A 72,089-nucleotide genomic window follows, 5' to 3' on the forward strand; every position below is an offset into this window, starting at 1 on the left:
TTCAAACATCTCTGCCTTTGAAGTGGTCGTGTGTGTGTGTGTGTGTGTGTGTGTGTGTGTGTGTGTGTGTGTGTGTGTGTGTGTGTGTGTGTGTGTGTGTGTGTGTGTGCGTGTGTGTGTGTGTGTGTGTTGTGTGTCTGCTGTGTGTGTGCATGCGTGTGTAACTGAAGTGCAAATGCTGGAGAAAGAAACCAATCTATAGGGGACAGAGAAGTCCCATGTGTTTGGATAAGAAGTCAGACTAGTGTCACCAAACAAAGTAAGAAAAGAACATAGTGCACCAGATGATCAGGAGTCCATGTGCATATTGGGCTTCTCCTGTGTGATGTAAAATGACATGAGATGAGAGAGTGCAAAATATGTTTCCTTTCTTCATATTTTTCATTTTGTTGTGTTGTATACAAATCAAATGGCTTGGCAATATTGTAACTTTAACAGCCAATAAAGTTAATTGAATTTGAGCAAGGGAGAGAGACAGAGAAAGAGAGAGAGTGGAGGAGAGCTGTGAGGATCTGAAGGGAGCACCCAGGGGTTGGACAGGCTTATGTAAAGCCACTCTGAAGACAGCGTATGGGAAGTGGGACGTGGGGGTGGGTTCAAGAGTTAATTAAATAAATCTCCCCTTGGCTCGCTGTCAGAGAGCATCCACATCTCCTGCCCATGCATGCTCATTTCTACCTCTCTGGTCCCTACCTCCCTTTCTCTCTCTCTCTCCATCTCCTTTTTTCTCTCAAAAGCTATCTGCCTCTCCCTCCATCTTTCTCTCACCCTTTCTCTCTCTATTCTTGCCCTCTCTGTCTTGTTCATTTCTCATTCTTCCCCTAAAATCTTTGCCTGCCCTCCATTTCCTTCTGTCTGTCTTTCTCACTCTTCTACACAACATGTCTCTCCATCTTCCTGTTTGCCTCTCTACAGTGTGTGTGTGTGTGTGTGTGTGTGTGTGTGTGTGTGTGTGTGTGTGTGTGTGTGTGTGTGTGTGTGTGTGTGTGTGTGTGAAAGGGTCACTGTTTCCTGATGCAGACCAGAAGCACAAAGGACAGTCCAAAGGAATGGACTCTAATGTCCAGCCCTCCCTTCAGAGAGTCAATTACACTCCATCCAGTGGTTCAAAGGACAGGATGTAATTTGCTTGTCTATAAAAAGGAACATAACTGCACGCGCATATATATTCACTCTCTTGAAAACGTAAAGGGTACAGCAATATTTCAAGCATGTCTGGTCTGTGTCACATGAACTACAACAAGTTTTCTTTTCTTTCCATCTGAATTTTTTTTTTTTTCATTTCATGAAGACTTTCATTTGTCATTGAAGTTTCTGGAGGTGTGCTCTTTATTGCAGTAACCTGACCTGATTAGAGCGGTGCAATTATGATGTAGCCAGGCTGCTCTTTTGTTGCGGTGTGGTTTTAGGTTCATAATGCTGTACACGATGTACATCCAAGAAGTATTTTAAATTCAACTGTATGATAGCAGTGTTGCTCTCAGTGTTGAGAGCATTTTAGAGTGGCGTGATTTCCACCTCTGTCTTTGCCTTCCCATGGTTGCTTTTGCCTTCCCATGGTTGCTTTTGCCTTCCCATGGTTGCTTTTGCCATTTTGCCTCGACGTTTGCTTTGGCATGAAGACCCCGCAGTAGTAGATATGGCGCATACCAAGTACAGACATGCGTATTGTTTATGCACTGATGAATCACACATATCTGAACACACTGAAGACTTATCAGGGTAGGAATCAGTGAAATAACAACGCAGCTGGCTGTGTCTCATGATGAGCTGACTACATTTTGCTAGAACCAAGCACAGTCACAGGAACAGTAACGTTGTGTTTCATCGGAGATATCTGAAGAGACATGTCAGGGTGCTCTTTGGGATGAGTTGTAGCCTCTAAAACCCAATAAGGGAGGACCTATACAAGTTTGGCCAGCTGTCCCTTCAGTTGCTCTAACTTCTACAGCATCAAGCTACCATCATAACAACCTCAAGCAGACCTATCCAATGAAATACAGTAGAGCATTATGTGTCATCTAGTGCATAGCCAAGAAAATGGCATCTGAAGTCTTTCATTTTTTTCATTTTGCTATGAAAAGAAGAATAAGAAGGTTTTATAATTATGATACATGACTTCTGAGTGATTATGCTTCTGCAATTATTTGCAAAAACACATATATAATTTAAATAATGGAAAAGTAAACTTCAAAGCCTTATCTTCCATTTGAATCCCATTTGATTTATGCATGCCATTTCATGGCTTTATAAATAGACTGTATAACATTTGGTATAACATTTGTATAACAAAAAAATATTATGAATCTGAGTGCATGGCATACATGCACAAAAATCGGTAACACTTTGCGGTAAGGGTACATGAATTATCATGAAATCGTGTATGAATTAATTCATGATTTATGCATTACCTAATTCACTTATATCATCAGGAATTGACAAGAGTTCAAAGTCTCTCATTCATGACCTCATGCATGAACAACACATCAACTAAAGCATTAGGTACGGTGGGTACATCATTATGATTTTATCTAAGAATTCACCTGGAAGATGGGTACATTTGTTGGCCACAGAGGGAATGCAGTTGTGTATGTAAAAAGTAAAAAGAGTTGCAAATGCCTTTTTCCTAAAGGGTTTAAAAAGCATTCTAGATCATGAGAAAAATCCTGCCTTTCGGTCAGGATTCTTGAAAAGGTTGTCCTCAAGCAAGGTTTTACAGTAAATCTTTTGTCATTGATAATCAACACATTTTCACCTAAATGTCACATACAGAGTGCCCTAGACATCTCAAAGGGCTTTGGCACGCAAAAATAGGTATACGATTTTGAGAAAATTAGGTTTGCTGTGTTACTGAAATCACCTGTTTTCAATTCTAATCATGAAGCTGACATTTCATGGCAATCACCAATTTATGGAGCATTCCTTGTTGTTTGTCATGAGCATAATATTTTGTCTGTGTATAGTTTTTGGTTAATGTGTACGTGTGTGTGTGTGTGTGTGTGTGTGTGTGTGTGTGTGTGTGTGTGTGTGTGTGTGTGTGTGTGTGTGTGTGTGTGTGTGTTATGTGTTGAGGAGCAATAGAGGCGGTCTGTACAACATCAGTGTTATCATGGTTGCTCAGCAGCACTGTTGTGGTTGCCACCGCCGGCAACTGAAAGCTTCATTACTCAGTCCTTAATTGAGGGTTCTTTTTGCCAGCGGGGTGAAAGACTGGGCCCTTGCTCTGTCCTTTTCAGTCTCATTTTGATGCCTTAGATGAGAAGCCTGCAGGCTTGAGGGCCATAGAAAAAACAACACAAATACGGCGTAAGCTTTCAGAAATGGCAAGCCATTATCTGGTGCACTAAGATTTCTGGAGTCCTACATGCTTTGTTAGTTATGCCTCCAAACCTTGCAAATGTTAGCTCTGTACTCTCATATGCATTCATATTAGGCCAATGTACCATATTTGACCTTAAGTGCAAACAAAATGGGGGAAAAAAACTTAACTGGCTGGAATTGGCCACAAAATCTGACCGCGTTTCTGACTCTTTTCACAACAAACATTTTTCCCTCTTCCACACCTTCCCCCCTCTCTTCCCTCCTCCATCCCATCTCTCCTCTCGTGACCCTAGTCCAGTACTCAGTTCTGATTAGGCCGGCCTCCCTCCTCTGCTCCAGACACACGGCCAGCCAGCTGACACCTCTGTGGGGGGAGAGAATGGCCTTATACGGTCACACCGAGAGCAGGGGACCTCAGAGTGAGAACCACGCGGCGCACTCCTCAACTGGCGCTTCCTCGTTAATTCAGGCCACTGATGCGTTTCGCCTGGGCTGTCTCTAGTGTCATGGGCCGAAGGCTGGCCGTCACGCTCACCCAGCTCTCTTCACCAGGAAGGTGATCTGCAACGGGGAAGCTCCTCTCACAGAAAAGGCTTCTACAGCCGTGATGGCTCTTTAGCGAAAGGAATGGGGCTCGGGGGGAGGGGCCATGGACAATAACATCAGAAGAGAACATGAGAGCTTAATAACGTGCAGTTTACAGACGCAGAGAATATGAGCACCCTCTAACACTCAATAACCATCAAGTAAGCTCCTCCAATCTGCACCTGTAGTCTGGACGGCACGGCACACATGCATAGAGGTACAATAATAACAGTAAACAATAAAACTATAAACAATAAAATACAATAGAATAGCAAAGAGAAATAGAGTGAATAGAGAAATAGTGGTAAAAAGGACTTGTTTTCCTGCAGTGCAGTGTCAAAAGAACCCTAGACGCTGTTTCTTAAAATACAAAACTGCACACGCCACTGTACTGTACATGTCCATTAAGACAGATAGAGGCAGAGAGCGATCAGTGAGACAGAAAGAGAGAGAGAGAGTGACAAGTGACAACTAAGGTAGAGCGCTGGAGTGATTTGGGCAGGCAGTAGAGATAGAGTGATGAGAGTAGAGTCGAGTGGAGAGGGGGAATGAGAGGGGGAATGAGATAGGGAGACAGAAGCAGAGGACAAGGATAAGCTGCCCTAGCTGTGACATCTGGATCAGCCCCGACAAACACTTTTTTTCCCCCTCGTTCTCTCTCAGACTCCCAGGTAATTCCTTCAACTACACACCCACATCCACCCCCCAGGCCTCTGTGTACACACAGGTCTCCAGTGACCATATGGCACAGGTTCAGATGCAGCCGGTGCTGCCTTTATCTCCCCAGCAGCACAGCAGGCCAGTGTCTGAGCCCTGGCCCCACAAAAGAGGAGCCTGTTAGTTAGCGGAGAGGAGGCAACAGGGCAGGGCTGAGGCTGGACAGGGGAGAGGAGAAGAGAGGGCGGGGGAAGCCCCACGGTGGAGGTCACATTCAGTAGAATTACACTCCGCCACCCTTGACCCGTTTTCACCAGGCACGGGGATTTGGGCTTGATCTCTCAATATGCAGTGGAGAGTGTGACATGTCAGACTCCTGGAATAAATTACAAGCACTCTCTGACTAAAATGAAACCAGGTTTAAGTTCTCTCATTTGACCTTACCAAGGGGATATGGAAGCGTGGCTGTGTTTTTGTCTATCTATCCATCAACCGTTCAATCCCTGTTTCTCTCTCTCTCTCATACACTCTCTCTCGCTCTGTGTATGTGAGTGTGTGTGTGTATGTGTGTGGGGGATGTTCCTCTCTATAAATATGAAAGAGACAGCTAAATACAATCAAACAAGATGAGTTCAGTGTACCAAAAGTCCTCTGTCTCAGATTGAGACCCGACAGAAGAGTAAAACTGGGAGGGAGGGAAGCAGGAACAACTTCCAGTGTGGGGTCAATAGGGTAATCTGCAAAAAGAAATGATATTACCGCTAGATGATGTTACTGTACATAAGCCCCTTGCTCTCTACAGGCCAAACACGTGGCGTAGCCCTGCCTACCAGGCACAGAGGCCTAGCATTCTCTGACCATGAGTCAGTCAACAAGATTCCAGGTAAATTGTGGAAGAAGTCACACACTCACACGCGCACACACACACACACACACACACACACACACACACACACACACACACACACACACACACGTGCACACAGAACACACAAATTCAAATGGCTAGCATTCAACCCTTCTCTTACAGCATACTGTATCCTTTGACAAAACTGTGTGCAAAAGATATATGAAAAAGATGCATATCCCATAGGCACGCACATTGCTAAAACATTCTGTTGTATCATTGTAATGAACCGTCTATGTTCATATTCTGAATGTAATTGCAATCTATGTAAATGTAATTCATATAATAATTGTCATGCACATGTCCATAATCATGTAGTGAAATGTGATATTGTGATAGCCCTAAGTGACAGACAGCGGTTGGTTTTACAGGGAGGCTCACCAGGTCCACAAGTGAAGCGCTCCGTTCGTAGAGTGGAAAAATTGTTTTAGAAGACTGGTCTAATTTGAACATACACGCCGCTATCACATTTGGTGTAGCCAGTTCCACTGATGACAGTGGAAGCTAATTGTTGCAGCAGACTCTGTTAATGGAGCGTTTCATTTACGTGTCCGGTAGCCTCCCTGTTAGACATTATGAGGACAGAGGTTATCAGTTGAATAAATAAAAGTAGCAGAGGGACCATTGCCAAAAGATGAATGAAAATGCCTGGATTGCCTTTTTCCTACAAGTAGCCTACTGTAAATGCCATTCAGTCTATTTAATTTAGTGGACTAATCTTTTAAGAAGACTGAATTAAATTTGGTCACCATCAGTTACTATCTAAAACTATGTCATTATTTTTATTGTCTTACAAAAATGCTTTTAATCCAGACCCAAATAACTATTTGGGAACGTTTCAGTATGCTTTTGAGAATCATTACTCTATGTGTGTCCAGGCAAATGTATGTTTTAGGCAGTAAAAAGTACACATCGGACCCTCAAGCTTCTCTAAACTTTGCCCTCATGTGAAACAGGACCAGCATTTACATGTATCCTCTCTCACATAATTTGTTCTCATATCTGGAGTTTGTCAGCCAGCGAACGCCTTGTGGGTGCTGGACTGAAGAATGACGCATCGGTGAGGCCTGTCAGCCTGATGTGTGTGTGTGTGTGTGTGTGTGAGGCGGGGTGAGTCTTGGGAGTGGGGGAGAGGTCTACCCTGGGTTATCGCTCAGTGGTGGGCAGGGAGCAGCCCCTCTGTGTGAGGAATCTCTTCTTTTACTTCATCTGCTGTTAAGCAGGCAGAGAGCCAGACAGTTGTAAACAGTAACAGGGCATTGCCGTGGGATACAGCCTGATTTGGCATGGAGACAGGCTCATCAGGTTTTATACCACAGATGTAAAATGCAAGTCACAGAATTAGATAAAAAATGCCTCCTTTGATCTGCTGTTTAAAGCTTTTTAAGGGTTCACTGAGATTGTAAAAAGAAGGCGATAGAAGAGAGCTATAACATGGAAGGATGCTTGGTGACTGCTGCGAGAACTCAATTTAGTGGACTGCCATAGTGCCATAGTTAGGCTCTAAGGGGTCAGTACATCCTACCCCTCCCCACCCCACCTCGTATGGCATGTGGAAGCACTGAATTGACCCACCGATGTCTGTGTTTAGGATCTTGCCCATGGTATTAAATTAGCAAATAAACTGTTATTAAATTAGCTTTAGTAGCCTAGACTTTGCCCTTTGCCCTTCATTTAAATTAGGACCCTATGACTCTGCTGCCTTAATACACTTTATTATTTTTAGCATAGAGGGTAGGTGGTGGAAGAATGTTTTCTCTGACAAGCAGTTACCTGTGGAGAAAAGGTTACATTTGAAGTTCATTATGTGCTTGTGTCTTTAATTAAAACTGGTGGCTAGCTACCCAGCCATCTATGTGCATTAGTGCAACAGCACTGTGATAGCAAAACAAACAAAACAGACTTGATCACTGAGTGTTGGGAATGGTTGCAAAAAGAAAGTGACAAGGCCCCAGGGGAAAACTCATCTCTTGGAGGTTACCGAATCCATCTAAGTTCTCTAATCTGAGACTTTAGGCAAAATACAGTGCATTCAGCAGATGTTCAAACCCCTGTGAAATCCCGAACCTCTGCATTGCATATAAATCAAAATATTTGCCATCAGATGTTTCTTGTTAGTGGTTGATTTGACAACTCCCTCACAGTACATCCCTGAGAGCTTTTGGTCTGCCAGAGCACAATGTCAGGTGTTTTCTACGCCATTGTACTTAACAAATGGTGGAAATTATGAGGTATTACATTCCCCTTTTGAGCTCAGTGCTTTACTCCTCAAAATTCCTTTGTGAATGCACAGGAATGTGGAGAGCCCTTTAGTCACTAACAGAGCAAGATTATCATTAAGTCCCCAGTGGCTGATAAATCAATTCCCAGAAGATTGAGTCAGATATAGTGACAAAATCATCATGTCTATTTTCGATTTCTGAGAATAGTGTCATCATAGTGAATCCATGGTTGGTGGAATACTTGTTATTCAACATCAGACAGGGCAGTAAAGCCCATAAGTCCAGGCTCTGCCAAGACAGATTTGCTGTGGACAAACGAGGGTGACATCTGCATCTGTGCTGTGAAAGGAAGTGGTGTGAAGACGTCTAGGGAGGGATATGTTATTAGCCTGATGCTGCCAGATTATATCCCCACTCAATTTACATTGGGATTAAAGTCTGGGAACTTTCCGTCAACTCACCCTGTCAGATCTCTGGCTGGATGATCAGTGAAGCATGGTTGATCCAATCCCTTGTGAAATTAATTTACTTCATACTCACTTACCACATCCTTATCTCAAATCGCCATGGAGAAAGTCCAGACCAGGGTGACATATGGGGTCTGGAAATGCCAGACTAGAGGATGTGACATCGTAATGCAGGAGATCCCAGCTCAGGAAATCTCCCTATAATGTGCATAGCTGCTGCCTGTCACTCCAGGCCTGTTGCTGCGTGTGAGCTCCCCCTCAGCCTTCTGCTCTGCTCTCGGCCATGGCTCTGGAGACATAATCATCCTGTTAAGGGCTGTTAGCACTGATCACACACAAGGAAATCAGGTAATGGAATAACAGAGCGGGCTGACAGAAAAGGCTGGTGAGTGTCGCAGTCTGTGTTTTGGTTAGATGTGTGGTCCTCTGGTCAAAAGGTTTTTGAACCTGGGTTATAGAAATATAATAAGCTGGATGTGGTAATAAGTGTGTGTGTATGTGTGTGTGTGTGTGTGTGTGTGTGTGTGTGTGTGTCTGTGCGTCTGGGTGGTGTACGTTTACACATGCATAATGTATACCCCTACAAACTGGTACATGAGGAAAGAAACCATACACCTTTCATCAGAAACCTCAAGCATGCCATACATACAATATATTATATTTGTGGTCAAATTCAAACCTGCAGTCCGTATTCCAGTCACTGCATGTTTGATGTCTATATTCATGTAACATTTCTCTCGTTCTCTACACTCTTTATGAAGTTGAACTGCAAGCTGAAAGCAGTCATATAAAACACACACACACACACACACACACACACACCAGACATCTTAAAAGCATTTGCTCTTCACCAACAAGATTTAACTCCCCACAGCACATGTGCACACACACACACACACACACACACACACACACACACACACACACACACACTCACACACACACACACACACACACACACACTCCCAGCTCTTTCTGCAGTGTTTCTCCTATTTTGGCCTGGTGAGAGAGAAAGAGAGAGCTCATTTTTGCCCAGTGATCCATGGGCTTGCTTTTTCTGGGTGGACTCCCAGGAGAGAGCCCTCCAAAGCACTCTGAAGCAACTGTACAGTAAAAAAAAGCCTGCTGCTAATTAATGTGGGCATGACTTGTTTTCATTACTGGTTGAGTGTACTGAGCAAAGAGCCAACACAGCAGAGGTGAGAGTGGGACCTAGACAAGCCTCAGCCCGTGTAGACTGTATTAATGGACATGGCAGATCATTAACAGTCAGTAAATCTGTAGTGGAACGGGGTGATTATAGGGATCTATACACAATCTGCAGATTTATGTCACGCTCAGAGTCTCTGGATTTTCATCCAGATCAGCAGAGTGGCCCATTAGTCACTTTAAATTGACATGTGTTTTAGGATCCTGAAGGTGCCTACCACACACACACACACACACACACACACTTACCCTGCACTGACCTCCATAGGTACTGGCTGCTGGTTTCCACCAAGCAGTGTACTTCTCCCCCGGTCCTTGGGAATCACTGCGACTGAATTAACTGAAACAGCTTACACAGAGGCTTCTGATCCCTGTCTCTGACAGCATGAAATGAAACATGCTCAAATATTTCTACAGGGAATGAATGTGGTCTTTTTTAAAAGCATCTGCCTTGAAGAAATTTGGGGATGTTATCTGCCTGTAAAAGGTAATTAAACTGGACATGAATGGAGATGACGTGGCAGTTCATCTGTTCTGTTGCTCTGAAATCCTCACTTAATGTGATTTACGAGATTTGGGATGGAACTAGTGCTATAGTCATAAGCAAGCTTGCTCTGAATCATTCCCTTGTCAACCAATTGGTGAAAGGGTCATCTTTTTCACTACGGTTATTTTGACTTTGCCATTTGTCCCTAAAGGGATAAAAAAATAGCTGTAACCTACCCCCAATACACAAACGTGAGTGATGAGTCAGGGCTGCTGTGGTTTCATCACCCCGTTTAAGTTCAGGTCACCAGTCGGCACTCTGAAAATGGTGTATTTCAACTGAGTGGATCCATGTTACTGTAAATATGGTTAGGTAATATGTTTTCCCTTGAGGGAATGTACAGTAAGATGACAGGGAACATAAGTTACAAGGTTTTTTTCATACGTTATGTAAGAAGTTACAGAGCTACAGAGTGAGTAGAAAATGAAAAAGAAAAAAAATCAGATTGAGTTATCTGTCCGCAGTGTCTTGTAAAATGGAACCCTCAAACCTCAGCCGTAGTTTCAGATTCTTTAGCTTGGTAGGAAATTGCAGGGCAAGCTGCAACATTCCTCTCCTCTCTCCCAGATAATAAACTAAAGCAAGCAAAATAAAAATCTTCACCTTGTGCCAATTTACTTGAATTTGCAATTTTGTGCAAAGACAAATATAGTTAGGACTTATTCAGTATATTAAAATAGGCTAAATTGATGACTAAGGAAGATAGTTGAATAGTTTCCTCTCCTTTTACTTTTATGAATGAAATCATAATTTGGCAAGAATTTACAAAAAAGGGGGAACTCAGAGTTCCTTAATGTAATAAGGAGGAAATTAAGTTATCAGGACCTTGAACTATAGTGCCAATAAGAAATCGCAAACTATAATTTGAACTTGTTCATTTCAACGTATGAACTGATCTTTGAGATATGAGACATGTCTGCCATTACCCTACATACTGTAGTACATGTATCAACTGTGTTGGTACACATTTATTACTCTTTTGATACAGTGGAATAAACCCATTAAAATAAAGTGTACTAGTTAAGTACTTACATCTACATATATACATCCTGTCAATGATGTTATGCATCCTGTAATTGATGTGTTGAAACGTGTCTGCTGTTACACCACACAGTACATGTGAATTAGTAGACCTGTTCCAAGACAAGACCTGTTCCAGTTAATTCCACTGTATCAAAGAGTAACAAGGTTGTAGCAGCACAGCTGTTACATGCACATTGAAGACAATGAGACCTTGACTGGAGCTAAGCATGCTTTGTACAAATCTATCATGACCCGATTTACCCCATCCAGCAGGTCTCAGGTCAGCTCTTTGCCTCTGATGAAAATTTAGGCAAATTGGCAAAGTTTTGTAAAAGCACTCAGTATTACAATGTAACAACTATATGTAGGTACCCACAAATACATAATGCAAGTACAATGATAGTACCTGATAGTACATGTTGTTACACAGGTTGTACCATTGTACCTAATTAGGTAAGTACACTGTAACAGCGACACATTAAAATAAAGTGTTACCCAGACATGTTCCAAGACACCAATGACACAACATACATGTAATATGTAATTGTAAGTACTTAACTGGTACACTTCATTTTAATGGGTTTATGCCACTGTATCAAAGAGCAATAAGTGTGTACCAACACAGTTGATATATGTACTATGTAGTGAATTAGTAGACCTGTTCCAAGACATCGAAGACATAACATACATGTCATATGTACATGTAAGTAATTAACTGGTACACTTAATAGGTTTATTCCACTGTATCAAAGAGTAACAAGGTTGTAGCAGCACAGCTGTTACATGTACTGAAGACAATGAGGCCTTGACTGGAGCTAAGAATGCTTTGTATATCAAATCTATCATGACCAGATTTACCCCATCCAGCAGGTCTCCGGTCAGCTCTTTGCCTCTGATGAAAATGTAGGCAAATTGGCAAAGTTTTGTAAAAGCACTCAGTATTACAATGTAACAACTATATGTAGGTACCCACAAATACATAATGCAAGTACAATGATAGTACCTGATAGTACATGTTGTTACACAGGTTGTACCACTGTACCTAATTAGGTAGGTACACTGTAACAGCGACACATTAAAATAAAGTGTTACTGAGACGGGTCCCTGGGAGCGGAGCAGAGGGGTCTTGCTTTGTCCTAAAGGGACTTAATTTGTTACGTTGAGAATAAAACACTGTAGGCCCACTTAAGCCTGTTGTCTTGGCCTGGTTTTCCCTCACCACTTGGCTACTCTACTACAAGGGCCTACAAGAAATTAGGCAATATTTCTTGATGTGCCATTCAGATCAGAAATGGTTATCCATTCCTGAACATCATACAATAACTGTTTGCCGATGATATTTCTAATGTTTTCATGCTGATGCATTCAGAGGGGCCTTAAGGGGGGTGGGGGTGCATGATGATGCAAATTGGGCAGGGACAGTAAAAAGTGACTTATCTATTTAAAAGTGCTTCTGGGATGCAGTTGTTTTAATTTGAATATTGTTTACATGATCATGAGCCATGGTAGCCTAATATAGTCACACAAAGCATACAGAAAGCAGAACAAACATGTAAATGTTCCAGACCCACGTTTTTAAATATTTGCTAAGCTTTCGTAGCAGGGCGAGGTTTTGGAAGAAAGGGACGGCAGCACTAACAGCCAATCACAGACTACGCCACCCTGGGCCGAGCACCCAGAGAATGAGTTAAGAGAACACACAATCGCACACAGGTTTGTATACACGAGGCAGAGACGTGAATTCCAGGGAAAACATGACCAAGTTTATTGAACTGAAGCCAGGGGAAAGGAAAGGGGGGGGGGGGGGTAGCTGCAAAAAGACAAGACTAATAGGAGTTAGGAAGGTACAAAAATATTTATTATGTTTTCTTGTTGCTCTTTTACTTTAAAATTGATCACAACTACTGTAACACAGGTTCCATAGGGGAGGTACGATGGAGCAGGATGAGCAAGGCAGGGGCTTACCTGGGGGAGGCAGACTACTGAGAATGTGCCCTAGAGCCCACACACATGCACACGCACAGCAAGAAAGATCAAATCCTAACACCGCAGACCACAGCAAACATTCTGATAATTCACACCAAAATGTGCATCTTTACCGCACCCCCACTAAGTGACTGACTAGCCTCCAGCCAGCAAGAACCCTGCCTGCCAAATTAACAAACAATTGAAAGTTGTTGCTCCCAGACTCTATGGATAGACAGACACTTGATAACTAAGATAAAAGTAAAGTAAAACAAAAGGGTACAAGTACAATGCAGGCAGTTGCCAAGTGCAAGCAAAGCTAAACAAAAAACAAAAAAACAAAACAAAACGAAGACAAGACAAGACAGCAGCACGACCTACGCTGAGGGCAACGCGGATGGATAAGCCGTGCTACCCATATTCTTCTCTATGCCAATTTTCCCACTGTCAGCAGATGAGGATAGCACATCCATCCCTCTACAGGGCTACAGAGAAATGGAGTTTAGCTAGACCAAGCACATTTTAGTCTACAGCATTAGGGCAGCAACATACCTGGGACAGGGACAAACAGTGGAACCTACCAAGCTTCTTGCTGTAGAGCTCCTAAAGTAGCACATGGTGGGCCTAATTGAATGATTGGCCCCATCCACTCATTAGCAGAGGGGCCAGGAGAGACCAGGAGGAAAGAACAAGAGAGCAGACAAGGTCTGCCTGCTACAATATATGATTATACATGCTACATGTAGCTACATATGCAGAATGCCCACCAGTGGCACCAGCGGCAACATCGTTGACCCCCCCCCCCCCCCCCTTCCCCATCCCTGGAGCAAGCGTCATCATCAAACGCGATGGACAGCTAAGTGTGTCCGTGCATGCATGGTGTGTGTATGCGTGTGTGTGTTTATATGTGTGTGTGTGTGTGTGTGTGTGTGTGTGTGTGTGTGTGCATGTAGCTGATATGGCCCCCCAAGAAGGGAAAAAAATGTGGTCCTCCTAGGCCCTACGGTTCTCCAGATATTCACAAAAAACTGTGTCCACCCTACCCTCCTTTCGGGGGCGACAGATCAAAATGGTTCTGTGTCATCCTTTGCGGGGCTACATTTCCACCAAGTTTCGTGCACAGCGGTCTTTTAGTGTCCCAAGAATTGCTTGTTCTTAGCTTGTCCTATATGAGCTTGGAATACAAATTTTCATCAGTGGCCCACTCCCAGCAGAGGGAAGCTTTGTATTTTCCAGACTATTCAGTTTAAACACCTGGCTTGCAAAAACATGCTTTTCAGTTGGGATGAATTTTATTGACAATTTTAACCTTTTTTGGAATCGCAGGGAATACTTCAGACCAAATAGCACAGAGCTGAGTTGGACTGGGGCCAAGATCTTAACCGAATACTATCACCTCTCTCTCCTGCACCCAACATTTTTTCTGCCAACCTTGAGCCGAGCCTCTGATAAGCGCTCAGTGGCCATACAGACGGAACAAGTGGATGACCTCAACAACTCAGCTAAACCAAAACACTCTGCACAGGCTGAAACAGAGATATGCCCAACCTCCCCTGCTGTGGGGCCCTCTGATAACCACCCGCTAGCCTCCACTGAAATGCAGACTTTGGAGAAACATAAACAACCAGCTCAACAATGCCAAGCCATGTCCACTGGACAAGATAAGATGGGTGCTGCTAAAATGACTCAAAGTCACTGGCGTCAAACTCCCTGGAATCTCAGCAAACAAATGGATGTGATGAGCATGAGGAGATAGCACCTATCAAAGCTGCTGAGAGGATATCAGAAAGGAAGGGTCATGTTGTAACACCAGTACCAATACCCCTCCCCACCTCCGTCGTCTCCTTGTCACCACAAAAACACAACAACATGGAATACATGCTGAAAGCGGAGCATCTGCAACAAACTTCCCAGAACCTCAGCAGGCAGATGGAGACTCTGGATCAATTTTCAACCCCAACCTCCTTGATTTCCCATCACCACCCACACCCAATCACGTCCCCACCCAATCAAACTCCCCAGGCCACACAAACCCCCCTAATCTCCCATCACCATGCCCACCCCTTCATCCCACCACCCACTCAAACTCCACAGGATCCCCTGAATACCCATCACCATCCCCACCCAAGCACATGATGTTCCCTGCAAGAATGGAGAGACTGCTACCAGTAGCCATGCAGAGTTTTACTAGCCCAAGATCATTAGCACCAAAGAAGCGAAGGGCACCTCCACCCCCTCGTCCTCCCCCTCCCCGTTTAGAAGGATCTCTTAAGCAGCAGCAACCTCTTAGTTCATTTTCTCAGCCGGCATATAGCATGGAATGTGCAGTGGAAAATACAGATGGCAGCAGGAGGGGACAATTATATGATGACTGTATTGCATGATATTCTCAGGGTCCCTGCAATATAAATGGTACTGACAGTAGTTTTGAGAACATGCCGGGACCCAGTAAGCCCATGACATTCTCTATTCCTGTATTGACAAGAAATAGAACACAAATGCATCGAGCTTATAGGGTAAACCAGTCCAATCTCCTACCCGTACCACATCAACCTCAGATTTCCCCCATGGATCATATTTCCCCAACACTTACAGCAAAACTAGCACTCCTAAATATCAGATCTCTTTCAAACAAATCATTCTTAATTTATGATCTAATTTGCACACACAACCTTGATTTTTTACTTTTAACTGAGACATGGTTAGATCAAGCAAACAGTGCTGCTACTCTCATCGAATCAGCTCCCCCAAACTTCAGTTTCTTGAGTGCTACCAGAGCAAATAAAAGAGGTGGGTGGATAGCCACAATTTTCAAGACGTCTTTTCAGTGCAATCAGTCGTCATTCGGTGACTTTACTTCATTTGAATATCTGTGTGCATGCATTAAGTCTTCTCCTCAGATTTTATTACTGACAATTTACAGGCCTCCAAAATATTCAGCTAAAGTTTTTCTTGAAGAGCTAGGTGAACTGCTATCAGTTGTTTGCATAGAGTTTGACTGTCTTATTATATCAGGGGATCTAAACTTGCATGTGGATAATCCTGAAAACAATTATGCCAAGGAATTCATTGCACTAATCAATACTTTCTCCCTAACACAGCATGTACAGGGACCAACACACTCTCTCGGCCATACCCTCGACCTTGTTATCACAAAGGGTCTCGATGTCTCTACAGCTGTTAAAGACCTGGCCTTATCTGATCATTTTTGCGTGTTCTTTGATGTGTCTATGTCCCCACACACTCAAACACAGCTATGATGGTAAAAAGGAGAATCATAAATGATCAGACAAGTGCTCTCTTTGAGCAAGCACTTTCACTAAAGTCAAGTCAACTGTCAGACTCTGAAGACTTATTTGATCACTTTAATGCAAAAATGGCAAACATTATGGATGACATTGCTCCATTACAATTCAAGAAAGTTAAGGACAAACAGAAAGCACCATGGAGGCAAAATCCAGCAGTTAAACTTCTAAAAAGAGAGTGTAGGAAGACTGAAAGAAAATGGCGTAAATACAAACTTCAGATCCACTATGAAATCCATAAAGAGATGCTCCGCACATATAACTCTGAAATATGCAAAGCAAGACAGTCTTTCTTTTCTAACATTATCAATAGAAGTTCAAATAACACTCGTATTCTATTTTCAACACTTGATAAGTTAACAAATCCCCCCTCACAATTAGCGCCTGAACTTCTCTCAACTAATAAATGCAATGAGTTTTCATCTTTTTTTAAAGGTAAAATTGACAAAATCAGACTCAACATATCTGCTCAATTACAAATTCAACAACCTGAACTTCCAGCAACAAACAGAGGGAAACTAAACTTGATGTCAGAGTTCAGCTTGATAGACTACGAAATACTTGAAACGGTACTGAATCTCAGCCCTTCCACATGTGTCTTAGACACTCTGCCTACCAATTTATTCAAAACTGTTTTTCACCTCATAGCGGCGGATGTCCTTCAAATTGTAAATGTATCACTGCTGTCTGGCACTTTTCCTAAGTCACTGAAAACAGCTGTTGTAAAGCCACTTCTCAAGAAGAATAACCTGGATGCCTCCATGCTAAACAATTACAGGCCCATATCCAATCTACCTTTTATTGGCAAAATTATTGAAAAAGTAGTCTTTAATCAATTAACCACCTTCCTAACATCAAATGGGTATTTTGATTACTTTCAGTCTTGTTTTCGGGCAAATCACAGCACTGAAACAGCTCTCATTAAAGTTTCCAATGACATACGCCTCAACACAGATTCAGGTAAAACATCAGTCCTAGTGCTACTGGACCTTAGTGCAGCATTTGACACTGTTGATCACAATATTTTACTACACAGACTAGAACACTGGGTTGGATTTACAGGCATAGTTATCAGCTGGCTAAAATCATATCTACAAGAAAGGAGCTTCTTTGTTGCCATCGGAAACTGTACCTCAACACCAACGTCCTTGACCTGTGGTGTTCCCCAGGGGTCGATCTTGGGGCCACTATTATTCAACCTCTATATGCTCCCACTTGGACAAATCATTCAAAATAATTTGATTTCATATCATAGCTATGCAGATGACACACAAATGTACTTAGCTCTATCACCAAACAACTATGGTCCTCTTGAATCTATGTGTCAGTGTATAGAACAAATCAACACCTGGATGTCTCAACATTTTCTTCAGCTGAACAAAGAAAAAACTGAAGTAATTATATTTGGTAAAAATGAGGAAAGACTTAGGGTTGCCACTCTCCTTGACACAAAAGGGTTGAAGGCAAAGGATACTGTTAAAAATCTTGGTGTATTAATTGACAGTGATCTAAATTTCAACAGCCACATGAAAGCGATAACTAAATCAGCTTTTTACCACCTCAAAAATATTGTCAAACTCAGAGGGCTGATGTCAAAACATGACTTAGAAAAACTCATTCATGCATTTATCTCCAGCAGGGTTGATTACTGCAATGGACTGTTCACAGGCCTTCCTAAAAAGACTATTAAACAGCTTCAGGTGATACAAAATGCAGCAGCTAGGACTCTAACAAAAACTAAAAGAACTGACCACATTACTCCAATTCTTAAGTCCTTGCACTGGCTAGTAAGTCACAGAATTGACTTTAAAGCACTATTGCTTGTTTATAAATCAGTAAATGGAGCAGGACCTAAATACTTGTCAGACATGCTTCAGCAGTACACACCTTCTCGTCCTGTCAGGTCCCAGAAAAACCTGCTAGTAAAACCTACAGTTAGAACTAAACATGGTGAAGCAGCTTTTAGCTGCTATGTGGCTCAGCTGTGGAACCAACTTTCGGATGACATTAAAAAGGCCCCAACTGTAGCCAGTTTTAAATCTAGACTTAAGACCAAACTGTTCTCAGACGCTTTCTGCTAACTGTGCCGAGTTACAAATTCTGAATGTGCCTCGATAATTATTCTACTTTGTCTTTTATTACTTTTTTTTACTACTTTTGCCTTTGTTTTTGCTTACTAATTATTATTTATTTTTAAATGATTTTACCTTGTGTTTTATGTTTTCTTTTTATTATGATCTTTACCTTTGAACTATTCTTTGACTATATTGCCCTTCTATGCTTTTATTTGTTATTATTGTTTGGTTTTGTTTATGTAAAGCACATTGAATGACCTCTGTGTATGAAATGTGCTATATAAATAAACTTGACTTGACTTGACTTGACTTGACTTGTTTCCAGTTTTCAGAGTCTGAGGGGTATTTCACAAAAACCTAGATAAGGGATTAAGTTGGGATTTTTTGGTTATTCTGGCTGAATTTTGCCTTGACTGGGTTTCACAAAAGAAATTGAATTGAATTGAATTGAATTGAATTGAATGCCTTTATTGTCATTGCACATTACAATGAAATTCAATTGCACTTCCCCTGGTCATGACACATAGTATGACAAGACAACATAGTAAAACATGAATTAAGAGTAATAAAATATTATGAACAGTAATAAACAGTAATAAATTAAATTATAAGAATTGATATAGCTAAAAGAAGACATAGTCAGTGCAGTAGGTCATGAGTTCAGGTGTTTTATGGCACTTGGATAAAAACTATTCAAAAAGTCTGGAAGTGCGACCCTGGAAAGATCTGTAACGCCTTCCAGATGGCAGCAGAGTGAAGAGGTTGTGGCCTGGGTGGGAACAGTCCTTAATTATGCTTTTTGCCCGCTGGATGGAATCTGGTGTGATATATGTCAGTGAGTGAGGGGAGCTGTGTGTGAATTATGTTTTGTGCTGATTTCCTGACTCTGTCCAGCGCCTTTTTGTCAGCAGTGGTGCAGCTACTAAACCACACCAGAATTCAAATGTTGTGCGAGATGATACTTTGGACAAAAGGATAAAAGCAGCTTCTGGGAGAGGTTGATTTTGTTGAGTGACCTGAGAAAGTACAGCTGCAGTGCTGAGTGTGAGGACAGAGAAAAGTTGGGAGCTCAGCCGGACTGACTGGGGTTTGTTAGGAAGTTGTGGATCCATCTGCAGATGTTAGTGCTGATGTCCAGGCGGTGTAGGTGTAGCTTGGACACCAGTCTTCCGGGGATGATGCAGTTGAATGCAGAGCTAAAGTCCACAAACAACAGTCTTGCGTAGGTGCCAGGATGCTCAAGGTGGGTCAGCACACAGTGCACAACTGCGGTTGACCTTTGCTTATAGGCAAACTGGTGCTGGTCCAGTATGGGGTGGAGGGAGGCTTTTATGTGCTTTAGCAGCAGTCTTTCAAAGCACTTCATAACAGTGAGGGCCAGAGAGTTTTTCGGGATCGGCACAATGGTGGCAGATTTGAGACACTTGGGGATGGAGCAAGTAGACAGAGAGAGGTTGAAGATGGAGGTGAATACCTCAGCCAGTGAATACCTCAGCCGGGATCTCGTCAGGGCCGGCAGCCCTCCTGGGGTTCACGCCAAGAAATGCTCTCCTGACCTCCTCTGTGTTCAGAGAGAATGTCAGGGCATCTGTGGGCAAGAGTGGTAATGGTGTGGCTGATGCTGGCTCAGTCCTGGTCCCATTCGCCTCAAAGTGCACAAAAAAATGGTTGAGCTCATCGGCCAGACTGCTGCTGGTGCTTGGGCTGGTACATGGGCCCATAAGTACCATAGGGATTCATTCTGTGCAGCTAGCCTGGTCCCGACCAGACTAATAGCCAGGTCTTAGTTAATTATATAGCTAATTATGTTATCTTATTGGTTCAGCTAGCTGTCTTTCAGATCAGACCTCCATGTGTTTTTTAAGAACTTTAATCCCTGTATGCCTACTATTTTCTATATTTAGTTGCTCACAAAACACCACAGGTAGTCTACATAATACCATAAGGTTATCATTTGAATACAGTGGCGTGCTCTTATTTTAGTGGCACTGAGTGCCTAGTGTGGGCGTGTAAATTTGCATTCAGTCGGTCCACCACGCCTACAGCTGTTTCCCCATTGAAAAAAAAAAAATGTCACTTCATTGTTAGTCTATATCAAAAGCTGTTGTTCACTTTGTGTGAGTGATGATATTTTCTGCGTCTTCTTTATTCCAACCTTGGGGAAAAACGCACACGTATTCAGAATTACGTTTAAGCTATTTATTCCATTTGTATACTATTTGCACAATGTATTTGCTCACAAAACACCACAGATTGTCTGCCTAATACTATAGGGTTACCATTTTAATTGTGATAGCCTTATAATTATTAACATGAAGAGTTTGGTTCCAAAAATGCTATATTTCCATTTTTGAAAAAATTAATAAGTCATAATGTTTAATTGTGTATTTCAGATAATATCAGTATAATTGCAGTTGTGTTGTTTTGATTGAGTAAAGATAAATCAAATCATAATAACCCAAAACATTTTAAAAAATAATCTATGAAAATTCATTCAAATGGAGGATATAGCTTTTTGGAACCAAACCCTTCATATAGTCGTTGTTTGCTTCTTTTGTTGATATGCGTTTGATTAATAGCCTAGTAGTTGATTGTAAATGGAGGGCAATTTGTCAAAGGTCTTTTCAATGAATTTGGTTATAGAACAATATAAAGTCATACTATGTGTATCTTTACAGTGGTATGCACTTTTCTTAATGACGTTGTGTGCCTACATGATAAATAGGCTACAAGTCAATTCTTTTCTTTCTTTATATGCCTAAAGAAAAACAGATTCAAGAGAGCTCTTTTGATTTAATGATGTGCCCACGTTGTGTGCCTACATGTGCCTACATGAGTTCCCCCATTCAAAAAAGAAAAACTTTACTTCATTGTTAGTCTATATCAAGTACCAGTATAGTATAAGTATACACTGAAAATGACACTAATTTCTGCGTCTTTTTAATTCCAAGATCCAAGATCTACAGACATGTCTCCCTTTGTCCTTTCTTGTCAAAGGGTTTGGAGAACAGGCTTGTGCAAAATTCCAGAACTGAATTGAAACTGGCTCTTAAATTCCAATTCAGTTCTTGAATTTCACTTGCATTTCAAATGAGGTAGCAAACAGGAAGCAGAATTGCAATACGAATAGTGCACAACCCTGTTGGAGAAAGTGGTCTTCAAACAAGTACGTGTCTTCCTTTATCAGAATAACCTACTAGACCCTATGCAGACCTATACTAGACCCTATGCAGTCTTGTTTCAAGAGTGGCCATTCTACTGAAACCTTTGTGAAATACCCCTCTGATATGTGTTCAAAAAATAGTCAAAATTTGTGAAAACAACAATGCTGATATAATGGGGCAGTCGTGGCCTACTGGTTCGAACCCCGACCAGTAGGAACGGCTGAAGTGCCCTTGAGCAAGGCACCTAACCCCTCACTGCTCCCCGAGCGCCGCTGTAGCAGGCAGCTCACTGCGCCGGGATTAGTGTGTGCTTCACCTCACTGCGTGTTCACTGTGTGCTGAGTATGTTTCACTAATTCATGGATTGGGATAAATTTCCCTCACGGGATCAAAAGAGTATATACTTATACTTATGAAAATATATTTAATATAATATATGATGCATTTGTAGCAGATTCTCATTCCCCCGTTTCGACAGACTATGCACTGCACTGCCCTGAAAGCAGGTCTTTGCTTTCCTCCCTCAAATGGCTGGGTTTAAACCGTCATCGTTCATCAAGTGCTATGCCTCAGAGGAAGAAACTGACGTTTTCCTTGTTGGTTCGTATGCAAGCCGCTGGTGGTGTTGGTTTCTGTTGATCTGTCAGACCCAGTAGCTCATCAAAGCAGAAAGCAATAGCCCAGACATTTTTCACCTAAAGCTTGTTTTGACAGGGGACTCTTGTTGAAAGAGCAGCTTGAAAGCCCCTGAAATGGAACATGAGCATGGGATGCTCTTGCACTAATAAGTGTGAAGCTTGTTTGGTGGGCTACATCATTAAATCAAAAGAGCTCTCTTGAATCTGTTTTTCTTTAGGCATATAAAGAAAGAAAATAATTTACTTGTAGCCTATCTATGACTACAAACTGAACTTTTATATGAAAGCAATTTTCTTGTAGTTTACCCATGACTACCATGACTTCCAACAAGCACAGCATTTCATGATGGAGTATTCAGATCGGCTCTAGACCCTGCATTGATTATTACCTGGCTAATTAATTACTTTGTTATAGTTTAAGTTAGCCGTGCGAGTGTTTCTAGGGTAGCCTGTTTGTTGTGCCAGTAGCTACGAACCTGAGTGATGTCTTTGTGTGTCTGTCTGCGTTACATCATGTCCAGTATTTCATCAATAGCGTTTGCATGCCAGCCAGCATGTTGGCACTGGACGTGCCACACAGAACATGCTACGGTTGGGTTGGAGTTTCCCTTCCTCTCATCATCACATTAATTATAATGTGTCATAGTTGGCCCACACATGCGTCTCTCTATTAATATGGCAATGGAGCTTTCATATCTGGACAGGAAAAGCCTGAGGAAGGAATGTTGCACTGAATTATCATGATGACAAGCCACCATCTTTTATTTATTTTTTTTGATAAACTATTTGCCCTGACCTGGCTCCTCTGAGAAACCCACTCCTCAAGACTTACTGTCAGTCTGTGGAGTAAAGTTCCTTAGCTGAGGAGCACGAAGCTAATAGGCTACACTCTCTGAGGCTAATCCAATCATGCGGAGACTGGACTGGACTGGGGGTACAGGGGAGGATGGGTGGGTGGAAGGATGGATGGATGAGGGGAGACGACAAAAGCTTAATGCCACCGGTGGGGACGGCAAAGGCAGCGTCTCAGAGCCAAACAAAGGCAAATAAATACAGTACAAACACTCAGTGGGACGGACAGTCAGTAGGCTCGGGGGAACAGACGGGCCTGTGTGCCAGCTAAGCTGGTAATGAAGGCCTCAGTCTTTCCTGGGGATCTGGTAGTGCATGTGGGCCGCCAAGCAGCGCTGCAGGTGTTGGTTTGATTTGGCACGGTAGATTAGAGTGTGCGCAGGGATGTACAGTGGTAATCCTCCAAGCTTTTCACACGCCTCTATTCTATACGTTTCCATTTAGCCGCTCTACTAGGCCGTCTGGGTTTCTGTATGTGATCCCAGCAGGGGACCGGCTCTTAAGCCTTGGGGTTGTCAGTGGTGCCCCTGCTCACATAGCCTTAGCAGGCCCCAGCACACACATGTAGCACGGCCCTTCTCTTCATCACCATGTCTATTTTTTTGGTTTTACACAAATGCAGGCATGGTATGTGTGCTCATGTCAGGGAGAAGAATGATACAAAGACAGAGGAGGAAAAGAACTGAAAGGAATGGAGGTTCAATGAATCTGCAAACAGCCAACAACACAAAAAATCCCCACTCTTTCAATTTCCTGTTCTGGTAATTCCACACGATCTTAAGCTTTTTAGGAGCCGTCAAAGCCCCCATTTCCTTGTTCTGTGTCCTTTGCTGTGTAAGAGTCTTCTTCATCCTTGCCTATATCCCCTAAAGAGATGGACTCCCATAGTGCAATGAAGATACTGTGGATTTTCAGTTACAAATTTGCTTAGCGAGACAAACAAGGCCGCCAGCACCATCTCTGTTCTCAGCCCCTGAGCATTGCCTGACTCTGCTGGTACACACACACACACACACACACACTCAGAATTCTGAAACCTAAAATGGCCTGTGTTTTCCATATGTAAACATGTTTATCTCTAAAGGAGCGATATCTCTCTGCTCCTCTTCTCGCTTGGGTAGAGACTAAGAAGACCCTTGTAAGCAGAGAAACACTAGCTCCTTCAAAGTCAACAATACATTAGAAGCACGCTATTCTCTCACATACTCCAATTACCCTCTGTAATATAAGCTAAAACTGATTATTGACCTGGTAAGCTCCTAGATTTAGTGTGATTATGTTATCTTTCAGAAAACCTCTCTCAAAGTTTACTGTGTTCTTGGTTATTATTCCACAGTAATTCCGTTGTGTATTCAGTCACTACAGTTTTGTTAGCTAAAGTCAATAAGCACACAAAAGGAGGATCACACAAAGAAGGTCTAAAAAGGTCCTCTAAGAGAAAAGATCATTTGTGTTTACATACTGTAATTTACTGAATCACTGAAAACCCCCATTCAGACATTTCTCTTTGTCACACAATAGTGTGGAATAGTGTGCTTTTCAGTTTACAGTAGATGAATTTTATTGACAATTTTAATCTTTTCTGGCCAAATAGCACAGAACTGAGTTGGACTGGAGCCAATCTTAACCAAAGTCCTTTTAGGCAAGTCCCTCCACTCGGTGGCCATATTGCGACGCACTTTGGACACTTATCGGGCATTCATTTTGGGGATAACTGCGCGTGCGTGAGGCTTTACGTGACCAACCTCACTCCAGTGGCGAGATCACACCACATGATTACAATGATGCATTCACATGTCGGCTTTTGGCCGCGGAAAGAGCAGGATACGTGTCCATACATTTCTATGGAGGATTTTTTGAGTGCTGTGTCTACTCATTAGAAAGTCTCTGTGAAAACTATCACCTCTCTCTACACTCTAAAAAATGATTCAGAGGTTAGTAGATAAAACTTAAAATGAAGAACATTTTCGACATAAAAAAATTAAGTTTGCTACTTGTACATGTATAGGTGAGTTGACAATTTATTTTAAGGAGTTTGTAATACTGAAAAAGAAAGAAAGCTGTCTCAACTTATTCATATATGGATTTTCAACACACAGTCTTGCTTTCACCTAACAATAGAAAGTATTAAGTTCCTGAAACTTGTAAATCTCGTGACCAAACTTATAAAGCTAATAACACGATTGAACGTTCAGGACCTTCCAGACCACGCCTGAGAAGTAACAGAAATTATGGCACAGGATCCTGTAGCCTGCATCGAACATCACAGGTACGTGCAAAGTAGTCTAGCCTACTATTTTTGTGTTTGTTTTAAAAGCAACAGCTATCAAACAACGGCACACAGTGCATCAAAATCTTTGTCACGTGACACTCAAATGAAATTAACGCTACAGCTTGCCCTTTTGCTAATTTGAATATTTGAAAAGATGGATTTTAGCTATCTACAGACAGTAGCTATCGTGTCTTCCAAGCTAGCTGCTGCTTGCACGGTAATTAAACCATTTGAAAAGATGACTTTGGTAGCTGGCGTCTTCAAAGTTACCTGCAGCCTGCCCTTTGATCATTTGGAGTTAGTAAAGGTAAATTTAGCTGTCTGGTGTCTTCAAATTTCACCGTGGCAGCTGTATTCCGCACTTAACATTTTAGCATTGCTAGTTCTAACACTGCACGTGTTTGAGGATCATATTTGGTCGTCCTAGTTAAGCCTAACATTGTCACTATTTATGAAGGTTTGTGGGCCATTTGACATTCTTAGCTTAACCTGAACATAGGCCTAATAGGTAGGCCAACATTTATTTATTTTTGAAGTTTGAGAAATATTATGTGTCAATCCCTGCAAACCATGTAGATTTTGTTCATTTTGTTGTTTGTCTTGAGGTAAATTTTCTAACATTGTGCCTTTCTTTTATACAGATAAATGACGAATTCAGACGGATCTCTACATTCATTCATTGCACAACTGGACCAGTTGCCATTGCTTTAAAAATAAACAATGCTTTCAGAAAATTTAAATTGCTGTGTGCTTTTATTCAGACAGAAGTGAAGTAAGTTACTATAACTTAAAAAGATCCATGCAAATTGTTACCTTAATTTTTTTTAAGTCATTTCAACTCAAGTTGTTTTTTGAGTAAATATTGTGAGACTTTTATAGTGAGAAGAACTCAATTAGTTTAGCACAATCAACCTGATTTGTCCTCTAAAAGCTTAATTAAGTTGAACCAACTTAATTATATTAATTTGATCATATAATATAATTCAGTTGTTCTAACTATATAAGTCTCACAATATTTACTCAAAAACGGCTTGAGTTGAAATTACTTAAAAAGATCCATGCAAATTGTTACCTCAATTTTTTTAAGTTGAGTAAGTGTATTATTTTTTAGAGTGTACTGCACCCAACATTTTTATTTGCCAACCTTGAGCCGACCCTCTGATAAGCGTTTAGTAGCCACACAGACGGACATGACATGAACAACTCAACTAAACCAAAACACTGCACAAGACAGAGACATGACAAACCCCCCCCCCCCCCCTTGAAGACCTTGGAGGAACATAAACAACCCACTCAATGCCCAACCATTGGACATGGTAAGAAGGATGCTGCTGAAATGACTCAAAGCCAGTCACTGGCATCAAACCTCCCAGAATCTTAGGAAACAAATGGATGTAATGAGCATGAGGAGATAACACCTCCCAGATAGCAATTACATTTGTTCCTGATCCGCATGAAAGCCTTTAGCTTTGTCTGTAGCTGAGATACGATATCTGACTGGGGGCCAGATCTGCACCAGAAAGAGGTTTCAGCTCTGCTAGTACTGCAATTTTTTCAGCGGTTTAGAGATTTGTCTCAGCTCAGTGCTTGGTTTCTTCCACACACAATGTTGGGAATTGTGGCCAGATAGTCCAGTCTTCGTTTCATCAGACCAGATGATTTTACTTCTCATGGTTTGAGTCATTCAGGTGCTTTTTGGGGAAACTCTCTGCAAAAAATGGCTTCCATCTGTCCACTCTACCATAAAGGCCTGATTGGTGGAGTGATGCACTGATGTTTTTACCTTTACGCTTCCCTCATCCTCTCAAAGGAAGTCTGGATCTCATTAGTGACCATTGGGTCCTTGGTTACCTGTCTGACCAAGGCCCTTCGTCCTGGATTACTCAGTGTGGCTGAGCAGCCAGATCTAGGAAGACTGTTGGTTGTTCCAAACTTTTCCATTTGAGAATGATGGAGGCTACTTTTGGGCACTTTTAATGCTGCAGAAATGTTCTTGTATCCTTCCCCAGATCTGTCTTCACACAACCCTGTCTCGCAGGTCTAAGGACAATTCTCTCAACCTCGTGGCTTGGTTTTCACTCAGACATACACCATCAACTAAGACCTTATATAAAGAGATGTGTGCCTTTCCTAGTAATGTCCAGTGAATTAATTTAGGCACAGGTTGTAGAAGCATCTCAAGGACCAGTGATAGAAGTAGGATGCACCAGAGCTCAATCAGAAGCATCATAACAAAGGGTCTGAATACTTATGTAAATGGAATATTTAAGTCTTTTATTTTTTATACATTTACAAAACACTCCAAACACCTGTTTGTTGTGGGGTGTGTTGGGGTATTGTGTGTAGAGTGATGAGAAAAAATTAATTTAATCCATTTTAAGACGAGTCTGAAACATACCAAAATGTGGAAAAAGTGAAGCGCTGTGAATATTTTCCGTATGCACTGTAACAAAAAGTCTCTGTAGTGAAGAGATCATTCAATAGATAAGTCTTCATCATGTGACACATCTTCAATCTTTTTGCACACCATGCAGGTGTTATGCATGCCTACTCTGAATACTGTTAGAAATGAAAGCATGAAGAACGCAAAAGGTTATCTACTGACAGGGGGCTACCATCTCATAAACTTCCCCCTAAGTTCACACAAGACAGAACCACTTAAGAGAGGTCAAAGGTCACTCCTGAGGGCTACCAGAGTCAAGCTGCAAAACACATGTAAAACCAAGTAATTCTGAGTGTAGCAGATGGTTTAACCTGCTTTCCCACTAACTGGCCTGTCTGATACAGAAAAGAACCATCAGGATTAAAATAGGAAATAAACACATGATCTAATTTTGGAAGAATAACATAACCGTCTCTGGCTAGGACTATGGTTATGGCCATGATTAAATTTCCAAATAAATGTCAGCTTGAGAGGTTCCACACAACCCCCTCCTTTTAGTTAGCCCATGTTACAGATCTGTGTTTGAAATATACAGCTTAGTTTTGGCACCTGCTGTGTAGGACAAATGAACACATTAGAGAAATCCAGGCAGGATAGACTCGGTGGGGGGTCCCTTCTCCTGAGAGGAGAGCAGAGAGGTAATCAATATCAGAAAGACTTAGTGAAAGTCTCTGCCCACTGCCCCTATAGAGTGCAACTCAAGTGGATAAAATGATTGTGCTTGGGTTTCCGTGGCTTCTTGTGGGATGCGCCCTACCCGTCCACTCTGCGACCCCCCTGCTCACTCACTATGAGCAGACTATAGACTCCTCTTTTACTGCCTGGGTAATTTACTCTACACTACATGCCCCCAGTCTCTTTGTGTCCATCCCTGGGGGGACAAGCAGGTTATAAAGGCCAAGTGTGACTGTGCCAGAGAGAGAGAGAGAGAGAGAGAGAGAGAGAGAGAGAGAGAGAGAGAGAGAGAGAGAGAGAGAGAGAGAGAGAGAGAGAGAGAACAAACAAAGAACCAAAAGAGGTGAGAAGAGAGGTTGTTTTTAGGCTGAACAAGAGGCAAAGCACTGAGTCTACCTCACAGTCACCACACAGCTCTCAGTGCTGGCAGGAATAGATACTTGCAGCTGAAATAATGCCCTGACAGGAAGAGCTTCCGATGGGTATTTTGTGAGGAATAGAGGGGGGAAAGATGAGGGGAGAGAAGGGGGACTGAGGATGGAAAACCGTGTGCCAAGGTGATAGGGAAGTGAGTGCGTGGGATGGGAGGGTGGTGGTGGTGGAGGTCAGAGTGGCTGGTGACCGAGTGGATGGCTGGAAGGGCGATGAGCAAGGGAGTGTGTGCAAGAGATATGTAGAGAGTTAGAGATACAAAGAGTGGGAGAGAGTGTGTGTGAGAGAAGAGGAGAGGTAAGGGAGCCATGGGGTAGTTGGTAATATTGGTGGTGGAGGGTGGGCAGAGATGGGGACTTCCCTCCCAGGGCCCAGGAAAGCATTCTTCTCTCTGTTCCGGAAGCTTATCAGGTTCCAGCTAGGCCAGAGAGCCACATGGGAAAGCTGCAAGGGAGACTAAAGGACCCCTTTATAGATCAGAACCGACAGAGAGGGAGGGGGGAACAGAGGGAGGGATGAAGAGAGGGAGAGTGAAAAAAGAGAAGAGTGCAGTGCACACAGAGGGGGAGAGGCAGAGGGGAGACATACACAGTAACTGTGGAAGGATGGAAAATGGTAAATGGACTGTACAATAGATGCAGAAAGGCAGAACACGGACAAGAGTAAGAAGAGGGAAGATCAGGGGGCAGTGAGCATGTGCAAGGTGGTCAAGACTGAGAGGCCAGCACTAAGTGAGATGTGGACAGGAAAAGTATACAAGTTTCACGCGTCATTAGCAAGTAGACATGCACCATGAACAACTACTGAGGCCTCAGGGGCACACAGACATATGGCAGGTGATGGGAGGTCAATCAAAAGCTTTGGGAAATGGTATTTGCTGATTAGAGTACCACCCCTCCCTCTCTTCCCTCTGGCTCCTGGAACTGAGGAACAGAGAGGAATATGAGAAATCTGGAGTGACCAGAGCATAATAGACATTTGTAACAGCACGCGGTACAAAAGTCACATAGTAAGCAAAAAAAGCGGATAGCAGTCAGTCAGGTGTGAGAACGGAATTCAATCCTACCTGGAGAAAGCAAATCTCCAGCAAATAGACCAGGCGTCACTTAGAGTGCCACAGAAGCAATTATTGCCTCCCAGTTTCACCCAACACAATACTCAGTTGTAGCAGCACTCTACATACCATTGTTTTTCTCTCTCACTCAGAAGCCTCATGAAAGCTGGTGTAAACATATAGATTAAGGACTATGTCAGACAGTCTGACAACACTGAAAAATAGTGGTTGTGTATTTGCCAGCTATGTGAACATGGAAATGTTGAGTGCCAACATTTTATGTTAGAAATGTACAGCATTTCCCCAACATTTAGAAACGTCTAGATGGCTAACCTGTATGTCAGGAAAATTACATATTGTGCAATGCATAATTAGCTATTCCCTTATATTAACAATCTGTCAGCAACTGTTGGTCAATTTGGACAATATTGGAGTGATTTGGGGGTTACTACAGGGATGCAAACGTTTAAATGAGATCTGACCTGTTTCTCATAAATACCACTTAGGTCCATCTAGTCTATCCAAAATGCCCATTTCCCTTACAAAAAATAACTGCAGCAATAGGACAAAATTTTACATAAGGGTGAAACCAGATGTAGTAAGACACCAGGCCTACACACAATTGGGCTAGCAGATGTTATAGTGACCCATAGCCCTAGTACATCACCAATCAAGGCTATCTTGGTCACATTATGCTGATGGTCCACTTCAGAATTCAACCACCTCGGTGTCAAGTGATGCTAATCTAAATGCCTAAACCTGTTGCATTAAGCTACCCTAAAAAGCCTTGCTCCAGAGAGAATACTACTTCCCTGTAGAAAAAGATTCAAAATGTTATCTTAGGGATCAAAAATTCACTTAAGACTAGGGTTGGGCACCGAAACACGGTTCTAATATGGCACCGGTGCCGACGCAAACGGTAGTAACTGCATCGAATAACAACGTGGATTTCGGTGCCTCATTTCGGTGCTTAAATAGCGTTTTTTAATTTATTTTTTATACGAGGCATCACTGCATGTCATGCGCCATCTCTGTCTTGCTCTGATAGCAACACATTCAGATACAGTTAGCTAACACAAACACTGGATGTATAAACCAGAGGGGTGCACCACATAGGCGAGTGGACAGTGTTTGACAGCTTGCGTGAGCCCAAGTACCTTACTTTAAAGCGATATCGCGAGCTCCTGTCAAAATCTAGCAGTGGGCCTAACTACACACAAGCAAAAGGCTATGAAACAACATCCTATACGTTACACAATATCCTTGCTAATGCGCTAACTGGCATTTATTTGAAATGTTATCAGCAAAGTTGTAAGGTGAAAACTTTATTTCACGGTGTGTTCTAAACAACATAATGGCATGATATTAATATTTCATGTGCATGAGGCCCATATAGCATCACAATGAATATGAAGATCATGTTAAAAGTTAGCTGGCAAAAACATAAATATGTAGGTTACATACCTGATGTCACTGAGCTGTCAGAGGCTACGAAAACATCTCCATACGTTATCGCTAATTAAACTCAGCTGACTGGTGTTAGCGCATAGCCATAGTTGCTGTTAAAATGCCTACTAGGCTAGCGCTGGGAATCTAAACACTTCAACACCGACATGTAGCCTAACATGTTCAAAACTATTACGTGTTATGGATTAAGACATGACATTTCTTGAAGCATTTGGGAACACACTGAATTAACTGGAAAGTAGAGTCCCTGTTAGATTAGCTTGCTTGCAAATGCAGTTGTCCATGATCTGGCAGTTCTATGGCAAGCGGTTTTAACATACCTTATGGCAAACCGCCTACACTGGGTAAACTTGAAAGCAGAGCTTACCATTGTGTGTGCATGCATGGCAAGCTGTTTTAACATTTAAATGTATTATTCGTAGGAGCAATGTGATATTGATAGTAAATTGAATTTAACAGTTCAATTTCATGTTCAAATTTGTCTTATCAATAAAAAAAAGCAATTCATGCCATTTTAATTTAAAACATTTTAAAAAGTACCGGTTCAGGCACCGGCACCGTTTTAAAAGTATCGATTTAGCACCGGTATCGGATAAAACCCAAACGATACCCAACCCTACTTAAGACGAAGCAAAATGGTCTGGAAGGTCTATAGAATTGTATTTCTTTCCACTATGATGACAAAGGGTAGGCCTAGTAGCATCTTCTTGGTTTCTCGGTCTCAACCTTTGCTTGCTAACAGTCTAAGCAGCTTTCAATCATCCCCTTCTGTCAACTGTTTGCAAATTAGGAATTAGGCTTAACAATCAAAGTAAGGAACAGCACCGCTGTTGAAGCAGAACTCAAGTCAGTTTCTTCGACACAAGCAAGCCCGTAGGCCTACTCTTTACACCGCCATAGCAGCTAGGCTACGTGTTAATGTACTGTATACTACAGGGTGCAGCACTGCAAAAGCTCATGTCACCACAAGCTGGCCTAGTTCGCTCCTGAGCAGTTCAGAATCAGGGTGGGTATTACTGTCTGTAAATAATTCATAAGTGCTAAATGTGGAACCGTATGTGCCACAAAACCACATGCAACATTTCCGGCTAACCTTCCAACATGTTATGTCTAGAGCCATATTTTCTCCACCACTCTGGTTATGTCATGCAATAGGTCTCGCCATCATTTGGACAACAAACAAGCTTTTTGCTGATTTCTTTTTTTTTTAGCCACAGATAAAAGCTCTTGGCTCTGTGCATGAATCGCAACGTGTGCAAGGCTGCGCTCCAGCGGCCAACTATAATGTGTTTTTGTAATCTGTGAAATGATATCGCTCCCTTAACGCTATCCGTTTCGAGCGGATGCGATCGGCTTACCGCGTGCGCTTGACTGGCCGTTCTGAATGAATTTGAGTGTGGAACGGGAGCAGGACTGGGAACGCGTAGCAGTGGGACAGCAGAATGGCCATGATCTGATAATAGAGGACATGCATGAAGGATTCAGCAGGAGCTATAAGACCAGATCATTAACATGAGTGCTTGATTCTTTGGATGCCAGAATGGAGAGGAACTTTCTGTAAGAGGCAGTTGTACTGTATTGCACACTGTTTTGGACAGCAATTTTAATCTGTTATTATTAAAGAAAGCGACTTGGCAGATATTGCATAGAAGAATTGTGATTTAGTCCAACGTGAGTTGGCTCAGAACAATAACTGAAGCTTTTGACCCAGGTCTAAACAGTTAACCTACTACTTTAGATTCATTTAGGTGGAATGAAACAAAACATGACGCAAAGAGTGAGTTTTTATTAATTATCATAATCAAGTATTTTACAAATCTTCACTACATACAGTAAGACCTTTTGCTTGCATCATAAATTATTGGATTTTTTTTGTTTTAAACTTCATTTATTGCAACTTGTGTTGCAAGCCCTTGAATGGTTCTTCCCTTTTCACACTAGATACTTCATACCAGAAAAGTGGAGGAAGGGGGGAAAAATGGTGGAGATGTCTAGTTATCGCCTCCAGGGCCCATCAGATGATCTTTCCTCGGCTGTCAGTTCCTGCTTGTTTTCTGTAGGGAGAGAACAGACGTGTGGTTAGCTGAGGTTAGCCCAGTTATTTCTGCGTTATTCCAGCCCTGAGCGTCATCCGCTGCTACTGTCCGGGTCTTTGGGTCAGTCTGCGTGAAGCAGATTTCGGACCTCCTCAGTCCAGAACTGAATCTTCCCAGACTGTTCCACAATGTGACTTACGCCTGCCCTGCGACCCCCCCCCCCCCCCCCCCCCCCACCCCCCACCCACGCTCGTCCTCTCTCGACATGACACCCCGCTCTGCTCCTGACCCTAATTAAAGAAGCCTAATGCAGTGCAGTGGCCCTCCCCTCTGAGTGATGTAATGGCCAGACCCCTGCTGCTCATAAGAGTCTAATTAGGAAGGCCCTATGTTGATGCTAATGAATACAGACTCCATACTAATAGGCCTGGCTGCAGAGAGAGGAGACGAAGGCAAGTCCACACAGTCGATTCTCTTTCACAATCAGGAACCGGAGGCCCGTTGGGACCGCACATATGGCCGCGCTGACAAGGCACAAATGAATACCGAAGTTCTGATCTGTGAGGATTGTGAGCAGCGAGTAGATTGCACATTATTCTCTCTGATAATGAGAGTTATCAGGCCAAAAAAGGTACAGCCACTGACAACTGTGCAGTGTCAAGGATTTTAATTCATGTCTGTGTGTGTGTGTATGGGGTGTATGTGTGGGGTGTGTGTGTGTGTGTGTGTGTGTGTGTGTGTGTGTACACACCTGCCAGTGTGTTGACCAGAGACTACTTTGCCTCAGCAGGTGTGATTGTTTGTTTGGCTACAGTGCAGATCACAGGTGCAGCTTCAGCCTAGATGCCATAAACCCTGTGTGTGAGGCAGGTGAGGGCAGGTGTCTGGTCAGCCATGTTTGACTACGGTGGTTAGTGCTTCTGTTGCTCTGGTGCTCAAGCACAAGCGCGGGTTTGTGGGTTTCATCCGGATTCCCAACTACAAGCACCTTGGCTACAGCATGTATGCACTTACCAGATCAGGTGTGACAAGGAGTAGTTTTCGAGTTTGCATTTTTGCTACAAATGTTTGGGGTGTGTGTGTGTGTGTGGGGGGGGGGGGGGGTGGTTCGTGCACGTGCATGTGCATGAATGACTTATAAGGAATTATCAGTGTGCTTGAGCTGATCAAAGAGTATGCGGGTGACTGTACAGTATGTGTATGTCTTCACCTAAGCAGGTGTGTGTTGATGTATTTGTTTAGCTGTGGGTGGGTGGGTCATGTCTGGCACCATGCAGGCGGTAATGCTAGTATGCTGGCCCCGAGTGTGTTTATTTGCACAGATGTGTCTGCGTCCGTGTTTACCTGCGCAGGTGCGTGTGTGATGTGTTTATGTGTGTAGCTGCTCAGTCCCGGGCGCGGGGCGGTTGGTAATACTGCTGTGTGGGCCGCGTGCGCCTCGGCTGACCGTCTCCCCCTCGCCGATACTCCACCGAATTCTCAAAGTAAACGTCCTCTTCGTCCTATCACAAAGAAGGAATGGGGGTGGGGTGGTCACTGCTGTGACATCATACAGGAAGAGCCCTGCCTCTCTTAACTGGAGGAACTATGAGAAGACTGTAGCAGGTCTCTCTGGGAATACCTGAGTTGACCCTGAATGATAAAACCTGCAGAAAAACACCTCCAGGGCTGGATAATCTTGAAGGGAGGGATTCATGCTGGCACATAGTAACAACATTACCTTATATAGGAACTCTTAATTCCATGTCAAGCATACTGGCGAGGGCAAATAAATCATGTTGGACTTCCAAGAACTACACTGTTGCCAAAGTATGTGTGTGTGTGTGTGTGTGTGTGTGTGTATATATATATACATGTGTGTGTAAATGTGTGTGTGTGTGTGTGTGCTGGTGTGTGAGAGGAGAGCTTTGCTTACCCACATATCCATGTGCACAGGCTTGATGTTGCTGAGGAGTACCTCCTCACAGTTGCCGTAGTCGCTGAATACCACCACAGCGGTGGAGCCAGAGGGATGCACGGCATCGACACGCGCCCTGTAGAACTACATGGCCAACAGAACACAAACACACACATGAGATCTAAGGATGCCACACTGTTTCTGCTAAGATTGTATGCTTCTGCTAAGGTTGCACCTCTAGGTGCCAACTGGTGAATAATAAAAAAACATATTGATACAGAATGCAAGTTTTAATGGATATTAATCATTAAGCATAGTGAGGCATGAATCACTATTGGCTCTGTGATCTTGTGGTGTTGTGTGTTGCACTGTTCTTGCCTTGTTGTCCTCCCAGTAAAGTGCCAGGCACTGGTCTCCCGGTCTCCAGGCACCGTGGCCCCCTATGTCTGGGGGGTGACCTGGCTCTGACCCTCTGGGATTCTTGATTGATCCGGTCCTCTTTTTTGAGTAATGCTGTGAGTTGTGAAATGTGGTGTTCTTCTGGGGTTGTTGCTGTTGCTGCTGCTGCTTGATAGGACCTGTTCGCCTGTGATCCGAGTCGCCATTTTGAAGGTGTGTGTCTCCACCCACCCTTCCTCCCCCTGGTGGTCTGTCTCCACCCCGCTCCTCCGTCAACGAGGGGCCAGAGTTTAGATTTCCTCCGCCTTCCAAACTGCGGTCGTAGTGGACCGAGCCGGGCCGGTCAGTCCGGTTTCCCTTCCTTCGGTTGTTGGGCTCTGACCGCCCTCTGGGGTCTGCCGATGCTGCTGGGCCCAATGCTGGGTCCGTCGACTCAAAGGGTTTGGGTCCAGGCCCGTTTAGCAGCCCTTTTCTCTGGTTCTGAGAATCCGGACCCTGCTGCTGGCCACGCTGCCCGCTGCCATGGTCCCGTGACCCTTGCTGATGGCCGCCAGAGTGTGTGTTGTCGCGGGGTCCCTGATGGTGATCCCTGACATCCTGCTGGAGGCCTCTAGTCGCGCCGTGGTGATGTTCCCTTGACCGCTGATTGGAGGACGTTGGGAACGAGGAGAATGAGGGAGTGGAGACCGACGCGGGCAGAGAATTTGACGTGCCATTGCTCCTTCCCTCGCGCCGGTCATCCTGCCGGCGGTCTTGCCCTCCCCTCCCGCCACTCTCTGACCCCCCTCCCTTCTGGGACTGGGGGGGGCCAGAGGAGGGGGGCGGTGGGGTGAAGGCGTCGGCGCCAGGTTTGGGGAAGTCAGTGTCCCTCAGGAAGCGTGGGGGTCGGTCGTTCCTCTGGCCTCTCCCCTCATTACGCGAAGGGTTCCGGAAATGGGGGGCTTCCCTGTGGAAGCCATCAGAGCTGGGGAAGCTCATCCTGTGGGGGTGCTCCGACTGGTGCCTCTCCAGGGGCTGTCTCTGGCTCTTCGTGTCTGAGAAAGTAATCAATTAACAGGCCAAATTAGAGGAGTAAAGACACACGTTCCAGCACTTTCACGCTGTGGTTTTAGGCAACACAGGTTTACCCAATATTAAAATGATTTTTCCTAAAGATTAAAAATGTGCTGCATTTTACTGCTGTAGGGGCCAAAAAAATATTCCTGACCATTGACACCTGCCTGCAAAACACTCATCCAATATGCTCAAGGTCAAGATGTTTGTTTTCATGGGTTAGCCATCATAATGTGCCCTTGGACAGCATTTTGGTCAACAACAGGATTAAGGGCCCAGGATACTTAATGCAATGGTCACTGTGTGTGCCAGTGTGATGTCAAAGTGACGTCGATCCCACTGTCGCGTCACAGAGCATTGTCAGAAGGTTGTGCTCCACTGTCTTTTTTAACCTGCGCGACACATCTGGATTGGAAGCAGGATGGATGAGCTAGATGCCAGGACCAGCAAGCGAGCAGGTGTGCACATTTTTGCTGAAGTTCATTCAAGAACGTCAAACCATGGTAGCCCCTCGTGTCAGCATACCATGTACCCCACATCTATAAACTTGAGAGAGGAAAAGAACCAACTTGGAAGTGGCATTTCTACTTGGATTTGAACCTGTGGAAGCTGTAACAGGCCACCTGATGTCAAGTCAACATTGAAAATCACAATGAATCAATATTCAATCTTATTTTTCAGTCAAACATTTCATAACTATTATTATGACCGCCGCGCAGCGAAGCGGTGGTCATATAGGTTTAGTCAGATTTTTTTTTCTTTTTCTTTTTCGCATGCCCAAATTTCCGTCAATGATTCCCGGGACACTGAAAGACCGGGGTACACGAAAATTGGTGGGCATGTAACCCCACATGGATAGCATGGAACCATCATTTTTCATTTTGATCTGTAGCCCCCCCGCTGGACTGGACCCCCCGAAAGGAGGGTAGGGCAATATCTGTGAATATCTCGAAAACCGTAGGGTTTAGGAGGACCATTTTTTTTTGTATGTTGATCTCAAGGGGCCATGTCAACCCATTCCATAACCACTCATTTCATGTATAGCGCCACCTAGTTAAACACAAAAAAGTAAAAATGAGGTGTTGTAATTGAAGGTATCTGTGACCTAACACAGTCAAAACTGCACGAAATTGGAAGTGTAGGATCATTATGACACCCTCCGAATGCATGCCATAGTTTTGTGTACTTTCGTTCATGGGGGGGCCTTACAATAAAATAATTTATGCGTACATTTAGTGACGTACACCAACAAGGATTCCCGGGACACTGAAAGACCGGGGTACACAAAACTTGGTGGGCATGTACCCCCACATGGATAGCATGGAACCGTCATTTTTCGTTTTGATCTGTAGCCCCCCCGCTGGACTGGACCCCCCGAAAGGAGGGTAGGGCAGACACAGTTTTCTGTGAATATCTTGAGAACCGTGGGGCCTAGGATGACCAATTTTTCCGTATGTTTGCCTCCAGGGGTCATGTTAACCCATTCCATGTGCACACATGTGCATAAACAGATACACACGCACACACATACATTCACAGTAATCATACGTATGACACACTCACACAGTAGACATATGTACACATGCATGCATATGCACAAACACACATACGCAGACAAACACACAAGCACGCACACACACAGACACACACACAATTCAAGAATTTCTCAGAATTATGAACAGGCAAGATGGGGGTGGGGTTGTATAAAATGAATTTTACATGTGAAATCTATGAACTAATCATGTTTTGGTACTTGTTGTCTAGCAGATACCAGTGAGAATTGAGTGTGGATAATGCAATTTAGTGAGACAGTTAGAATCATATAGGCCTTTCAGCGTGATTTATTTTTGTGGAAAAAATGTGCTGGACTGGGCGGCGGTCATATTTTGTACCACTCTGCGGTACATCTAGTTTTTAGATATACTGTACCCCTGTATTCAAACAGATAAGCGGTCACTGTACAGCAATTCATTTGTATCAGCACATGAATGGATGACACGGCTTAGTCCTACATCACAGGTAGTCATAAGCTATAACAACAAGCTTGTGATTGTCGTCAAATTGCCTAAACAAATTGCCTTCACAGAATGGTATAGTCATTAAACACCAAAAAACTTTTCCTCTGTCACACGCACGCTATTTGTTGATTTTATTAAATGTAAATGTATTGCGACATCAGAAGCAAGTGAAATTTGTAGTTTCTTATGTCTCATTCCATCAAACTACAGATCCGCTACCCGATCTGGCAAACTTGCATAGTGCGGTTATAGCCGATATCGGCTATAACCGCACTATGCAAGTTTGCCACATCGGGTAGCGGATAGAGGGTCGGATAGAGGGTCGCGAAATAGTGCAGAAGTGCTGTTCACCCTGTTCTTGGGATTTCAAGCCCAGCAAATTAGCCTGACCCATACATAAACAAAGATGCTTGTAGCCAAGGATGCAACACAGCATGACATCAACTCTGCCAGCATTCACCGTGAAAAACAGAGGCAACATTTAGTTCTCTTGTATAATGCACACCCCTGATATTAGGTTCTAAAAAAATAGGTTTAAAAATGTGGTACACAGTAAGTCAAATGGAATAATGCTTCAGTGGACTGCCTGTAGTGATGGGCAAATGAAGCTTTGGTGAACCACAGCAGTGTGAACCTAGCGACACTAGCTGAAAAGCAAAAAGATGGCCGCCACACATACATTTTTCAACATAAAAGTCCTTAGCAAACCAATATTTTTGGTTACATATACTGGTTTGGGTAAGGACTTTTATGTTGAAAAATCTACATGTGGCAGCCATATTGGATTTTTTCATTAGTGTTGCTAGCTTCACACTGCTATGGTTTAGTGGTTCACCAAAGCTTCATTTGCCCATCACTAACTGCCTGTGGAGAACTACACTATTAGTGTTACTGCTGGGAAAGGGTTGGAGGAACAGGGTCATCTTGCCCCTCCCCGTCTTCAGCCAGGGATTCTTATTAGCCTTCAAGAATTTAAAAAATCCTTTTATTTTAATTTTGAAATTGCCTTCAAGGATTTTGACAAACACCAACCAAATTCTCCATCTTGCCGGAGGCAGAGTATACAAGTCTTCAGATATTGTCACACCAAAATTCCAGATGGGGAAAGAAAACATCAGGTGTGTGGACTGGAAGAGTTACCATCAAACAAACCACCCTGCTTATTTAAGCCAGTTCCACATTCGACATAGCCACAAGTCCATCAACATAACCAGGGGGGTATTCCATCAACCTCGCTAATGAAGGCAGCGCTTAACAGAAATAGCCTGGCTTGAACTAGCGTAGACTTTCACTTGGGGCTGAAGCCGTTCCATTAACTCAAGTTAGCGGTATCTTGGCCTCGTTTATTCAAGCGAGATTTAGTTCAGCTTCATCTCAGCTCGTGCACGAGGTAGAAAATTAGACCAAAACAGTAGATTGACGAAAAGACGATATATGTCGTAAAATTAAGACAATACTAGATGATTTCTGTTCGATAGGCAAGCGCCATCTACAGGATTTTCATCGAAAGTCATCAAATTTAACATCGAGAGAAAAAAATAGATTGCCTACAGAAATTGGAGAATAATGAAAGCATACATTTAAAACAACAATGCTAATGGTTTGAAATCAATTGCGAGTTTGATTGGCTTCACTCTTGAACACATAGACTATAGCCTACAGTCTATGCTTGTGAATGAATAAATAGTATAAACTTTGCCATATATTCAAAACTATCTATAGCCTACGTTCTTATATTAAAATAGTTCACTCCAAATTATTGTCTAGGTGGTCATAAAATAAATTAGTATCAACATAATAGCCTGTCTCCCATAAGTCCCAAAGTGTTTGAAATAAAATTATCGGAAATGCAATGGCTTTCAATTCAATTTATGCCTAGTTTTTGATCTGTGTGACACACAGTTGATTTGACATTCATGAACAATCGTCGACACATGAAGCAGTTTTAATTATTCGCTGCCTAGGCTACAGAATAATTATCCTTTGGCTTGCATCAGATATAATATGTCACTGAACAGCCTACCAAATGTGCACGACCCTTTATCAGCAGTAGACATATGTCTTTCATCAAAGATTATAACTAAAAATGCCATCATCAAGGTGATAAACAATGTAGCCTTAATACTTCGTATGGGAAGCGAACCTGCGAACACGCAAGAATGACATTCCTTTCCTATACCGTCTCGCTGCACGTTACACCACCACCGAACGTAAGTGACGCAGAGTAGCACGATTCCTAGAACCACATGCATGTGAAGTTAAAACATGTTTAATCGTATAATCTTCATACATTCTTTGGAGGTAGTGAATGTGTAAATCCATGCTTGGTGCACTGTCGGAAAAAAACATTTCTATAGGCCTACTTCTATTTTTGAAGTTGTAGGCTACAGGTGATGAGAGCACAGGTTGACGGAACCATCTTTTTGGACTCGTTTTCCGACTGATTGGTTTTTTTTTGCAACACAGCTTAATTTAGCTTGAAAGTTAACCTGCTACGGAGCAGGTTAGTTCTGTGGCATAAATTCCCATGGTTACCAAGCTGGGATTCACGTTAACCTCATTAATGTAACGGACTTCTCACTAAAATTAGCGAGACTTATCGAAATAAGCCAGGTTTGGCCTTTAGCGAGGTTGATGGAATACCCCCCTGATGTCAGGGATTTAGAAAAAGCTGTCTAATAGGACAAATGTTTCCCCCTCCTCAAACTCTACAACTCCTCCATTTAAGACCCACCATCTGTCTGACTCGAGACCACATCGGCTGCATCCCTCCTCATTTGAGCAGGCGGTGTGGCACAGGGAAGGCTGCTCAGAGACAGATGTTTTTTTTTCTTCATTATTTATTTCATTCCATGCCACATCTAATTTTCACGACCAATCTATCCCCCCGCTGCTTGCACTAAACCAGGGGAAGGTGTTTTGATGTTCTTTCCATAATTTCCCACAATATTTCCTTCTGTCTCTCCCCCTCTCACGCACTCTGAAAATCGACATTCACCCACACGTAAGAAAGCTTCTCCATCATCAATCAATTGTTTTCCTTGGCCAAGTAAACTCTTAATTGAATCACAACATGCAAGTTAACTGGGCCTCATTATGCCAGCAGAAGTAATGACTTGAGTTGTTGTTATGGTCTTGTCACCACCTGCAATTACACTGTTTTGATGTGGCCTCAGTCGACCAGCTTGCCTGGTCACGCCGTGTTTCCATTACTTAGAAGTTACGGTTTGTTAACTCCCAAGAAATGAGAATCAATTAAAGAACATTGTACAACGGGTGCCTACTGCAAAGCTTTGTCAAGAATAATGTAGTCAATTACAGCATTTATAGGGAAGCTTGAGAAAAACTGTCAGGTTAGGTCGACAGTATTGTGGCTTTTAGACTCACCAGTGTTAGTGAGGCAACTTCTGTAAATACAAAGGATTATGGTCGTGACAGGCCAAGGCATGGCCATAGCAGAGAACTGTTGTAGTACACTCACCATCAATGGAGAATGCCCCCATCTTGGACTCCAGGAAGTCGAAAAGTGTACTCGGTCCTGAGGGCCTTCCTCCGCCCTCCTCATCCTCATCTGTTCTGGACCTACCCCGCCCCCGGCCTTTCCCTGAGACAGACATGGATCAGTGTCAGATCACTGAAGATTTTCACTGGGTCTTATGAAAAATAGATTCTGGTGAGTTGATTTTCCAATTCTACATATTTAAGGATATTTAAATGTAGTTTTTAGAAATTTCCAAGAACTTTGCAACCTTACTAGACCCCCATAATAAAATTACATAAAGTACTTATAACACTGCACCTACTTAATTGACTACATTAAAAAGGTACAGGTTTAAGATTCAGGCTTCTATTCTCAATTTTAATATTGTTTCCCCCAGTCATTGTTTACTATCATAGGTGAGTTTGTGCTGGGTCTAGTTTGCGAGCTGGTACCTCTGGGTGGGGGTCGGCTGTGCTCTGGCGGGGGAGCTTTGTGTTGGGTGGCACCAGTCAGCAAGGAGTTCAGCGCCACCTCCAGGTGGTTGTTGTTGTCCAGCAAGGCCTGCCGGGCGGCCTCCTTATTGAAGCCCATCTCCATGATGTCCCTCAGGGCTCGCTCGTCAACCTAACAACACACACACACACAGTCTTTAATGGATGTATGGATGTGTGTGTGTGTCAGAGATACCAGTCTGAAAAGGTGGATATATGTCAAAATGGATTGAGCAATTGTGAGATGACTGGATTGAGCTGGGGAACTCCTGTGTGTATGCATGCAAGATAGTGGGGGTTGACATAAATTTCTCAGCTACGTAAGTGCTTACAGAGCTTTAGTTATTATTCCCAAGCTCTTATGTTCCAAATCCCACCATTCACTGACTTAACCCCCGACCTTTTAACCCAAAACACAAGCCTCAATATTTATGACAGGAGATGGGGTGGGCTTTTCGCGTCGGATGGGATATGCACTGGTGAGGACCAGAATGTTCTGCCAGTTAGCATCAGTTGGCGTGGTGCCCGTCCTCTTCCCTGAAAACGGAGCAAGATGCCTGCAAGTTTTCCATGCTCACCAGATCTCTGTACATCCCCTCCGGCCTACTCTCTGTGGAGCTCCTCTCACGCTCCTCTCGCCTCCTCTGGTAGTTGTCCCTGTCCCTGTTCCTATAGGTTGAGCTGGGGTTGGTCAGGTTGGTCCCCGCATTGCCGCCTCCACCAAAAGTGCGCGTCTGTGAAATGGGGACAGGCAGAGAAGAGGTCAAAGGTCACACACCATGTGGAGGGGGGCTGACTGTCTACAGATAACAGCTCTACAAGGTACATATAGGAAAACCTCCATCATAATTATAACAAACCGTAACAGCCTGCAGCACTGGATGTGGTGGGAATAATGAACAGGCTTTAAATGTAATGTATGTATTATATGTGCCCCCCATATTATTATAATTAGTGCAAATAGCTGTAAACAAATAGCTTTGGTGGTGACACAACATTTTACATCTTGGGTGTAAGTACTGCGTTTGCAGTTCCATTTGTTAAACTGCTTGCTAGGTTGTGATTAGGATCAACAGAGTTATGGTCTATACCATGGGTTCCCAAACTCCATCAATGTGGGCCTCCCATCGGACCCCCCCCCCCCCCCATATTTTCAAATAATGATATTCACTTCAGTTAAGCCACTTAAAATCGGTGCTATACTATGCTATGCAATGCAATGAGTTTATCATATTTTCGACGTTTGGCTTTGTTGCCCATATCAGGCTCGGGCCGTGCAGCCATAAAATGTGACAAATCTGTCCATTTTAAGTTAGCTATCGGAACGTCACATATTACCGGCACGTATGTCCAACCTCTTCAAAGTCAAAGTCTGCTTTATTGTCAATTTCTTCACATGCACACATGCTCTTACGTGTATCTGTCACTTAATATTCATTTCTATACAAACCAAGGCAGCGGATTCCTAAAGAAACGCATGCACCCACACCATAAGTTTATCTAAATTAGCTATGTACCAAAAATTACATTTTACCGTGACTCGAAGAGCTGTAAACAGTGTTGTAAGGCTGCGTGCTCTAAGACTCAAGCTCCAAGCTGCAAGTTACCGTTTACTGGTAACTTGCAGCTAGCTCGGCTGGCGGCACTGTTGCTAAATTACGTTATGAAGTTTGGCACAATACATTCTCACTCAGGATAGGGATGAATAATACTTTCCACTATCCCAAAGATTTAGTATACATCTCTTTTATGATTTAATTCCATTTTATAATGTTGACAATTACATAATCATTGAAAAAAAAAACATAGATAGTTCTAACATGAAATAAAAGTTTTTTATTTACCTTCCGCGCCTCCCCTCAAATTATTTGGCACCCCCCAGGGGAGGCGCGCCTCACAGTTTGGGAACCTCTGGTCTATACCATATCTATAATCAGCAATTATGTTCACTTTATTCAGCGTGTTCACCTCTTTGCTCTTTGCAATCTCTGCGATAGCCGCAATCCTTTGCTTCTCGAACTCGTCGTTCTCGTCTGCTCCTTTTGCAACTTCAGTTGTCTTCAGTGTCTTCCTCTGGTCCAGCTCACGACTGTCCACTTCCTCCTTACGCACACACTTCTACCAAAAGCGCAAATAAACCCAATAAATCCATCTATTCATTCACCTTTCTCTTAGTGCCATTTTAAGTCCATGGACCCAAGATAGCAAACCACAAGAGTACTCCACAACCTTACCTGTCCGAAGGGCACAAAAGGAGGTGGTCCACCCTCAGCTCCAATATGACTCCGATTGTGTTTAGCCAGGCTCTATGAAGGTCGAAAGGTCATGACTAAGTGAATGCTGTTTTAATACACATGTTTTAACAGACCTTTGATGATCAATGAGACAATGTGAGGAGACTCTTCTTACCCTCTGCAGTTCCCACTTCTCAATCATGTGCTCGACCTCTCCTCCCAGCACAGACACCTTGGAGTCATCCAGCAGCAAGAAGCCGTTCTTCACAGACAGTGAACCCAGCAACTTCACTTTGGTCCCTGGTGGCGTGTTCAAACTAGAAACCAAAAAAAGAATACAAGTTCTGACCAATGCTTTATTAATGGAACTGAAAAAAAAAAAACAATTCTGAACCATCTCATCAGGCATTTTTGAAACAATTCAAGTGAACATTTTATATTGCTATTTGAGAACCAGAATCACCAGCACTAAAACAAAACCATTACATCTGTGAAAAGATAATATGGAAACTTTCAACCTCAACCAAAAACAGACCTGTATTTTGAATGGGTTTCTTGTAAAGGTTCTAAGAGACCATATATAGTCCTTCCTTTGTGCTGTCCGGTCAGGCAGAGACGCGCTCTCTCTTGCCCATCTATCAGCCACAGATTTAGGAGGGACTGGACTGGAGTGAGCTACGAGCCAGAGAGAAGCCATTTTGACTCTGATTAGGGAAAGAGTGAGAACTCCATTTACTTTCGATATGGTCCAATAAGCTAGTATGTGTGGTGTGTGTGTGTGTGCGTGTGTGTGTGTGTGCGTGCGTGTGTGTGTGTGTGTGTGACCATAGATGGATGAAATTTTCTTAAAAACGGACTGGCAAATTGCTCAGACCTCAAAGAGCTTCTGTGCCTCATTGACCAAAAATTGTATAACTTCACGCATCTCTGCAAAGGATGAGACAGCTAAAAATACCCCTTTGCCTTGCCTTCATCCCCCCCTTTTCTCTCCATCACGTTGTGAACCTCTTACGTACCCCTTCATACACATCCTGCACTAACCCGCTCACTCTCCTCGATACATCCCTGTGTATTCTCCCTCACGACCAGACAGGCAAGCAGGCAGGCACGCAAACGCACACACACACGACTGTCCTGGTTATTGGCCCTTGATTACAGAAGCCTAAGGACTTATGGAGGAGGTGGAAGAGGAGGGGAATGGTCAGCCCCATCATGCATGATGGCCAAAACAGCAATTAGAGATTTAACCCCGTACTCTACCCCCGCACCAAGTCCGCAGTGTTACAGTATCCTGCTGAGATAAATACACAGGATATGAGAGCTTGAAGTCCTGATGCGCACACACACACAGCTGCAGTGCAGACATATGACTTTCAAAGACCCCCTGCTTACTACACCTCCTACTGAGACACAACTGACACTCTCTCTCTCTCTCTCTCTCATACACAAACACCCTCTCTCTTTGTAGTGAGTCACTCGTCTCTCCTAATGACTTGTGGACATCAACAGTAGTTAGCGTTGTGTGCAGGATCTGAGGAGAGCGCGAGTGGAGGGAGAGAGCAGAGAGAGCAAAAAAGCCGGAGACTATGTGAGGATAAAGAGACGCCTGTTCTTCAGCGGCAAGCCGCAGTCATGCCAACCGACTCCTCCACCTGTAGAGGCTGGCTGGGCTCCACCGCGCGATGACTGGAGATGTAATTAAGACTGGTGGCGCTCAACCAATGAGGTTGGGTGGACTCTGGGGGCCAGAGGAAGGGCAGACGAGGGAAGGGGACTGTGTGTGTGTGTGAGTGTGTGTGTGTGTGTGTGTGTGTGTGTGTGTGTGTGTGTGTGTGTGTGTGTGTGTGTGTGTGTGCACATGTGTCGGTAAGTGATAAGCAGAGTTGGGTGTAACGCGTTTCTGTAATCACATTACTTTTGTCAGTAACAAGTAGTGTAACACGTTACTTTTCTAAATTCAGTCATTTTCACTACAGTTACTAATAGTGTGTGAGCAAAGATTACTTTATTCTCCTATTTGAGATAGCCTACTAGGAAATAGAAATCCTCCTCCTCAAGCCGTGGAGACGCATGCTGCACTAGTGTGCTTTACCCTGTCAAGAGCAGGGTGCGTGGAATCAGGCCGCCTCCTAGAGCACTGCCTCGGAGATGGTCTTCTTGGTTTTAGATGATCCTTCTTTGCTTTCACTCCTGGGGCCGTATTCACAAAGCCTTTTATCTTACCACTAGAAGTACTCCTAAATCGCACTAAAAGATTTTATCTAGGAGTTTTCTCTTAAAAGTTATTCACAAAGCCTTTCAGACCTACTCTTAGTAAGGAAAAATGACAATTCCTAAACTAAGAGTGAGTCTTCGTTGCTATGGATGACGTCATTACTCATGCACGAGCTTGACTGAAGTGACACCTTCATTGGCTGATGATTGTAACGCGGGAATGATTCCAAACACCTCCCTTACGATGATGAGTGACAGGTGACAGGTCTGAGAATGCGTGCGCTACACAAGTAGTGCGAAGGACGGAAGATGATGAATAACTGAATAAAAAGGCCTAGCCTAAATGAATAAAGAGTAAGGCAAAACAAATAGCCTAGTAGCCTAATGAAACATAGGCCTACGGATTGATACAGTAGGCTAGGCTATCTTTGCAACATTATTAAATTAATCTGTCACCATATGCCTACGTTTGCAAAGAGGAGAACATTTTAATTTGATTCACAATGAAACGTTACATTTAATTTACATGTTGACAATGAGTAGTTTTGGTTGTTGTTGGTGGCGTTATAGCATCCCTTTTATGCCTACAATGCAAAATTGTTCCCTCGCGATTGGAAGCTCCTGTTGCCGCATACCCATTTCAAAACATCGCAACGTGAAATGCCACAAAAAGCTGTTTGTGAATAGGTCTTAGTGAGTTAGGAGTAAGGCTGGGCGATATGGCTGAAAACTGTATCACGATATAAGTATTTCATATCGGCCGAAACCGATAATTATTGATTTTTTTTTAAATTTATTTCAGATAAGGACCAGAAGGGGAAAAAAGTTCAATTTAAACAAGCACTGGAGAATGTTTCTTTATGTTGCACTATAAAGGATATCTTGTCTAAATTGTTTTGGTGTTTCCAGCTATTCCCCAACAGATTAACATCCAGCTTGACTCAACCTCACTGACCCCCAACTAGATCGGCACGTAACTTAGGCGTTGTAATTGATGACCGACTTAACTTCTCTGAGCATGTAGCTTCTATTGCAAGATCAAGTCAGTTTATGCTTTACAACATTAGGAAGATCAGACCTTATCTGACACAAGATTCCACACAACTTCTTGTTTAAACCATGGTCATCTTCAAGCTGGACTATTGTAATTCACTATTAGTTGGCTTACCCGCTTGTGTAATAAGATCATTACAGCTGATTCAGAATGCTGGAGCATGCCTGGTCTTCAATCAGCCAAAGAGGACACATGTAACTCCTCTCCTAGTTACTCTCCATTGGCTCCCTATAGTAGCCAGAATTAAATTTAAATCTCTCACTTTGGCCTATACGTGGATAGACTGGATACACTGGGATACACTGACTGGATCTGCTCCTAGTTATTTTAATTCAATAATCAAGGCATACAACCCCAACCGCCCACTGCGGTCTTCTGATGAGCGTCTGTTATGTCGACCAGTCATAAACACTAGGTCTAATTCAAGCACATGCACACTCTTCCATTTTTCTGCATAGCTGGAATTTAAATGATAGGAGCACCAGTGAGATGTTTTAACTAGGCAAGCACAGTCACCTTTACAGTAAAAAAAACACAGTGTAAATCCTCTGTAAAGACTGACAACTGTTCATAATACTTAGTGACAAAGTACTTTCTACAGAAAAATGAGCAGTCACCTACTATTCTATCAATTTATTATCAAGGAATCTATTTTGTTTCTAAACATCATACTGAATTTGAGCTATTATTTCAATTTATATTTTAGTTGTATCTTATTTTCATTTGCTTCTTGAGGGTCATTGGGGTAATTCCTGTGGTAAACACTTTTAAACACTTTTATTTTAAACTTAACCTTCCTCTGATTTAAATCACTTATCAATCAAAGCAAACAGGGAAAAGAAATAGCAACACAATCATGAAAAACACTCAAATAAATAATTGTGCACATAAGTCTGAATGAGCAGCACTGGTTGAAGCCTGGAAATATTGTAAACAAAGTAATTTGCTAGTTTATCATACTAAGTCCCCACGTGTGTTTACGTTTCAAATGAATACTTTTTCTCTTCAGGACAGGCCCATTTGAGTCTTGGAAAATACTTTTCCATTTGCATCGGGATTGAGTTGATTAGAATTTAGCAGTCAATTTGAATGCAACAGTTTTGAACAAATTCGTGCAGCGTGCTAATGATGCTAACCGGATTTAATAGTAATTCAGTCCTCTTGCACGATTGTGAATGTTTGGATTACATGCGCATGCTGAGGAGGGATGCACCTAGAGAGAGAGAGCGCGCACACGCACTCATTGTTGAGGTAGGCCTACTTCTATCGTCTACTCTGGTAGAGTTGCACATACTAGCTACAATGCAAGATATATTTAGCCTATTTATTTATGGACAACGTAAGGCGGGAGGTGTGTTGCTTTTAATTATCGAATGTTCTATTGAACGCATTTTTTATTGATATCGATTACATGTCTATTGCGATACATATCGCTATCGTTTTATCGCCCAGCCCTAGTTAGGAGTCCTCTCGACTTCTTTTAAGCTGTCCCAGACTTAGGTGCTACTTTTAGGTCTAAAATGCTTCGTGAATTACTTTTAGTGAAAAAAATTAGGAGTCCTAAAGTTAGGAGTGACACGCCCATTATTTTTAAGAGTTGCTCCTAAATTCGCCACTTAGGAGCTACTTTTAGCCTTAAAATTCTTTGTGAATACGGCCCCTGGTATGTACTGTATGTGTGTCTGTTAGTCATATGTGGCCTCTCCTGGTGTGTTCATTTGAGTATAACTGGGTTTGGTAATGGCAGTGTGTGTGTGTGTATCAGCATATTGCCTGGAGAACAGGGAGGCCATCCGTTATGAATTGCAGCATGCTTTCGTTTGGTTTTACCAGCTCTGTGCATTGCAGGCCATTCCACTCAGCGTCAAGGTCACACCTTCCTTTTAAATCTCAGTTTTTACCCCTACTGCTCTTTTGTTTGTCTTGCACTTGAGGAAGTGCACCTGCAATTGCAACTTTTAGACAGCAAGTCGGTATCAGCTGTTGAAAACAGCTTTTGCACTTCAAACAGAATGGCAGAGACAGTGCAACAGCGGACAAAACTGAAGTGCCCTGACAAAATCAAGACTGCAACTGAAGAACCACAAAGGACTATGACAAAAGAAAGACTGCGATACAATAGGAATATCAAGAAAAGATCACAATGGTAGCTGAACAGTTACTGTACACCATGGACCCTAATTTAAATCGCAGACAACAAGTCTATCAACAAGCAAAGTTCTTGTGCTAGAACTATGGCTATCATATTGCATAGGATCATTATTCATTAATGTTAAGGTCTTGCCCATGCTGTTAAATTAGCAAACTGATGTTGCTTTTTGTTTTAAAATTAGCTTAAGTTAAACCAAAGCCATATAAAGGTAGAGTTGCGACAACTCCATTTTTATCCAACAATGGCAGCTAATGGAAGCCTCAAATAGTTCCCGGAAGTTAACAATTAATAATAGCAGCAGTGCAGTTACAGCAGTATAGACTGTTTGTAGCCAACATTTCAGACTCAGATTTACATTATTGCCTCATCCGAATAATAATAATAATAATAATAATAATAATAATAATAACAGTAATAGTAGTAAAGTAATAGTAGGCTATTTGAAATATATTTTGAAATTTAAAAAGTTCAGTTCCTCAGTTCCTCATCAAATAAATTAAAAGAGGCTAAAAGCCCAATAAACGTGCCACACGTAATAGCCGAATATAAGATAACCCTTGCCCATCCCATTTCAATTAGGCAGCACTAGGCTACACCACGAACAAGCTGTCATTAAGTTTTTGCATTCAGTACTTTTATGACGTGACATTTCTTGGGCATTTAGCTTTACCATTACGTCAAGTTGTAACGTATGCGCAATGCTCATCTAGGCTATGGATTTAAGTGATTAAAGATTAAAGGCAGCAAAAGTGGGATATAGTGCAACTGCTTCCCCAAAACAATTCCTCCATAACTGTGTATTTAATCGTTTGATATGTGGATAACTTTCAGTGGACTAAACAAAAGGTAAAGATTTTGTTACCACAAGGCTAGCTGGTTCGCATATAGCCAACTTTGTTTGCAGCAGTGAAGCTGAGTTTGTTGTTAACATTGTTGGTAACGTTTCTTCGGTTAGGAGCAGGACTGTTTTTTTTATGTTGCATTTATTTTCATTGGCAAAAGCTAGCCTAATATGCATGAGAACCTATGATTTGAGGGAGCTGCAGCTGTTAGCATCAGCACGGTCACATTAACACAGCAGGCACTAGCCCAGTGAAGGATCGTGTAAACCCCATCCCCAGAAAATTTCAAACCCAGCTTGTGCTGATATGATGCATGATGACTGATCAAATTGATATTTTTTTTGACAGGATGAGCACAAATGACAAACGGTGACAAAATGCTGTTGTTTATGAGTTCATAGCCTGGTTATTTATCAAGGACTATATCACGTTTTATATGTTATTATGATCACTCGCATTACCATGGGGTTAGGCTACTGTGTAGGTAATGCTACGGTTAACTTAACATGCCCACCATTACACTGGAGAGATGTTAGAAAACGTTTACTTCCCAAGACGCTAGCTACTTAAGGCTTTTCGCTCATTAGCTCAGATCAGTGAAGAACTACCAGAGAAAACGTTGGGGAGAAAACTCAAACAAGTTAATGTTAGACTTAGACTAGCTGTGTTACAGTTTCTCGTTGCAAAATTAAAATGTCACTGGAGCTCCATGCGCTTTTGTAGGCTACACGCAGTCTCAAAAACACTGTTCAGCTCTTCGAGTCACTGTAGGAGGTCATTTTTTTTTTATAACGATAATTTAGATAGGCCTAGGCTACACTTATGGGGTGGGTGCTATTGCGTTTTCTAAAGAATCTCCCGTCTTGGTTTTGTACAGAAATTAATATTAAGTGACACATACGTAAAAGGGAGAAAAAAAATGTCACCATCCAATATTTAGCACGCTACGGTCTGGAATTTAATTTAATATTGTTGTAATGGTAGGATAACTACACCGTTTACACAATAATTACACTGTGTTATAAATATTATATATCAATGCATTTATTGGCTGTCAATTACCCAAAATTGTGGCTCTGTCTCTCATTGAACAGTAGCTTATTTAATGCATTCTAATCCATTGTCAATCACTTCCGGGAACTTTTTGAAGTTTACATGAACCACGTGACCTTAACGAATTTTGAACACCCATTGTCGCAAACTCTACCTTTATATGGCTTTGAGTTAAACTAAGACTTTTCACTTTTCCCATCTTTAAAATGAAGTCCTACTATCCTAGAGCTACCATAATGCAACTTCCCCCATGAAACCCCTATTGAAAATGAGAGGTGCAATCAGTTGATATCAATCACCATGTATGTGCTGCAAATCAAATACAATAATCAAACTAAAATATCAAACAAGTTCCTATCTGATGTTGGAAAAAGGTTTCTTTTCTTTCCCTTTTCAAAAGCCTCAAACTGCCTGTCTGCAGAAGCTTCGTCTTTGTTTCCTGAGGCAATTAAGTCTAAGTGGTTTTCACCTCAAATATTTCATCTCATCAACTGCAACGGTTTAATTTGGAATGTAGAGGTAGACAAGTTGTTCTCGTTAGCCAATTAATATCTTTAAAAGGCCACTATGAATTACATTTACTTATATTCACATGTTTCATAATTACTCAGGGTTTTAATCAAGTCAAGAAAAAACAGGGAAAGGTACTCTTCCTTCATTCTGATGCAGAGGACAACCACAACATGTTTTGATTGAAAATGAACTGACCAATTCCCTAATACGTTCCTAATACTTACAGTCCTGATGATTAAATGTTATCTATGAATCAGAAAATTAAATACAAAATAAGCAGTCAAAAATCAAAATGACACCGAAATGGTTTAAGACATGGAGCATTTTGAATGGGAGAGGACCGCACCTGATCTTGGACAGGTGTTTGAACTCGATGCCTGTGCAGTTGATGTGTCCGTCTGTCATCTGGACTCGAAGCATCCTGGGGGCACCCTGGGATTCCTCGTGATCTTTGGGGGCTGCCACATTCCTGATCTTCTGGACCTGGAGAACACATGGTCCCTCAATCTGAGGAGAAACAAAGCAGACCAAGTTTTGTAACGGAAACTTGAAGCAAGACTAAGAGATGGAGAATGCCCTCATGCTGTCAAGTTACTTGTGTCTGACCGGCGAAAATCACAGCTAGTCTAATGCTTTGTCAACGTACTAACAAATCTGGAAATAAACATGCTAACCTCATTTTCTACCACTGCGGTCCACAAAACACAATTATTTCATCTTCATGAATTACATTTATCTGCTTCTGATAGAAATATCAGAACACTGACAACTCACAACAAATTGGGTATGCCTCTGGTCAGCATCCTAATATAAATCAAATCCAAATTGATTAGAGTGGAAAATTAAAAATATCCAGACACCTCTCTGATTATTCCCTCACACACCTCATATAAATAAACCCGACAATCTTTCTTTCCTGGCCTGAGGGCACCTGCAGGTTATTACAAACAGAATCAAATGAAACCATTATCCTGCATCCAGTGACACTCTGTGCTAAGAAGGACAAAGACCTGTCTGGTAATGTAGGGTCCCTCGAATGAGCAACCACCACCATCTAGTGGGCATAAAGGGTAAGTGCAGTAGAGAGGGGTTAAGAGACTGTGGTCCCTGCCTCCCTCTTTTCATACACAATTAAAAGTGGAGGTGCTCTATCTACTACACATACACCATACACACAAACATTACATTACATTACATTTGGCTGACGCTTTTTTAACCAAAGCGACTAACAACATGGTAAACAGTAAGTTTTAGAACAATTCTCACAATTTTAGGACAGTTTAAAAATAAAACACATATTAGAGTACAGTAAGAATAAGTGCGTCGGTGAGTGCTGTATTTTAACAGTTACTTGTCAGTTTAACGGCTGGTGAGTGCTAGGATCAGTAAGACTTGTTGTAAGTGTTGCTATGAGAGTAGATGTTCTCTAAAGAGCTGGGTCTTCAGGAGTTTTTTGAAAGTGGAAAACAAACACTTCTCTTACCTTTTCTACTCTTCCGCTGTTGACATCCGTTGGCAGAAAGCTCTTTCCGATGGGTCGCAGGTCACTCTGAGATGGGAGAAGTATCAGTGGCAGACATAACCTGATTGTGGAAATTTATCTCTGCCAAAAACATGTATGGCTTTCGAAGAAACATACAACGCAAAACAAAAATCACAAAGTTCATTCCAACATCTCTTGCTTTGTGAGTTTGTTTTCTATTATGACATACTATTATCCTTATTATCCAGTGTGTTATCAACAAGAGATTCAATTCAAATTACTGTATTTTCCATTAGGAACTTCACATGTAGAGGAGCAGCACGGTGTGTCCAACAGTACCGATAATAAATAAATAAACAAACCCACACGCTCACAGACACATATGCACAGATGTCTGTAAGCCTCAACCAGAAGTCCACTACATTATGATACCAGATGAACCAGTTAGTGCATTTGCCCTGCAGGTCCATCTCGCAACCTTCCAACTGAAGCTGATTTCCAACATACCAAAAACCCAGCTTATCCAGCATTGGGTAAGACAGAGAAATAAAGTTAGCTGTTCAACACAACCAATAGCTGCGCTAATGGTGTCAGCGTTAAACAACATGGACATCTGCTTTCTTTGAAATTGAGTAAATAACTGCAACTGCAAAGATGTGTTTGCTTTACGTCTGAGAAGTTTCAGTAAGAGTTTAATGTACCATTTTAACCCTAATTTCACTGCTGGTTATGTCCGTTGGAAATCAGAAGTAAATGAAGGGTCACCAGACTCATTCTCATAGTCAGTTGAGATTTGAGAATCGGTTTGGTGTCAGCCAGGCTAGAGAATAACACTTTGTGGCTGATAATAGTCAGCGGAAGTTTTGTCACTAGTGAAAAAAATACTCAGTCACTATGAACTATATTATCTAGGCGTCTGTTCTCCTCAGAGGGCATATGGTGCAAGATCAAATGACCTGCTTATTGGTTCAAGTAAACTAGTCATAACAAACATAAAACATGCAGTGCTTACTTACATTGAGTGCAATGCGAATGATGTCACTGGCTGAGGCTTTGTCTGTGGATCCCTCACATTCTTTTATACCTTCATCAGAAAGGTACCTAAATGGAATGGAAATAACGAGCAGCTTTGTATACATTACTGAAACACAAGTTAACAAAAGTACACAAGTTAACAAAAGTAATCAATGAGACTTCATACTGCACCTGTACATTTGTTAAGATATTCTAATAACTAATATTATTTGTAAAGAAATGTGACTAAGGATCTTAAGCCAACTAGAAATAAGCCGCAAAATGTCTTCTAAAGCCGTTGTAAGAGCTGAGCTGTTTTGACCAGCCTTCATAATAGCCTTTGACAGACCAGCCCTTTGAGTTCAGCCTAATAAAGAAGTGAACTTGTTTAATAGTCGACTCCAATCACACTCGGAGCCCTGGGACTGCAGAAATAAACGTCATACCCTAGTTGAGGGAAGCAATGCCCCCCCCCCCCCCCAACAACTTTCAAAGCACACTCTCAGGCGTCGCCAGCTCAGCAAAGCTCATTTGAAGTGGAACATGCTAGTCAAAACAGCACACCCCCAGATGTTTTTATTTTTTGTATGTTTAGTTGAAATTGATTCTACCGATCATGAATGCACAAGTCCCTCTGAGAGACAATGCGTTTAGCTATACCAGTTGGGGACTTGAGTGAGTTAGCAAGCCAACGTTCCTACGTGGCTTACATGATATGACAGAATAAGAAAATATTTTCAATTGCGCGCCATTACTTATAGATCCACTGGGACCGCCACAGTTGTCGATTTCTCCAACAACATTAGTCATGCCATAAGAATCCGGGGATGATGTTTAAGCAAGGACAATGTTGACAGAGGCATGTAGCCAGCTAGCTACTCAGCTGGCGTTAGCTTGCAGATTCATTTAGAAAACTTAACGTTACAATCTAGCAAGCTAACGTTAGCTGACAAACCATTAACAGTAGAGAGAGAGACGACTCCGTTTAGTTATTTAGCTATACTCTAAACCCGTAGTGTAGGGTATAATTTCTTAAATTTTATTTTTAAACAAGGTTCTGCCTCAAAGCTGCAGGGGTGACCTCATATGATCTCAAATTGGTCTCGTATGACATATGGTAGGTAGCGAGCTCAGCTAACTATTAGCTGCAAGCTAGGGAGCTAAGCAGTTTAGCTGAACATGCACTAACAGCTACTTACCAGCCTTCTTTCGAGAGGGCTGAGGCTAATTCCTCCATCACCCTATGATAAACGTCTCCAAAATTCTGGCAATCGGTTTATTTATTGTGTTGACAGTCCATTTTATTTCCAATACAGAAACGACCATTTATTGTTCAAAGTAACTGGCTGGCTAACGTTACTTCCAATGCGCGAGACGAACAAAAACACATTTGACCTCAAACTTTTAATACGTCATGGGTCAAAGTTGACTATACAAATGACGTCGGTGAAATGTTCAGAGAAAGTAATCTCATCGCCACCTACTGGTTGCGTTCCTAGTGTTTAGCGGAGTGAATGGGATTTTTTTTTTTTTAGAAAAAATATATTAGTACAGCGGCTTTTCGCAGAAAGCATGAAAGTTGGTACAGTCAGAGCCGTATATACGGCTCTGGGTACAGTACTAGCAGAGAATGTCTAATAAGGGGAGAACTGCCACTCTCGGAAAACTTCCGGTTTCTGAACTGGTTGCAGTTCCTTCTGTGGTTCCACATGAGGGCGCTCGTCCACGAGTGCAGAATGCATGGAGGTCTATGGAGCTGTACCCTTCAAAATCCACTTTTCTTGGGATATAATTTTTTTAAAGTAATTTGAGTATTGCATTCGAAAGGGGAGGCAAAGAAAATACACTTGGTTGAGTATTATATTTTTTAAAGTCACTTAATTGCTCTAAAAAGCCTTTCAAATGTGTCAATGACGTCATTCATTAGCACAATGCTAGCGTGTTATGTGCAACAACGACCCAACCTGTAAGAAATCAAAAGGACATAAGTACTCGTTCATTCAACTTTTGACCTATAACCCATGTTGAAGTTATACAAACTACAATCAAATCTGAGATTTGTCAACGACAATCAGGTGAAAGAGACCAATTTAGCTGTCTAGCTCCATTGACTCCCATTCATTCTGCACTCAAGGCGATCGCCCCCAGTGGAACTCTGGTGGAACTGCATCCAAAATTCGTACAATGGGACTTAATACGGAGTGGCAAGGCTCTTCTCCGTAGACGGGCTCTGGTACTAGGCTACTACCCCTAGTGGTCAAAAATGTAAATGGACTATTATACGGCTCTGATGGGATGGACCCCAACAGAGCCGTATATACAGCTAGAGGCCGTATATACTAGAGGCATTTCTTAGTAAAAGTTGGGAACAGGACTTTTAATCATAATTAACATGTGCTGAATCCAACTAGCCCTGTTCCCAAGCAGAATTTTGAGTTTTTGAGCATCTAATTAGCATAAACAAAATGGCGATTTTGGGCACTTTCTTCGGACGGGCATCATTATACCATGTAACTAAATTAATATAATTTGAGGATGCTCTCAATGGTGCAGCGGTAGAGGTTTAGAAGGTCACCAGGATCTGAGGAGAGAGGTTGTGTTCTTTAGTCTCCTCAGGAAGAAGAGATGCTGGTGAGCCGTCTTGATCGAGGTGTTAAGGGTCCAAGATGTGGACACCCAGAAACACGCTTTCTGGACATGCGACATGCTCCACCACAGTCCTGTTGATGAGGATGGGGCTTTGTGTGCTAGCTTTTAGGCCTTTTCACACAGAGATCCCGCTAAATTTGCGGGAAGAGGAGACGTCTTTTTGCGTCTGAAAGCGAGGTGAAAATTTGCCGGCCTGCTGATCTGTTCACATGATGCGGCATTTTGGGGAGGCAGGATCAGCTATAGTAAATTAAATTGTGACGTGCAACAGGGGGCGTATAGAGTGATAGTCGTAGGCCTTATTATGCGTGAGTGGGGCTTCAGATACAGCAGGTGTGTGATTTCAAAAACCATGGCGGGAGAACCGACTGCACTTTGGTTAGCTTGCATTTGCTTTGCTGTTGCTGTTAGAATGTTAGATTATTGCGATAGATGTCTTCAGACAATAAAAAGTAATTTGGAAGGGAAATTGAAGAGAAGAGTTGCCCTTGCGTTCGCCGTGATTCCCCTTTGAAAATCAGAGGTTCACAGGCTACTGTGGCCTTGGTCAGTGGTGCCGCCAATCCTGTACGTACTGTGCGTACAATTTATTCATGAAATCATTCAATATTACAACAATAAAAAATAGCTTGTGTATTGTCTTAATTGAAACATGCTTCGCACACAAATGATAGCCTAGGGCAAAGAGAATGGACATCTCAACATAAGGATCAACATTAGAAGATGATGTAAACTTAAACTTAATCTAACAGACTGCGGTGTGTTGGTTAGGAAGTCCAGAATCTAGTTTCAGAGGGAGGTATTGATGTCCAGTTCACTGAGTTTGGTGATCAGTTTGGAGGGGATAATGGTGTTGAATGCTGAAAACTGAAGTCAATGATCAGCACTCTCACATAGGGGTTGCTATTGTCAAGGAGGGACGGGGCAGAGTGAATTGCCGTAAAGATGGCATCCTCTGTGCTCCTGTTCTGGCAAATTCTATTGAAGCACTCTATACTGCAAACAAAATCTACCTCTTGGTACAAATAAAGTAACTTGAACTTGCACTAGTTCTAAAGTTATTCATCTATTAATTCACAGGACATTCAATCATTTTACTAACACAAAGGTTATGAAGAAATATGGGTAACACTTTATGGTAAAGGTACATTAATTATCATGAATTCATGCATGAATTAATTCATGATTTATGCATTGCTTCATTCCTTTATATCCTATGAATCATCAGGAATTGACATGAATTCATATACTCTCATTCATGATGACCTCATGAACAACGCATCAACTAAAGCATTAGGTCTGATGGGTATACCATTATGATTTATGAGTTCTTAAGCATGATCATCATGATTACATGAATTTTAGGATAATTGCTCATGCATTCATCATGTCTGTGGCCCCTCAACTAAAGTAGTGAATAATGACATGTGTTTAGAGAACTCCAAAGTTATGTTCAAATCAGAATTTGAGCAGTGATGACCACATTTTTGGCAGGAAAATAAAGTCATGATCATGGTTAATACATCATAATTCATAATGATGTGCCCACCGTACCTAATACTTTAGTAATGCGTTCATGTATGAGGTCACAAATGACAAACTATGATACATTACCAACATAATTCGCTTTAATTATGTAAATGTAATGTAAATCAGGTTTTATGTCCAAGTATACTTGGGTATACAAGGAATTTGGTCTCTGCATGTATCCCATCCGTGAACTAGTGAACACACAGGTCACACATTGAAGCACACATTAACCTGGAGCAGTGAGCTGCCTTGCAGTGATGCTCGGGGAGCAGTGAGGGGTTAGGTGCCTTGCTCAAGGGCACTTCAGCAGTGGATGTGGGCATGGGAGACTATAGTGCTCAACCTTTCCACCACCCACATTTTTCCTACTGGTCGGGGATCAAACCGGCAACCCTTTGGTTTCAAGCCCGAAGACCTAACCAGTAGGCCACAATTTTAAACTTTACATTTCATCACTACACACCTTTCTTGACCTTCAAAAAACATAAGTCTCATTCATCAAATACCGTGTGCCTGCTCAGTTATAACATTTTAACTACATTTTTCAAAGGTTTTTTCAGGTAATTAACATAGGCATAATACTAATCCTTGATCTATTGGCCATGGGAGATACATAATACTGTATCCTTGATCTATTGGCCATGGGAGATTTCTGTGAACAATATGAATTAATTTACATGGCATAATGACATCCGCCCAATGAAAGTGCCCAAAATCGCCATTTTGGCAACCATTTTGTTTATGCTAATTCATAAACTCAAAATTCAGCTTGGGAACAGGGCTAGTTGGATTCAGCACACCTTAATTATGTTAAAAGTCCTGTTCCCAACTTTTACTAAAAAAATGCCTCTAGGAAGCACATATCTCAAAAATATCACCTGTCTAAAAGGACGTATACACGAATCCGGCGAAACTACCAGAAGTAAGCCGGCGCCATTACTGAGCTGTCGCTGGGTAGCATTACGCCCGTGCCTCCTATTGGATTTGTTACGTCCACTGGGATAACAGCCGGCGATTTACGACTGTCTCACTACTTCTTTTATAATGTCGAGTGGGAAAACATGTTCCGTTTTCAATTGTTCCAATAGCAGCAATAAAATTACCAGTTGGAACAAAAGAAAAACGTGAGACACAAAATACCCTGGGTCGACTGCCCCTGTCTGGTAGATAACGTTACCATACGGTTTGCACAGATAGCAGTTAGTTGTACCTTACCCTTTCCTTTTGAAATGTGAAAATTAGATAAACAATGGTCACAAATGAAAAACATGAATTCGTTTATTTGATATCCATTTATTTATTTATTGTTGCCAAATGGACAGATATTTGTTATAGTTTCCTCGTTGGCTAGCCTAGCTAGCATAGTTATTGCTGACGTTAGAGCTATCGATACAGTAGTTAAGTAGATATAATATCAACCTAGTCCCAATTATGTCTTTATATCCTCATTCTCTACTCTAAGCTATTTTCATAAATAATCTGTAAGATCGCTTGTATCTTCATCTGTGACCGGAGGCCACTGTCTAACATCATCAACCCAACAAGCCATAGTGCTACTGCCTGGCTGTAGCTGTCAATGAGGGTGCGTTATCACGGAGGTTTGTTTACATACCATATTGGATTGGTTGTGTCCACTGGGATAACAGCCCGCGATTTACGACTGTCTCACTACTTATTTTATAATGTCGAGTGGGAAAACATGCCAACTTGACAGATATTTGTATAGTTTCCTCGTTAGGTAGCCTAGCTAGCATAGTTATTGCTAACGTTAGCTAGCTACAGTAGTTAAGTAGATATAATATCAACCTAGTCCCAATTGTGTCTTTATTTCCTCATTCTCTACTCTAAACTATTTTCATAAATAATCTGTAAGATCGCTTGTACCTTCATCTGTGACCGGAGGCCACTGTCTAACATCATCAACCCAACAAGCCATACTGCCTGGCTGTAGCTGTCATTGAAGGTGCGTTATCACGGAGGTTTGTTTACAGCTCAGTAATGGCGTCGCCACAAGATGGCAGCCTACACAAAACGCTCGCCGGATTCGTGTATACTCGTTCATTCAACGTTTGACCTATAATCCATATTGATCTTGCAGAAACCACAATCCAATCTTCGATTTTTCAACGACAACCAGGTGAAAGAGACACATTTAGCCGTCTAGCTCCATAGACCCCCATTGTTTTTGCACTTATTCGTGATCGCCCCTAGTGGAACTGCAGCAGATTGCAGGTACAATGGAGTTAATAGGGAGTGATCCGGCTCTCCGTAAACGGGCTCTGATACAACTTCAAAATTAAGCATGATAAAAAATATTTTCAATTCTAACACTTCATTTTCAGGGTCAGGGAAGGTATTGACATGATTTCCAAACAAACCTGATGTCAGCCATTTTTAAATCCAATATGGCGGATACCAAATGTGAAAATATTGACCATTGTATTGTTATTCATGATAGAAATATCATTCAAAAACTATTTCAAAGTTTGAAAAGTCATTTGGTCACATGACAACCCCAGAAATATCAGAGGCATCAAGTATAATCTATTAAGATTCCAATATGGCCACCGTGTGTAATAGAATAAGGCCATCATGCTATATTTTGATCTACCTACATCGTCAATAAATTAATATTGTATTTTCTTCTCTTTCTGAGCAAACCTTAACTGTTAATGTAGTAGGCCTATAGTATGATGCTAAATGTCAACAAAATAGTGATGGTGGAGACTGTTGATTCTCATGCTTGAAATACTCCTCCATATTCCCATCCCTTGACTGGTTTGCTATGTATAATCTGGCAAACAAAGAACTTAAAAGTCACTTTTTAGCTCTGGGATCTTTTGTTTATTTTTTGATTGGGCTGCTTTCTTTGGTCAACTGAATACTGAAAGAAAGTTCCTTTTTATTGGTGCACTGATTGGTGTCTTATTTTTCAGTAGCCTTTCTATGGCATGGGCCATTGAAATGAATGGGGGTCACTTAAGTGACTTAGTCACTTTCTCAGTTACAATACCTACTGTACATGTTCGATTGATAGAAGCTAATTGTTGCAGCAGATGCAATGCGAATGTAGTGCTTCAGTTATGTTTATGTTACAGTTCTCTTAAGGGGCAAGCTACCACGTCAAAAAACAAACACTATTTTATACCACTGACAATGCTCAAAATATAATTACACTTCTGTGGTAGTGTGATGAGGGTCCCTACAGACAAACCTAAGCATTGTAAACTTTGGACGTCAGTTCTTAGATCTGTTACATCTTCCAGAGGGGAGAAGCTGGAAAAAGTGGTGGCTTATGAGTGGGATCTTTGATTATTCTGGAAGCACGGTTTAAGGTGTGCTCAGAGTAGAGCGTGGACTGGAGGGAGGTTACACTAATTATGTCAGAAGCTTTGGTGACAACCCTCTCTAATTTCCCTTTGGTTCGACAGTCTGAACTCCCATACCAAACAGTGATGGATGATGTGATGATGCTCTCTATAGTGGCTTTGTAGAAATACACCAACAGATGTTTGCTCACATGAAACTTCTTCAGTTGCCTAAGGAAGTCTTTGTTGAGCCTTCTTGATTATGTGAGTGGTGTTAATTTCCCACTTCAAATTGTTGCTGATGTACGAGCCAAGGAATTTAAAGGAGTCTGTCAAGGCTGGGCTGGTCACATACAATAACTGGGGCATTGGTTTTAGGCCTCCTCACAACTATTCCCTTAGTCTTTGAGATGTTGATGGTGCTCGTTGTTGTTGCACCAGTCTACAGTTGACCTCTTTGCGTTACTGAGACTCATCATTATCACTTATGAGGCCAATGATGGTGGTGTCATCTGCATATTTAAACATTTTGACTGAGTGGTGGTGAGATATCAAGTCAAGAGTATTGGGCGTATTTGCATGTGTGGGTGTATAACAGTATGTGTGTGTGTACATGCGTGTGGGTGTGTTTGTGTTTGTGCATGCGTGTGTGTACGTGTTTGTGTTTATGTGTGTGTGTGCGTGCGTGTGCTTGTGTGCACGCCTGTGTGTGTGTGCGTGCGTGTGTTTATGTGTGTGTGTATGTCTGTACTGTATGATCCTACACTTCAAATTCCTTGCAGTTCTGAACCTGTCAGCCATAGATACCTGATGGGTTGACATGGCCCCTAGAGGCCAACATACAAAAAATATTGGTCATCCTAGGCCTAATTTTATGCAGTTTTGACCATTTCCGCCAGAGATACCTAGGAATACAACACCTCATTTTTGCTTTTTCATTTTTAAGGTAGCTATATCAAATGAGTGGTTATGTCATGAGTTGATATGGTCGTTTGAGACCAACATGCAAAAAACTGTGGTCCTCCTCGGCTCTACGGTTCTCAAGATATTCACAGAAAACGGTATCCGCCCTACCCTCCTTTCGGGGGGTGCAGTCCCAGTCTGGTTGGACGGACGTGTCCATGCTCCAAGTTTTGTACACACAAAAAAAAAAAACACACAAAAATGCTGCGTGGCGGTCATAATAACACTAATATTAAGACAAAATCAATAATAAAATAGACTAAATTAACATTAATTAGGCTAAAATTGACTAAATCAAGACTATATACAATAAGTGTAATATTAAGCTATTGATATAATCACATGTGAACAAGGTTAGCTCAAAGTTAGCTCATTCACATACACAGGGTTTAGGCTAGAGAGAAGATAACTTATGTGCTAGACAAACAACCGGTAAATGTTAAAAAGAAAAGACAGTCTTAAAATGGCGACTTTTGATCCCCAGGATCTCCTTATCGCGTGTGCACCTCACTTAAACCACCTGTATTTAGTCCAAGTGTGAATAATTACCACCACGTGTAAGGTCTGAACACTCAACTCCTTTTGAGATTGGGACCTAATAAATCGGGCATTGTCCGGAGGTCATGTCTAAAAAGGGCTTATACACACTCTTGGCAGGACCAGGAGGAGTCGGGTTCGAACCGGCAACCCCGTGGTTGCGGAACACCTTCTGCCACCTGACTTTTATACACCCTTTCACCTGGCAACCGATTAAGCAATCAGTAACGACAATTAAATTCCCATGGATACTGTATACATTATGCCATTCTGCTACACACAGATTTGCTTATCAGGGTCCAGGGATGATAGTCAAGTTTACCTGTCTTTCCCAGCAGATGACTACTGTGTCTGATTGGATTTCTGCATGCCTTAGGGATATTTCAGTCTGGAGATTGCTACCTTCAGCTAATCTCTCCAAAATATCTATTGGTGTTTCCAGCTAATATAGCTATTTCCAACAGATTAACATCCAGTTTGGCTCATCTTCACTGACTGGACTATTGCAATTCATTGTTAGCTGACCTGCTTTTGTAGTGAGACCATTAGATAGATAGAGAAAAAGTAATATAAGTATATAAATCAAGGCTTTGAACCGGTTCGTGGAACGAAAACCAGAAACTTTTGATGTTTTGCTAGGAACAGAAACGAAACCAGAAACTTTACATTTTTTTATGTTCCGGAACAGAAACGTTTATCTAAAATAAAGGTAATCGGTTAATACCGTTATCTTTTTCGTTCTTTGATAAGATTTCTGTGCAACATGACTTGGTGAGGTTCACTTCCTTCATTCACTCATCAGGACAAATGTAATAGAGAAGTTTGCCGCCAACTAGCAGATTTTTTTTTTATTTCTCTCTGGGGCCTGACAAGGTTTTAGGCATTTGTTTATAAGTTTAATATTCACAATAGCAGCTATATACACATCATTGTGGTTTTGTATTATCTGATGACATAAAGAGACAAAAATGCACTGATTGAGCCCTGACCAGGTTTGGCCAATTGATGTTCACAATGGCAGCTATAGCCTACCATATTTCAGTTATTTGCACAGACTTAGCTATGTGAGTTGAACATAATTTTTGATGGATGTAAGAACTACAGTGATGCTTCTGTAATGTTTGGTGGTTTTGTATTGTTTGATGACATAAGAGAAACAAATTCACTGATTGGGCCCTGACCAGGTTTGGTCAAGTTCTCAATGACAGCTATGTATAGCCTGCCCTATTTGTCATTTCCACCAATTGAGCTATGTGAAAAGTATAATGTGTTCAGATGTTTGCCAATTAACGACATGGCAGAAATTTTCCTTGTCTTAATTTATGTAGGCTATAATACTGAAAAAAATGTAGGCATGTCAGAATTACAGTTATGCTGCTTACATAATGTAGTCTATAGTGATTTTTTTTATGTTTGATGACAGGACAGAGACTTAAGGAAAATTCTGTAGACTAACAATATAATTTTAAAGTCCTAATGATCAGCCTACTTATTTGTATGTTCCACAGCTGACATGGAACATTATTAACCGGTTCGGGAACTTTATTTTTTTGTTCTAACCGGTTCAGGAACGTCAATTTTAGGGTTGAACGGAAACATTAAAATACTGTCTCTGTTCGGAACGAACCAACTGGGAAATATTCTGGTTCAAAGCCCTGATATAAATATAAAACAATTCCAATGCACAATAGAAACAGTAGAAGATAAAAACAAAATCAAACATCCACATAGTGTGCTTAAGGATGATCAAGCATGAGGCGCTTGCAGTGATAGGGCAGGGACTGAGCCTGTAGTTCCGTATGCATGGTAAGGTGCTCTATAAGAGTGAGTCATGGTGATTGTGCAAATAAGTAAGTCCAACAGTGCAACAGTGCAAAAATAAAGTCTAGAGACCAGCATAAAATAAATATGGACATATAAGAGAATAATGTAGACAAGTAATATAAAAACTGTATCAGTGCAAGAATAGGTTGAAGTAATAGGGTTACAGCCATTGGTCAAGTATTAGATATACAAAGTATTAAGTATTAATACGGCCACAATCCAGGCTGTGGGAGGGGATATTCATATGTGCTAATATAGCAGTTAAACAGTAGGCTAGTGGACAGTACGTACATAAACATGGAGATGGTGGAGAGGCAGACAGACTAAATCTATCTCCCCTCTACCCTTAAGTGAAGCATTGAACAGTTCAATGGCCCTGGGGACAAATTACTTCCTCAGTCTGTCTGTTGTGCAAGGCAGTGAGCAAAGTCTCCAGCTGATCAAGCTCTTCTGCTTTGTAATAGTGCTGTGGAGTGGATGACATTCATTGTCCAAGATGTTGATCAGTTTGTTCAGGGTCCTTTTGTCTGATATTGAAGTGATGCACTCCAGTTCAGCACCCACGACAGAGCCAGCTTTCCTTACCAGTCTGTCTAGTCGCCCAGCATCCTTCTTCTTTGTGCTTCCTCCCCAGCATACCACAGCATAGAAGAGGATGCTGGCAACAGAATGGTATAACATCCTGAGGAGCTTACTGCAGACATTGAAGGACTGCAGCCTCCTCAGGAACAGCCTGCTCTGCCCTTTCTTGTAGAGTGCTTCAGTATTGGCTGACCAGTCCAGTTTATTGTCCAGGTGTAGCCCAGATACTTGTAGGTGTTTACCACCTGCATTGACCCCATCAATGGAGACTGGTAGCAGAGCGGGCTTAGACCTGCGGAAATCCACCACCATCTCCTTGTTCTTCGAAGTGTTGAGTTGAAGGTGGTTGAGTTTGCACCACTGCACAAAGTCCACCATGCTCCTGTACTCCTCCTCTTGCTCGTCCCTGATACACCCCACAATTGCAGTATCGTCAGAGAACTTCTGCATGTGGCATGACTCAGTGTTGTAACAGAAGTCAGGGTGAACAGGACTGGAGAGAGCACTGTTCCCTGTGGAGCTCCGGTGCTGCTGATCACAGTGTCAGAGAGACAGTTCTTCAGTCTGACAAACTGTGGCCGCTCGGTCAGGTAATCTGTAATCCAGGATACAAGGTGAGCGTCCACACCCATCTGCAAGAGCTTGTCTCCCAGTCTGAGGGGTTGGATGGTGTTAAAAGCACTTGAGAAATCAAAGAACATGATTCTCACAGCATTTTTCCCATTGTCTAGGTGAGAATGTGTCCTGCGTAGGAGATAAGTGATGGCATCATCCACGCCCAGTTTCTCCTGGTATGATTCAGATGATTCAGAATGCAACAGCTTCTCTTGGTCTTTAATCAGCCAAGAAGACACATGTAACACCCCTAATAGTCACTCTTCACTGGCTTATAGCAGCCAGAATTAAATTTAAATCCCTCACTCTGGCCTATAGGACACTTAGATCTGCACCTATTTGAATTCCATGATTCAGCTCTAAGTCCCCTCTCGCCAACTGCTGTCCTGATAAGCGGCTGCCTTGTCGGCTATCCATTAACACTAAGAGGTCACAGTCAAGGTTCCTTCTTGTATGAGCTATGATCCACTCATTGGTGGAATGATGTACCTAATGGTCTTTGTTATAGTGATAGCTAAAGACTGTTTACCTTGTTTAGAACAAAATAATTTTTCCTTACAGAATCACGGTTTGTATATGTTTATGGTTATTTTATTATTTTATTCAACTCTATTTAGTCTACCGTAATAATATTGATATGTTTAGACTATTTGATTTTTACTGTAAGCTGTTAATTTTAATGTTAATGTAATGTTTATGGATATCATTGTACATTGCTGTGGACAAAAGCGTCTGGTAAATAGCATACATAATCAGTGGTATTTATTTTCCAAATGAGTGAATATAACCATGTTAACATAGCAGTGTTGTTTAAAATTTAAAGTGGATAATTGTTGCAACCGGTTTTTGTTCATTTAGCAGACATTGTTGTCCAAAGTGACTTATGTCAACTATATTACAAGGGATTACATTTTCCGCAGAGCAACTTGGGGTTAAGTGCCTTGCTCAAGGGCGGTGGAAGCCGGGAATTGAACCCACAACTTTCAAGCTACATGCTAGCCCCTTAACCACTACACTGCCCCTAAATATCAAACAGAAAGTATTATTTTTCTTTGATTTTCTAGATTATTATTGTATATCAAGAGAATGTGTGCTCATTTTTTAAATTGTGTGCTCATTTTGCTACCACCATATATTTAATTAATTGGTATTACTAGTGGTGTTGAGTGCTTGATTAGATGCTTTGTAATGTTGTAAAATTGTCTGACTAACCAAGAAAGGTCTGCCGCTGCTCTGAACCTTCTGTTAATGTGACATTATTCATACTTGAGTCTGTACATATCACTTTGTTTCTATTTTCTTTATTGATATCACCCAAACTTCAACTTTCTGTATGCCCCTGAACTCACACAAATTGTAAATTGCAATGCGCCATTTAACCAGTGGTGTAGTCTAGTTAGCTGTAGTGGTGGGTATACTGTGAGCAACCCCAAATGTTATTCAATATGTATCCTTGCCTATTTTAAATGGGTACACTGAGATGATGATACTTTTTAAATGGGTTTACTGTGTAGTCCTGTGTATCACGTAGACGATACCACTGCATTTAACTGCTTTGGTATTTAAAAGTCCATTGCTTAGTATTTGACAGTAGCCTTCACAAAGATGTAGTAAGAAGAATATTAATATAAGAATAATTATTGGTTATTAATTCACTGATCAAGATGTAAATCCCCAATCGCCCACTGCGGTCTTCTGATGAGCCTCTGTTGTGTCGACCAGTCTTAAACGCTAGGTCAAATTCAAGACTCTTTTCCTCAGTGGTTCAATGTCGGTGGAATGCGTTGCCCAGTGCTCTTCATTCTTGTTTTGGTCTTTTAAGCACTTATGCGTGGTTTGTATGCAGTAGTACTGTTTTATTTTCATTAGGCTGTTGATTCATTTGACATTGTGTATTATTGATATTCTCCTTGATGTAGTCTTACCATGTTATTATATTATTGATTGAATGGACATTATTACTTATTATTGCTCCCCCCCCCCCACCCCCACCCCCATTATCATTGTTTATTTCATTAGGCTTTTGATTGATCCCTGTTTTAAGTATTATATTGTTTTGTATTTGTATGTCGCTATGGACAAAAGCGTAACCATAACCATCATCATCATAATGTGGTATTTTCTTGTGCACTTGAAACAAAGAATAAAAATAAGTTTCTTTAAATGTAGTACGACTTTAACACATCACACACTGAACAGCAAAGTAGCTTCCTGATTATGTGTTTACAGAGTATCCTGATGTAGTAGGTCCATGTTCTCATATTTTTACAGCTGACATGAAGGCTGCAATATTACATTTTTGATTTATAATGGAGCACCCTCTCTGGTGAAAGACTAGCAAGCCTGTGGTAGAGGCATACGATTACAGACATATTAGAAGGAGCGCAGATAGCTAACAAACATTCAGAAAAAGTCCTGTTGGCAAATTTGAGGAAAAGTCAGTAAAGGGGCTATTTCACACAATTTGAGGGTGCTGAATTCAAATATTTTGTTTACCAAGCTCAATTTTGAGTTTTAAGCTTGCTAATTAGCATAATTCACATACTTTTTGGTTTTGCCATCAGATATCATAGGAATTGCAAAAAATAAGGCATTAATATACTTTTTATGTATCAAATATGTTGTAGGACAGGACAGGAATTACCCCAAAGACCCTCAAGAAGCAAATGAAAATAAGCTAAACTAAAATATAAATTGAAATAATAGCTAAAAGGCAGTATGACGTTTAGAAACAAAATAGATTCCTTGATAATACATTGATAGAATAGTAGGTAGAATAGTTTCTGTAGAAAGTACTTTGTCACTAACTATTATGAACAGTTATCAGTCTTTACAGAGGATTTACACTGTATTTTGTTTTACTGTAAAGGCGACTGTGCTCACTGGTGCTCTTTCCTATCATTCAAATTCCAGCCATGCAGACAAATGGAAGAGTGTGCATGTTTGAAGAGTGCTATGGTCCACTTCCCTTTCAGCATCATATGCAGTAATGATGCACTGGAGAATGTTTCTTTTTGTTGCACTATAAAGGATATCTTGTCTAAATTGTTTTGGTGTTTCCAGCTAAAACAGCTATTCCCCAACAGATTAACATCCAGCTTGACTCAACTTCACTAACCCCAACTAGATCTGCACGTAACTGATGTAATTGATGACCGACTTAACTTCTCTGAGCATGTAGCTTCTATTGCAAAATCATGTCAGTGTATGCTTTACAACATTGGGAAACTCACGTTAAGCATAGTTCGAATTACAGGGGGTACTAGGGGGTACTATACCCCCCAATGAAGACCCAGTACCCCCCAAAGAGACAGAAATATCAGTTTTGGGGGGGTCAGATCATTTTTCTGATATTGTGAAAAAATATCATTACAGTTGGCTACAATACAAGTCAACTCCTATTTTCACTAGGAAAAGTTTAATGTAAAGCGATTTCAGACACCCCTATTATGGACCGTACCATTTTTAACCACCGTAGAAGCAACAGAGATAGAGAATGACTTCAACTTCTCAAGCAAGTGTCAACGACGTTGAATGACACTAGATTCCTCCAGTAGCCTAAATTCGGTTTTGCTGCTGACGTGCATGGTTGCTAGCAGACGTCTAGCTTGTTGAAAATGTGCTATTTCACAACCTTCATGTATTAACGTGTTTTGTTCTTTCATAGCTCATGTCACGTCTTCATACATTTAATTACCGGCTACTTAGCCTACTTACCCAATGAGGCTAGTAAAGTGGACCTTGGTTAGTTACCAAGGTTAGTTAGCAAGATAATTCTATATTTAAATCATTTATTATTATTTTACATTGTGGTGAGGTAAAATCGATTGTCATTTCCAAGGAGATGAACTCCAGTCCATAGCCTAGGTGTCCATTGATTCTCATTTTATCTTGAATAAATTATTGTGCCCTTTTGAAATTAGTTTGGCACAGATCCTGTGTTGTTTTTATTATGCACAAGAGGGTCTGATGTAGCTACATAACATTAGTGAAACCTGTGGAAACATAAAGAGCCAAGTACTAAATAGTACATGCTAGTATTTGAATTTGCTTTTAATTGGTTAGTAGGCCTATTGTTTTTACATTCTGGTTATCGGATTCTTGTGTTTTTTCATGTTTTTTCATAGTAGGCTATATGCTCCTTAATCACATTAAGAATTGCTTAGGTTTCACATATCTCTAGGCAATTGTGTTGCAATTGTGTGTGATTTGACACTGACTACCATAGACTATAATGGAAAATTGGTTTCTGTTTATACAGTAGGCTAGGCTATATTAGAGGGTTGGATTTTACCTCCAGGTCTTATGAAATCTAAAAATAAACCAAATCAATATGTCATGAAATAAGCAATAGGCTTCTTGTAAAGGTATTACTTTTACTAGTAATTAGAATGGTATTTCAGTGCACTTCTAACTTTTGAGAGTTGATCAAAACAGTTCTCTTTTGGATATAATAACAATGAGATATTCTGTAGCCAACTGATTATCAGTTTGTCGCATGTTTAGTTGCACAACACATGTTGCACTTGGCGATCACGATGGGGATTGATATGGTAGTGGACCATGATGGTCATAGAAGAAGTGAAGGAGCAGTACCCCCCAATTATGGTGGGGTAATTCGCACACTGACGTTAAGCTATGGTCTATGTGTTCACTAAAAACCAAATAACATTATTTGTCGGCTAATTAATAAGTGGTCAAACCGAGCAGGCTAGGTGACATTTGTTGCCATTCGTGCAAAACTAAGCAAGAGTTAACGTTAATGAAATCGCCTTCTGCCAGTAACTTAAGTGTATTCAAATGAAGTTGCAACGATCATGGCGGCAATCACTGGTTACGTTAAACCATTTGAAACAAGTAGGACTGT

General features: G+C 41.8%; 1 protein-coding gene and 1 long non-coding RNA gene across 4 annotated transcripts; one reads left to right on the top strand and one right to left on the bottom strand.

Annotated features, from left to right (window-relative positions):
• The first annotated feature begins 24,952 nt into the window (after window positions 1–24,952).
• Window positions 24,953–25,943, top strand: LOC121698688. 2 transcript variants are annotated; one of them, XR_006026836.1, is made up of 2 exons: window positions 24,953–25,516; window positions 25,851–25,943. It is a non-coding gene; the product is annotated as an uncharacterized LOC121698688 (long non-coding RNA). The 2 variants fall into 2 exon arrangements; XR_006026835.1 differs by having other exon boundaries at window positions 24,953–25,206.
• Window positions 25,944–33,048: 7,105 nt separating this feature from the next.
• On the bottom strand, window positions 33,049–56,617 carry tdrd3 (tudor domain containing 3). Of its 2 annotated transcripts, XM_042081057.1 has the most exons (14): window positions 56,414–56,617; window positions 55,217–55,301; window positions 54,201–54,266; window positions 53,064–53,224; window positions 45,065–45,206; window positions 44,890–44,961; window positions 44,624–44,773; window positions 43,234–43,389; window positions 42,617–42,788; window positions 42,165–42,287; window positions 35,592–36,646; window positions 35,232–35,357; window positions 34,661–34,818; window positions 33,049–33,334 (listed from the first exon to the last, which is right to left on the bottom strand). In XM_042081057.1, the coding sequence occupies exons 1-13, from the start codon at window positions 56,449–56,451 to the stop codon at window positions 34,702–34,704; spliced, it is 2,463 nt and encodes an 820-aa protein (XP_041936991.1). In that variant the 5' UTR covers window positions 56,452–56,617; the 3' UTR covers window positions 33,049–33,334; window positions 34,661–34,701. The 2 variants fall into 2 exon arrangements, with proteins under 2 accessions (XP_041936991.1, XP_041936992.1); XM_042081058.1 differs by lacking the exon at window positions 34,661–34,818.
• Between the last annotated feature and the right edge of the window lie 15,472 nt (window positions 56,618–72,089).

Source organism: Alosa sapidissima, chromosome 23, assembly GCF_018492685.1.
Source record: "Alosa sapidissima isolate fAloSap1 chromosome 23, fAloSap1.pri, whole genome shotgun sequence".
NCBI lineage: Eukaryota > Metazoa > Chordata > Actinopteri > Clupeiformes > Clupeidae > Alosa > Alosa sapidissima.

Excerpts from the sequence above, each read along its gene's own strand:
- tdrd3 (XM_042081057.1), bottom strand. The coding sequence starts at position 56,451 with ATGGAGGAATTAGCCTCAGCCCTCTCGAAAGAAGGCTG. Across the intron at positions 42,789-43,233 it reads AGGGGATGTACAGAGATCTG|GTTGACGAGCGAGCCCTGAG; the intron begins GTGAGCATGGAA and ends GTGTGTTGTTAG. Across the intron at positions 42,288-42,616 it reads CAGCCGACCCCCACCCAGAG|GGAAAGGCCGGGGGCGGGGT; the intron begins GTACCAGCTCGC and ends TGTCTGTCTCAG.